General features: G+C 46.1%; 1 protein-coding gene across 1 annotated transcript; it reads right to left on the bottom strand.

The window, feature by feature from the left end:
• Positions 1-28,684: 28,684 nt before the first annotated feature.
• Positions 28,685-61,200, bottom strand: LOC115459075 (zinc finger protein 398-like; the record flags this gene model as incomplete). Its single annotated transcript, XM_030188938.1, has 7 exons — positions 61,188-61,200; positions 53,319-53,432; positions 53,067-53,180; positions 45,357-45,517; positions 35,401-35,527; positions 28,938-29,051; positions 28,685-28,798 (listed from the first exon to the last, which is right to left on the bottom strand). Coding segments are annotated over exons 3-7 (568 nt in total), but the record flags the coding sequence as incomplete, so codon positions are not given.
• Between the last annotated feature and the right edge of the window lie 10,889 nt (positions 61,201-72,089).

The raw sequence follows: 72,089 nt of genomic DNA, 5'->3' as shown, positions 1-72,089 counted from the left end.
GCATGCGCACATTTCTACAACAAGAAGGCATTCAGCATATCACAACAGTAGCTTATACACCAGAGCAAAATTCTGTTGCAGAGAGAAAATTTAGGTCACTTGTGGAAATGACCAGATGTATGCTGTCAGATAGCAATCTCCCTAAAAGACTATGGGGGGAAGCCATTCTCACAGCAGTGTACCTACAAAACAGAATGCCAACTAAAGGCGCTGAGCGCACACCACATGAGACATGGCATGGTAGGAAGCCAAACCTGTCACACATAAGAACATTTGGAAGTACAGCATATGCTCATGTACCAAAGCAAAGAAGGCATAAGCTGGATTCCACAACAGAAAGGGGCATTTTAGTTGGCTATGCTCCAGGACACAAAGGATATAGAATTTTGAATCTGAAAACTGGCATTGTTGGCATAAGACATGTTACATATTTTGATGAAAACAAAAGGGTTGATAAAGGCTGGATTATCCCAGATGAGCCTTATCATCCAGAATATGAAACTAGAACCATAATAGACATGCCAGTGTATATAAATGCCATACCAAGGCAGATGTCTGAAAGCAACTCATCTGTATCTAACGAGGAACAGGCAGAGGAAGCAGACACAGAAAGGATCATTGAAGAAGACAGTACAGTTGGAGAAGGGGAATCAATTGGAGAAGGACTCTCAGATTTAGAGGATGCAGAAAGGTCGGACCAACCTGTTGTCAGACGCTCATCCAGGGAAAACAAAGGTGTTCCACCCCCAAGACTGTCTTACCTAACAAAGTCAGCAGAAGCTCAAGAACCCTTAACATGGGATGAGATTGAGAAAATGCCAGCAGAAGAAGCTGCTGAATGGCGTAAAGCTGCACAAGAAGAAATTGATGCATTGCATAAAAATAAAACTTGGATTCTTACAAAATTACCTCCTGGCAAGAAAGCTATAGGATGCAAATGGGTATTCAAGTTAAAAAGGAATGCACAAGGAAAAGTGGAAAGGTATAAAGCCAGATTAGTCGCAAAGGGATATCTTCAAAAATATGGAGAAGATTTTGATGAAGTGTTTGCACCTGTAGTGAAACACACGACAATTAGAACACTTCTGAGCATTGCAGTCTCAAAAGGCATGCAAGTCAACCACATTGATGTGAAAAACAGCATTTCTTCATGGAGATATAACTGAAGACTTGTACATGGAACAGCCAACAGGTTTCATAAATATAAAACAAAGACAGCTAGTGTGTAAATTAAACAAAGGTCTTTATGGATTAAAGCAAAGTGCAAAATGTTGGAATGACAAATTGCATGAAATATTGACAAATTTAGGATTTAAGCAAGGTGAAGCAGATAAATGCTTGTACACTAGGTGCAGAAATGGACAATATGCATACATTTTAGCTTTTGTTGATGATCTGCTCATTGCAAGCGAAAGTGAGCAAGAGTACAAGGACATTGTAAAATATTTAAACCTGAATGTTGAGATAAAAGAACTTGGTAATGTGTCATACTATCTTGGTATAGAAATTGAGAAACAAAATGATGGTTCTTATCTTCTAAGCCAGAAGCAGAAAATAAATGAGCTTATTGAAAGTTTAGGTATGCAAGATGCCCAAGTTGTAAGCACTCCCATGATCACTGATTTTCTGAAGGATGAAACAGTAAGAGAACCTTTACCAGATAACATCCAATATAGATCAGCCATAGGTAAGCTTTTATATCTGACTACCACATACAGGGCTGATATAGCAAATGCAGTAGGAATTTTGAGCAGAAGGGTCAGCTCACCTACCAAATCAGATTGGACTGCAGTTAAAAGGATGGTAAGGTATTTAAAAGGTACCATTGATTGTAAATTAAAGATTTCAGCCAATAGTAATCCAAAACTAATATGTTACTGTGATTCAGATTGGGCAGGGGATCATTCTGATTATAAATCCACAAGTGGATATGTGTTTATGTATGGAAATGTACAAATTTCTTGGGCCAGTCATAAACAAAGTATTGTGAGTCTGTCTTCTACAGAAGCTGAATATGTGGCTGTATCAGAAGCATGCAGAGAACTGATGTGGATTGAAAAACTTTTGCTGGATTTTGGAATAGATGAACAGAGACCAATCCAGATAATGGAAGATAATCAGAGCTGCATCAGACTGTCACAGAATGACAAGGTTCAGTCACGCACCAAGCACATCGCAACGAAATATCACAACGTGCGAGAGCTGGCGAAAGAAGGGGTTATCAGTCTACACTATTGTCACACCAGTGAGATGACAGCTGACATCATGACCAAACCGTTACCCAGAGAACGTTTTGAGAATCTGCGAATAAAGCTTGGACTTTGTATGAATTAATAATTGCATGACAGTTATTCATGAGAAGGGGTTTGTTGGAATAATGTATTGTGTTTTACATGCATTGTCTGTCAGCAATGTTTTTTTTTTCTTTCTCTGTGATTACTCTGTGACCTCTGATGTGAATTGCCTAGAGAGGTCACACCCATGCAACTTCCTGTGGGGGTTAGGCATAGCACATGGAGCTCATGATCTCTCCTAACTGAGGATCTATGGTGTGAGCATCCATTACCATCTAAGCACATGGAAAGAGCTGATAATCCAAATGTATTGTATGATGTTATATAAGCCTGCCTGAATATCAATCTAACTAAAACTGTGAGTAAACAGATGTTTTGTTAATTCAACTTTAAAGTGACTCAGCAGTGAATTATTCTGGGGTGTATGTGAGAGAGATGAAGAAAAGAAATTAACATTTCTAAAGCTGAAGCTGTGTGTATAAAAATCTGCTAATTATTTACTACAAATAATCCAACAATTTTCAATGCTGTGCTGTGCCAAATTTTTTCTTTAAAGAGGCGCTGGATCCAATTAAAACATAGATAATGCACTGGTTCCTACGGTCCCGTTTCGAATATCTTCATCAGGGAACCTACTTGCACCTGGAACACTGCGCCGTAATCGCTAAATCAAAGCAAGACAAATTCAAATGATTATTTAAAATTGCATAATTAGTCTCTTCTAACTGTAAATAATATCGTCTGGGGCTCTTGTAAACTTGTGTTATAATAATCCCTCAAGAGCAAGTCATGTCATCTTGCCTTTATCAACAATCTGGATCTTCAGTCTTCTAAAGAAGATCGTATCTTCTGAAAAAATTATCGGCGTCCTCACCTGACTTCGATAAAGAATTAAAGAAAACTTTGCCCTATCACAAACTAGAACGTCACCTACCACACTGATGACTTGGTCCAATCACCGACTAATACGTAACCTGCCTAGCTGATAGCTTACAATGACAGCTAGACTGGATCGTTTAAAAGGCAGCCCGCTGTCCTATAAAACTTATGTTGAAAAATAGTTATAAATCTCTGCTATATATGTATTGAGATTATCTAGCACAGTAGCAGAGCATCTGTTGTTGAATTTGTATATTTGTCTCTATTTTGGTCAATTTATAGGAGATAACCAAATTCTACATTTTGGAACATTACAAGTTCACTATCAACTGGCAGCTAGGGATGTTATTCCTTTATCTTCAAGATAAACATTTCATTCAGGTAGAACAACTAATAGCAGGGGGTAGAGGCCTTAAGTCAGCTTTTGAAACTTTAGTGGGTGGACAAGTTGGTAGGGGTTATATATCGTTTGTTTATGGGCTCCTCAACACCTTAGATAAATGGAAGGCTACCTACAGGGGAGCATGGGAGAGGGATCGAGAGATTTTTCTATGAACAACTGGAAAGATATCTTCTTGCAATCTCATAAATTGTCACATGCACCTCACATTATTGAGAATGGTCTTAAGGTACTGGTGAGATGGCATTACTCCATCTAGAATGCAAGCCATTATGAGGAAAGGGGATGGTTTATGTTGGAGAGGGTGTAGCCGGAGGGGAATATATATTCACATCTGGTGGGAATGTCCTAGGGTCCAGAAATTATGGAAGGAGGTATCTGCATATGGGCAACAGTTACATGAGACTCATATACCGAGTACTATGGAAAATGCCCTACTAAGTGGGAGAGTGGAAGGGATAAAATGAAGATACATACCTGTAGCAGGTATTCTCCGAGGACAGCAGACTGAATATCATCACATATGGGTTGTCGTCAGTGATGGCCCCAGGAGACCTGAATTTTCCAGCAAAATCTTGAAGTTTGTAGAATGCTCCGTCGTGTGGGCTCGAGCGCACTGCGCATGCGCAAGCAGCTTCCTGCCGGCAATGTGAGCGTCACCCTTCCAGTTAAATAAACAGCAAAAAAAGAGAAAATCAACAACTCCAAAGGGGAGGAGGGAGGGTTGTGATGATATTCAGCCTGCTGTCCTCGGAGAATACCTGCTACAGGTATGTATCTTCATTTTCTCAGAGGACAAGCAGGCTGAAATATCATCACATATGGGGTATCCCTAGCCCCCAGGCTCACTCAAAACAATGAACACTGGTCAATTGGGCCTCGCAACGGTGAGGACATAACATAGATTAACCTAAAAAGTAATACAACTAAGTGAGAGTGCAGCCTGGAACAGAACAAAAATGGGTCTGGGGGGGTGGAATTGGATTCTAAACCCCGAACAGATTCTGCAGCACTGACTGCCCAAACCGACTGTCACGTTGGGTATCTTGCTGAAGGCAGTAGTGAGATGTGAATGTGTGGACTGATGACCACGTTGCAGCCATGCAAATCTCCTCAATGGAGGCTGACTAACCTGCTGATAATCGAAAGAGAAAAACGTCTATATTTTGACCCAAATCGGGAGATAGACGTCTTTCTCGCAAAAACGCCCAAATCGGTATAATCGAAAGCTGATTTTGTTCGTTTTTAACTGTACTCCGTCGCAGGAACGAATAAAGTTGATGGGGCGTGGTGAAGGCAGGACTGGGGCGTGGTTACCGGCCGAGCAGAGATGGGCGCGCTCGGCCGATAATCGAAAAAATAAAGGCGTTTTTAGTGAGAATTTAGGACACTTTTGCTGGACCTGTTTTTCTCACGAACAGGCTCCAAAAAAGTGCCCTAAATGACCAGATGACCACCGGAGGGGATCGGGGATGACCTCCCCTGACTCCCCCAGTGGTCACTAACCACCTCCCACCAAAAAAAAAACAACCTTTAAACACTTTTTTCCCAGCCTGTATACCAGCCTCCAATGTCATCCCCAGCTCCATCACAGCAGTATGCAGGTCCCTAGAGCAGTTTTTAGTGGGTGCAGTGCACTTCAGGCAGGTGGACCCAGGTCCATCCCCCCCTACCTGTTACACTTGTGCTGGTAAATGGGAGCCCTCTAAATCCCCACCCAAACCCACTGTACCCACATGTAGGTGCCCCCCTTCACCCCTTAGGGCTATGGTAATGATGCTGGGTTGTGGGTGGTGGGTTTGGGGGGAATTTGGGGGTCTCAGCACCCAAGGTAAGGGAGCTATGCACCTGGGAGGGAATTTAATGTTTATTTACATTTGTAACAAGTGCCCCCTAGGGTGCCCGGTTGGTGTCTTGCCATGTGAGGGGGACCAGTGCACTACGAATCCTGGCCCCTCCCACGACCCAAAGCCTTGGATTTGTTTGTTTTTGAGCTGGGCCGCTTCAGTTTCGATTATCGCTGAAAAATTAAAACGCTCAGCTCAAAAAACGACCAAATCCAAGGCTTTTGCCTGCCACAAACCGTATTTTTGAAAAAAAAAGATAGACGTCCATCTTTTTCGAAAATACGGTTCGGCCCGCCCCTTCACGAACCCGTTGTCGGAGATGGACGTTTTTACACATGGGCGTTCGCGTTCGATTATGCCCCTTCACGTTGTGATAAACCACAGTGTCTGCCCTTACTTGAGGAGGCCGCCAGAGGGCGCTCTTCCATGGAAACTGGGAGCTCCGGGATCTAGCTGAGTATTGGCATGTATGGGCCAGTAGGGGGAGCTCCAGAGAGATAGCTGGGGGAGTGAGACGAGACTTCTAGGCCAGATCTTTCTGGAACCAGAGGGGCGAGGTCTCAAGAGGTGGGGGAGGTTTATTGGACACCTCATAAATAGCTTCCTCTCAGCAGAGAGTTTTGTCCAAGGGAGAGAAAATGGGAGCCTGGAAGCTTGAAGCCTGGACTGTGTGATCCCGGTGCTATGGAGGAAGGACTGTGTGTCCAGAACTGTGTGTCCGAGAAGCTGGAGCAGGCTGAAAGTCCTGGAGTAAGGGAAAACCCCAAAGTATAGAGGTTGGAACTGGGAAAGGTTTAAAGTGACCAAACAGCCGTGGGGTGGAGGATAGGACCATAAGGTTAAGGTGAATAAAGTGTGTCCTATCCAGGGGAGGTGGCTGTTATACCCTGAAACCCAGATGTCCCCCAGTAAATGGTCTCAGGGGGTTGAATCGCAGTCAAAGAATAAGAGTTGGAAAGCCAGTTTCCCAAAAGACTGTAACCTAGCTCTAATAAACTGAATTTACATGCAACCAGCTAATTTGCATATTTTTGCAAGCAGAGGAAGCTGTGCTATCTTCCAGAGAAGGGTGACCAGGGGGCCCCACCAGAAGAACTGGTAAGGTGGGTCGGTTACCAGGAGATATAGCGGGGAGGCAGGGCCCGGACTGAAGGTTAATGAAGAAGTCACCCTGAGGGAAAGGGGAGGCCCAAACATAGGGGCCCGAGTCAAGGCAGTCACAGAGAAGTCTGGTTGCAAGGTGGTTCTCTGAGGCAAAGGGCTGGTGAGGCTGGGCAGGAGCCACTGCATACCAGAGAGCCCCCCCCCCCCCCCCCCCCCCCCGTGGGCTTACAATGTGAGCCACTGACATAGCCATGGCTCTAACATTATAAGCAGTGACATGACCTTCTGAAGACAGCCCAGATTGGGTATAAGTGAAGGACATGCAATCTGCTAGCTAATTAGAGATGGTGCGTTTTCTGATGGCCACTCCTCTGTTGGGATCAAAAGAATTAAACAATTGGGCGGACTGCCTAAAGGGCTTTCTCCACTCCATGTAAAAGGCCAATGCTCTCTTGCAATCCAAGGTGTGCAACTTGTCCTCACCGGGGCAGGTATGTGGACAGGGAAAAAATGTTGGCAAGACAATAGACTAGATCAGATGGAACTACAACACCACCTTTTGCAGAAACTTAGGGTGCATGCAGAGGAGATAAGGTGCATGGACTACTAAGGCCTGAAGCTCACTGACTCTACGAGCTGAAATAACAGCCACCAAGAAAATGACCCTTGTGAAGATAAAGCCTCTCCTTGTGCTCTTTTCCAGCCCTATGGCTCACAAGCAGAGCTTCAGGCCATCTCCACCCCTCCTGAACACGCACCAACCTCAGGATCCTGGGCCCCTTTCTCACTCAGGGTGAGCTGGATTTTAGTATGCAGATTAGATGCAAATTAGTGAGCTTCTCCTTCTCGCTCAGGGTGACCTAGTTTTCCCCCCAGGATTTTCAGCCTGCTTGTCTCCTTTTGGACACACAGTCCATCGCAAGTCCATCCGGTTAGCCAGTATCTTGCAGGGGGATCTCTCTTCTCCTGCTGCCAGCTCACTTCTTGCCCTTTCACCCCTCAGGTGGAGTATAAAGTGGATAATTAGTAGTGTTCAATGACACCATACAACAGGGACAGATGCCCAGACATCTCAATAGAGCACAAATTAGCGTATTGCCAAAACCAGGTAAGCCAGCTGATAAACCAGACTCGTATAGGCCGATCTCGTTGCTGAATACTGAACTAAAACTATTCGCAAAGATAATGGCAAATCGGCTAGCCAGATTTCTACCATCTTTAATTATAGATTCACAAGTGGGGTTTACGTGTGGGAGGGTAATAGCTAAGAATATGTGTAGAATTTGGGTTGCTCTGGAGAAAATAAGACACGATAGGAGCCCAGCTCTGCTTATTAGTTTCGATGCTGAAAAGGCATTCGACTGAGTAGATTGGAACTATTTGTTTGCAGTGTTGAAGGCTTATGGGATCACAGGATTATATGCGAGGGCAGTCAGAACTTTGTACACAGACCCGCAGGCTCAGATACTTGCCAATGGTTTATGGTCCACCTGGTTCCCGATAAAGAGAGGCACGAGACAGGGGTGTCCATTATCGCCACTACTTTTTATATTGGCGTTGGACCCCCTCCTCAGAGAAATCCAACACAATACAGATATTCAGGGAGTTACGATACGTGACCATAGCTTTAAAACAGCAGCTTTTGCAGATGATCTGCTGGTATTAATCACTGATCCAAAGCGATCTCTGCCACATCTTATGGAAAGTTTAGAGGAGTATGGGGACTTCTCAGGGTTCCAACTGAACCTCATACAATCTGAAGCTCTAGCTAGCACTGTAGAACTTGAGGGGGAGTGGGGGGATAGATTCCCTATAAGGTGGGCAAGGGGTTCCTTTAGGTATCTGGGAATACAGCTCCCTATGGATACCAGGCAAATATATCATCTGAATATCGCCAAATTGCTAAAGGATACTCAGGAACAATTATCTCATTGGTCAGGGCTACCTGTGTCACTTATGGGTCGGATACAGCTATTTCGAATGATAATATTCCCACGTTGGCTTTATGTACTGCAGGCGCTACCGTTACGCCTGGGAAGGATGGAGCTGGAGGCATTGCGAAGATTAGTAGTGAAGTATTGCTGGGCTGGTAGGATGAAGTGGCAATACCTTATTTGGAATCGGAGGCAGGGAGGGTTAGGCATCCCAGATATGAGGACATATAATCAGGCATGTCTCTTGAGGCACTTGAGGGAATGGGTCCTTGATACAAACACGTACACAGATGTAGGTCTAGAAAGGGCATACTTTTATCCTTGGCACCTGAATTATTTAATACATGTTAGGAGAAAAGGACAAATGCCTGAAAAAATTAGAGATAGCATGTTGCTGGGACCATTATGGCATACAAGGCGAGAATTGGCACAACGGTGGGATCAGGACCCAGCGGCTAGTCGACTCCTGCCTCTGGTCGGGAATAGGGATTTCACACCGGGAAGTGATAATGCAGTGTTTCGCAAGCTTCAAGGCCAAGGTGTGGAGCTATTGGGAATTTTTCTTAAGGACGATGACACTGTAATTTCCTTAATTGACTTTCAACGTAAATACTCAGGGGGGTCTTTGGGGATCCTGGCTTACCACCAGCTTTCTCATTACATACATAGTATCCCAAAGGAAGGGTTGACCCATAGATTTGAGATTAAATTGCGGGAGTTCTTGGAGGGAGATGCGTTGGGACAGGTTTCCGTATCTTGGTTTTTTAAAGAACTAGAGAAAGGGCAACCGGAGAAGCGGGTGACAGAGGTGGCGATGAAGTGGGAAACTGAAATTCATAGGCCTATCTCTGAACGCAATTTACAACACTCATTGAGGGGCATACAGAGGGTGGTATACAGTGCAGAGTTGCAAGAGTGCCAATACAGAATATTACATAGGGCTTACCTCTCTCCCAGAAGGGCATTTCATGCACGGGTGACAGGGACGGATGAGTGCCTAAAATGTGGGCAGGGCAATGCTAATCTAGCACACTGCATATGGCAGTGTAAGCCCATAAAGACATTCTGGTGGAGAATAGGTACACTCGCAAGGGAGGTCCTAGGCTCACAGGTTTTTATTACATTTGACAGAATGCTACTGAGTGTACCTGAACAATGGGGTGTAGGGACTCAGGGAGAAAGAATGTTCCTGAGCAAATCCTGTATAGTGGGGAAAAAATGTATTATGAATCATTGGATATTGGGCACACCCCCCTCTTACTGGTACTGCGGAATAAGATGCACCAATTGATGTTATGGGAGGCGAGAGGGGCGAGATTGACGCCAAAACGGCAAGCGAGGTTTTTGACTGTCTGGAGACAATATATAAACATGATTTCACCGAGAGCAAGAAGCCAAGTGCTCAATGGGTTGCCATGGGAAACGGGGAAGATAGATTGAGTTAAGGCTGAACCATGCTAACAGGGGGGAGGGGGAAGAGGAGAAAATGAAGCATAAGATCTGGTTAATAAGATTGAGGTTAAGGTATGGTAAGTGATGAATGGCTGTAATAAAACTGTTAAACTATTAGATACATATTAAAGGAGGTGGAAGGGGGGGAGGCGGGAGGGGAGAAAACAGATTAATAATAATTCATTCCATGTTATTATGGTGTTGACTATGTTACCATTGGAAGCTTGTGTATCTTGACTATGTATTGTATTATTTTTGGCGCATCATTAATAAAAATGACAAAAATTAAGAACACTGGGGAAGGGGGGGAGGGAGGGATTGAAAACTGTTAAAATGTTTGATGACGGATTTTATCCTCTAGTTCGATTGTGGATGTTGTGCTGCTGGCATTTCTGTTTCGGCCAGAATTTGAATGTTTTGTATTGTGTTTGTCATCAATAAAAATGCTGAAAACTAAAGTGGATAATTAGCCACCCAGGACCCAGCCCATACCTCCCACACCTGTGGACATCCCAGGGCTCTCCCCGGTCCTACCGACCTCCACCTATTTTACTAGCGCCCTCTAGTGGCCTACCTCAGCTAGAACAGCCTCATACTTATCACACCTTCCAGGTCAAGTACTTCAGATGGCAGGAATTCAGTGGCTCAATCAGCTGGGTGAGAACGACGTTGAGATCCCATGACACTGGTGGAGGTTTGACTAGGGGCTTTGACAAAAGCAAACCTCTCATAAAATGAACAACTAAAGGCTGTCCAGAGATAGGCTGACCTTCTACACGGTCATGATAAGCCCTAATTGCACTAAGGTGAACCCTTACAGAGTAGGTCTTGAGACCAGACTCTGACAAGTGTAGAAGGTATTCAAGCAGGGTCCGTGTAGGACAAGAAAAAGGATCTAGGGCCTTGCTGTCACACCAAATGGCAAACCTCCACCACTTAAAAGAATAACACTTTTTTGTGGAATCTTTCCTGGAAGCAAGCAAGACTCGGGAGACACCCTCTGAAAGGCCTGAAGAGGCAACTTCTAAGTTCTCAACATCCAGGCCGTGAGAGCCAGAGACTGGAGGTTGGGATGAAGAAGCGACCCCTCGTTCTGAGTGATGAGGGTCGGAAAACAGTCCAATCTCCACGGTTCTTTGGAGGACAACTCCAGGAGAGGGGGGAACCAGATCTGACGGGGCCAGAAGGGTGCAATCAGAATCATGGTTCCTTGGTCTCGCTTGAGTTTCAGCAAAGTCTTCCCTACTAGAGGTATGGGAGGATATGCATACAGAAGGCCTGTTCCCCAATGTAGGAGAAAAGCATCTGATGCTAGTCTGTCGTGGGCCTGAAGTCTGGAACAGAACTGAGGGACTTTGCGATTGGACTGAGTGGCAAAAAGATCCACCGAGGGGGTGCCCCACACTCGGAAGATCTTGCGGACAACATCCATGTTGAGGGACCACTCGTGAGGCTGCATGATCCTGCTCAACCTGTCGGCCAGACTGTTTACGCCTGCCAAGTATGTGGCTTGGAGAAACATACCGTGACAGTGGGCCCATAGCCACATCTTGACGGCTTCCTGACACAGAAGGCGTGATCACGTGTCCCCCTGCTTGTTGGTGTAATACATTGCAACCTGATTGTCTGTCTGAATTTGAATGATTTGTTTGGACAGCCTGAAAGCCTTTAGAGCGTTCTAGATCGCTCGCAATTCCAGGAGGTTGATCTGAAGACCCTTTTCCTGACAGGACCAAATTCCTTGAGTGTGGAGATCATCTACATGAGCTCTCCACCCCAGGAGGGATGCATCTGTCGTCAGCACTTTTTGTGGCTGAGGAATTTGGAACAGACGTCCCAAGGTCAAATTGGATCAAATGGTCCACCACTGAAGGGTATTGCAAAGGTCAGTGGAGAGATGGATGACATCCTCTAGATCCCCTGTGGCCTGGCACCACTGGGAAGCTAGAGTCCGCTGACCTGATCTCATATGGAGGCGTGCCATAGGAGTCACATGAACTGTGGAAGCCATCCTGCTTATAATCGAAAGTGAAAAACGCCCAAATTCCGACCTAAATCGGGATATGGATGTCTTTCTCTCGTGGGCGCTCTAATCGGTATAATCGAAAGCTGATTTTGGGCGTTTCCAACTGCACACCGTCGCAGGAACGACCATAGTTGACGGGGGCGTGTCGGAGGCGTGGTGAAGGCGGGACTGGGGCAAGGTTATCGGCCGAGGAGAGATGGGCGCGTTCGGCTGATAATCGAAAAAAGAAAGGCATTTTTAGCGTGAATGTGTCACTTTTTTTGGACCCTTTTTTGTCACGAACAAGTCCCAAAAAGGTGTCCTAACTGACCAGATGACCACCGGAGGGAATCGGGGCTCACCTCCCCTGACTCCCCCAGTGGTCACTAACTCCCTCTCACCAAAACAAACCCACTTTAAAAACTTTTTTTCCCCAGCCTCTATGCCAACCTCAAATGCCGTACCCGCCTTCATGACAGCAGAATGTGTTGTATCCTGTAACAGCCTTTCCCTGGTTCAGATGTGGCTCTCAGGTGAGTGTGACACCTTTTCTGTTCTGCGCACTGCAGAGTCACATCAGCAATACATTGTGGTGGGTGTAGGGTAGTGGGCTCCGTGATTCCACTAGCTTGAGTTCAATGCTCACGATGTTGGTAGTGGGTAGGCTCTACTCCCATGGTGCTTTTCCCCCTGCTTACTGGGTCAGAGTGTGCCCTGTTGTGTTTCCAGTAGTCCATGCGGTAGTGGCCATTATTGTAAGCCAGTTTTAGCTCGTTTTCATGTGTTACCCATGTTACTGAAATAGGGCATTGTACAGCATTCTGCCAGCTCTGAACTACTGCTAATCTCAGTACCAGGGAGACTCTTTGCCAGTGGGGCACAACCTCTGATCTGCAGTTAACTGTGAGTAAACGTGCTTATTAAAATAAAGGACTTTTTCAGACAGATTAGTCTTCAGGTGTGGACTGGTGTGCCATGGTTATACAGCAGCAACAAGTCCTGTCCCTGGAGCACTTTTAGTGGGTACTGCAGTGCACTTCAGGCAGGCAGGCAGGCAGACCCAGACCCATCCCCCCCTCCCTGTAACACTTGTGGTGGTAAATGGGAGGCCTGTAAAACCCACATGTAGTTGCCCCCTTCACCCCTAAGAGCTATGGTACTGTTGTACAGTTGTCCCTCCCACGACCAAATGGCTTGGATTAGGACGTTTCTGAGCTGGGCATTTTTAGTTTCCATTATCGCAAAAAAAAAAACAAAAAAACGCCCATCTCAGAAAGGACCAAATCCATGGCATTGGGTACATACATAACCCGTATTTTCGAAAAAAAAAGATAGACGTCCATCTTTTTCGAAAATACGGTTCGGCCTGCCCCTTCACGGACCCATTCTCGGAGATGGATGTTTTTACACATGGGCGTTCGCGTTCAATTATGCCCCTCCACGTGTCCTAAAAGTCTCAACATCTGCCGAGCTGTGATCTGTTGAGACGCTCGAGCTAAAGACACTAGGGTCATGAGAATGTTCGCCCTTGAGTGAGGGAGATAAGCTCGAGACGTCCGTGTGTCCAACACAGCTCCTATGAACTCCAATTTCTGCAGTGGAACAAGATGGGACTTTGGGTAATTTATTACAAACCCTAGGAGCTCCAGCAGTCGAATAGACATCTGCACGGACCATAGAGCCCCCCGCCTCTAAGGTGCTCTTGACCAGCCAATCGTCGAGATAAGGGAGCACATGCACTCCCAGTCTGCGTAGCGATGCTGAGACAACTGCCAGGCACTTTGTGAAAACCTTGGGCCTAGACGCGAAGCCAAAAGGCAGAATAAAGTACTGAAAATGCCGAGCTCCCAGTTGAAATCGTAGATACTTCCTGTGAGCTGGAAGTATCGAGATGCGAGTATAGGCGTCCTTCAAGTCCAGAGAGCATAGCCAATCGTTTTCCTGAATCATGGGAAGAAGGGTGCCCAGGGAAACCATCCTGAACTTTTGAGGGACTAGGAATTTGTTCAGGGCCCTTAGGTCTAGGATGGGACGCATCCCCTGTTTTCTTTTGCACAAGGAAGTACCTGGAATAGAATCTCAGCCCTTCTTCCCGTGGTGGAACGGGCTCGACCGCATTGGCCTTGAGAAGGGCGGAGAGTTCCTCTGCAAGTACCTGCTTGTGCTGAGAGCTGAAGGATTGAGCTCCCATTGGACAATTTGGAGGTTTTGAGTCCAGATTGCGTGTGTATCCTAACCGGACTATTTGAAGAACACACCTGTCGGAGGTTATAAGAGGCCACCTTTGGTGAAAAAATATCAACCTCCCACCAACAGGCAAGTCACCCGGCATAGATACTATTACTGCGGCTATGCCGCACTGGAGCCAGTCAAAGGTTTGGGAGGTTTGCCAGGTGCCCTTGGCCTTGGTTGGCCGCTGTCGTGGATGGGATGCTGGGCTCGATGGACCCTTGGTCTTTTCCCAGTGTGGCATTACTTATGTACTTATGTAAAAGCCCGTCCCTTGCTTTTGCTAGGGAGCCCTAGGGGCCTTGGGCGCATGGCGTTGACGGGAACGCACATGCTGGGGCTGAGCCTGGACCGGCTGCCTTTTTTTAGTTCTTATTCATAAAGATACAGACTATGATACAGGTATGTGTCCTTCCTTTTTTCAAGATCTCACCACATAATACTTTGAAAAGATATCTGATAATCATTTTTATATGTTTGCATCTGTGCCCTTTCTTTGCTGGTAATACATCTATATAAATAATTCTCAGCTCACTCTGTGGCAGGGAAACACTGAAGCCCTGCACAGTTGGTAGGCTAGGCTGTCAGCACCACTCACTGTCACTCATGCACCACTCACTCTCACTCAGACCCGCCCTCAGCCACGCCCCTTCCGCACATAATTCGCAACTCCAACGTTCTAAATGAAGCTGCAACTTCCGTTTTGAGGTGGCAGAGATCGGAATTTTCCCCATGACTGTCTGCCCCACCCTCGCGTCAAATGTGATGATGTCGAGGCTGGTGCACTGACACTCAACGAATCAAGGAAGGCCATTGGTTAATCTCTGTTTCCACTCCACAACGCAGCCGTCATTCCCATACACTCAAACCAAACAAAATCGCCGCTGCACTCCGTCCCCCCCGCCCACCCTCCCACAGCCGCTCGCTCACCGTTCCGCCGCACCCCTCTCTCCTCTCCGACTCTGGCCATGCAGCACGACGATTAGTACACAAACCAATCAAGGAAGCCCATTGGTTAATCTCTGTTTCCACTCCCCAACATAGCCATCATTCCCATACACTCAAAACCAAGCACACCTAGGAGCTGCTGATCCACATTGTCAGGGTTTTTTTTCCCTTCTTCCATCTGAAACACGTCTAAAGCTGTTTCTACTGGATAACAGGTAAAAGACAAAAGAGTTTGTTTTTTTCTTACTGCACACCTTTTTAATTTATTTCAAACCTAACAAGCAGGGAGGGGACAGGACCGTGCAACTGGGAGGGAGGAGGAGGGGGAGGGACCCTGGAACTGGAAGGGGGACTATGGAATTGGGAGGGAGGGAGGGAGGGAGGGAAGGTGACCCTGGAACTGGGAGGGTGGGGACCCTGAAACTCTGAGGGAGGGTGGGGGGGGGGGGGACCCTGAAACTGGAAGGGACCCTGGAACTCGGAGCCAGGGGGGACTGAATCTGGAACTCGGAGGGAGGGAGGGAGGGGGGTTAACCCTGGAACACAGAGGGATGGAGGGAGAGATGGAGGGGGGACCCTGGAACTGGGAGGGAGGAGGGAGGGGCCCCTAGCACACACTCTGATTCTCACACACACACTCTCTCTCACGGCCACACTCGTACCCTGTCTCACTCTCGCTCACACACACACACTCGTACATTGACTCTCTCTCACATACTCAATCTCACAAACACTCTCTCAAACATACACACTCTGAGGAAAACCTTGCTAGCGCCCTTTTCATTTCTGTCAGAAACAGGCCTTTTTCACTAGTTTTATATATATTATATATTTTATATACAGTGGGGGAAATAAGTATTTGATCCCTTGCTGATTTTGTAAGTTTGCCCACTGACAAAGACATGAGCAGCCCATAATTGAAGGGTAGGTTATTGGTAACAGTGAGAGATAGCACATCACAAATTAAATCCGGAAAATCACATTGTGGAAAGTATATGAATTTATTTGCATTCTGCAGAGGGAAATAAGTATTTAATCCCTCTGGCAAACAAGACCTAATACTTGGTGGCAAAACCCTTGTTGGCAAGCACAGCGGTCAGACGTCTTCTGTAGTTGATGATGAGGTTTGCACACATGTCAGGAGGAATTTTGGTCCACTCCTCTTTGCAGATCATCTCTAAATCATTAAGAGTTCTGGGCTGTCGCTTGGCAACTCGCAGCTTCAGCTCCCTCCATAAGTTTTCAATGGGATTAAGGTCTGGTGACTGGCTAGGCCACTCCATGACTCTAATGTGCTTCTTCCTGAGCCACTCCTTTGTTGCCTTGGCTGTATGTTTTGGGTCATTGTCGTGCTGGAAGACCCAGCCACGACCCATTTTTAAGGCCCTGGCGGAGGGAAGGAGGTTGTCACTCAGAATTGTACGGTACATGGCCCCATCCATTCTCCCATTGATGCGGTGAAGTAGTCCTGTGCCCTTAGCAGAGAAACACCCCCAAAACATAACATTTCCACCTCCATGCTTGACAGTGGGGACGGTGTTCTTTGGGTCATAGGCAGCATTTCTCTTCCTCCAAACACGGCGAGTTGAGTTCATGCCAAAGAGCTCAATTTTTGTCTCATCTGACCACAGCACCTTCTCCCAATCACTCTCGGCATCATCCAGGTGTTCACTGGCAAACTTCAGACGGGCCGTCACATGTGCCTTCCGGAGCAGGGGGACCTTGCGGGCACTGCAGGATTGCAATCCGTTATGTCGTAATGTGTTACCAATGGTTTTCGTGGTGACAGTGGTCCCAGCTGCCTTGAGATCATTGACAAGTTCCCCCCTTGTAGTTGTAGGCTGATTTCTAACCTTCCTCATGATCAAGGATACCCCACGAGGTGAGATTTTGCGTGGAGCCCCAGATCTTTGTCGATTGACAGTCATTTTGTACTTCTTCCATTTTCTTACTATGGCACCAACAGTTGTCTCCTTCTCGCCCAGCGTCTTACTGATGGTTTTGTAGCCCATTCCAGCCTTGTGCAGGCGTATGATCTTGTCCCTGACATCCTTAGACAGCTCCTTGCTCTTGGCCATTTTGTAGAGGTTAGAGTCTGACTGATTCACTGAGTCTGTGGACAGGTGTCTTTCATACAGGTGACCATTGCCGACAGCTGTCTGTCATGCAGGTAACGAGTTGATTTGGAGCATCTACCTGGTCTGTAGGGGCCAGATATCTTACTGGTTGGTGGGGGATCAAATACTTATTTCCCTCTGCAGAATGCAAATAAATTCATATACTTTCCACAATGTGATTTTCCGGATTTAATTTGTGATGTGCTATCTCTCACTGTTACCAATAACCTACCCTTCAATTATGGGCTGCTCATGTCTTTGTCAGTGGGCAAACTTACAAAATCAGCAAGGGATCAAATACTTATTTCCCCCACTGTATATACAGTGGTGGAAATAAGTATTTGATCCCTTGCTGATTTTGTAAGTTTGCCCACTGACAAAGACATGAGCAGCCCATAATTGAAGGGTAGGTTATTGGTAACAGTGAGAGATAGCACATCACAAATTAAATCCGGAAAATCACATTGTGGAAAGTATATGAATTTATTTGCATTCTGCAGAGGGAAATAAGTATTTGATCCCCCACCAACCAGTAAGAGATCTGGCCCCTACAGACCAGGTAGATGCTCCAAATCAACTCGTTACCTGCATGACAGACAGCTGTCGGCAATGGTCACCTGTATGAAAGACACCTGTCCACAGACTCAGTGAATCAGTCAGACTCTAACCTCTACAAAATGGCCAAGAGCAAGGAGCTGTCTAAGGATGTCAGGGACAAGATCATACGCCTGCACAAGGCTGGAATGGGCTACAAAACCATCAGTAAGACGCTGGGCGAGAAGGAGACAACTGTTGGTGCCATAGTAAGAAAATGGAAGAAGTACAAAATGACTGTCAATCGACAAAGATCTGGGGCTCCACGCAAAATCTCACCTCGTGGGGTATCCTTGATCATGAGGAAGGTTAGAAATCAGCCTACAACTACAAGGGGGGAACTTGTCAATGATCTCAAGGCAGCTGGGACCACTGTCACCACGAAAACCATTGGTAACACATTACGACATAACGGATTGCAATCCTGCAGTGCCCGCAAGGTCCCCCTGCTCCGGAAGGCACATGTGACGGCCCGTCTGAAGTTTGCCAGTGAACACCTGGATGATGCCGAGAGTGATTGGGAGAAGGTGCTGTGGTCAGATGAGACAAAAATTGAGCTCTTTGGCATGAACTCAACTCGCCGTGTTTGGAGGAAGAGAAATGCTGCCTATGACCCAAAGAACACCGTCCCCACTGTCAAGCATGGAGGTGGAAATGTTATGTTTTGGGGTGTTTCTCTGCTAAGGGCACAGGACTACTTCACCGCATCAATGGGAGAATGGATGGGGCCATGTACCGTACAATTCTGAGTGACAACCTCCTTCCCTCCGCCAGGGCCTTAAAAATGGGTCGTGGCTGGGTCTTCCAGCACGACAATGACCCAAAACATACAGCCAAGGCAACAAAGGAGTGGCTCAGGAAGAAGCACATTAGGGTCATGGAGTGGCCTAGCCAGTCACCAGACCTTAATCCCATTGAAAACTTATGGAGGGAGCTGAAGCTGCGAGTTGCCAAGCGACAGCCCAGAACTCTTAATGATTTAGAGATGATCTGCAAAGAGGAGTGGACCAAAATTCCTCCTGACATGTGTGCAAACCTCATCATCAACTACAGAAGACGTCTGACCGCTGTGCTTGCCAACAAGGGTTTTGCCACCAAGTATTAGGTCTTGTTTGCCAGAGGGATTAAATACTTATTTCCCTCTGCAGAATGCAAATAAATTCATATACTTTCCACAATGTGATTTTCCGGATTTAATTTGTGATGTGCTATCTCTCACTGTTACCAATAACCTACCCTTCAATTATGGGCTGCTCATGTCTTTGTCAGTGGGCAAACTTACAAAATCAGCAAGGGATCAAATACTTATTTCCACCACTGTATATACATTTTTATGTTACATTTTCATATGTCAGCTATTGTTTAACTTAATTTATTTGATATATTATTTATATATCTATAGATATATTTTATCTGTTTCAAACGTTGTTCTTATTAACTTTTAAATTGGAAAAGACTCTCATAAGTACATAAGTAATGCCACACTGGGAAAAGACCAAGGGTCCATTGAGCCCAGCATCCTGTCCACGACAGCGGCCAATCCAAGCCAAGGGCCCTGGCGAACTTCCCAAACGTACAAACATTCTATTCATGTTATTCCTGGAATTGTGGATTTTTCCCAAGTCCATTTAGTAGCGGTTTATGGACTTATCCTTTAGGAAACCATCTAACCCCTTTTTAAACTCTGCCAAGCTAACCGCCTTCACCACGTTCACTGGCAACGAATTCCACAGTTTAATTATGCGTTGGGTGAAGAAATATTTTCTTCGATTTGTTTTACATTTACTACACTGTAGTTTCATTGCATGCCCCCTAGTCCTAGTATTTTTGGATAGCGTGAACAGACGCTTCACATCCACCTGTTCCACTCCACTCATTATTTTATATACCTCTATCATGTCTCCCCTCCGCCGTTTCTTCTCCAAACTGAAAAGCCCTAGCTTCCTTAGTATTTCTTCATAGGGAATCGTCCCATCCCCGCTATCATTTTAGTAGCCCTTCGCTGCACTTTTTCCAATTCTACTATATCTTTCTTGAGATGCGGCGACCAGAATTGAACACAATACTCATTTTTGTCGCCCTTCTCTGCACCTTCTCCAATTCCTTTATATCTTTTTTGAGGTGAGGCGACCAGAACTGAACACAATACTCCAGGTGCGGTCGCACCATGGAGCGATACAATGGCATTATAACATCCTCACACCTGTTTTCCATACCTTTCCTAATAATACCCAACATTCTATTCGCTTTCCTAGCCACAGCAGCACACTGAGCAGAAGGTTTCAGTGTATTATCGATGACGACACCCAGATCCCTTTCTTGGTCCGTAACTCCTAACGTGGAACCTTGCATGACGTACCTATAATTCGGGTTCTTTTTTCCAACATGCATCACCTTGCACTTGCTCACATTAAATGTCATCTGCAATTTAGCCGCCCAGTCTCGTAAGGTCCTTCTGTAATTTTTCACAATCCTGTCACGAGTTAATGACTTTGAATAACTTTGTGTCATCAGCAAATTTAATTACCTCGCTAGTTACTCCCATCTCCAGATCATTTATAAATATATTAAAAAGCAGCGGTCCTAGCACAGACCCCTGAGGAACCCCACTAGCTACCCTTCTCCATTGTGAATACTACCCATTTAACCCCACTCTCTGCTTCCTATCCTTCAATGTTAATAATTCATGTCTATGTTTTACATGTACATTTTACATTTCATATTTATGTTTTATATGTATATTTTATATATTTTTTAATTTTGATTTTTAACATTACATATAGTGGTTAGGGTGCTGGACTCTGGTCCTGGGGAACTGAGGAACTGAGTTAAATTCCCACTTCAGGCACAGGCAGCTCCTTGTGACTCTGGGCAAGTCACTTAACCCTCCATTGCCCCAGGTACAAATAAGTACCAGCATATAATATGTAAGCCGCATTCAGCCTGACATAAGTGGGAAAGCGCGGGGTACAAATGTAACAAAAATAAATAAATAAATAAAAATTATTTGTTTTTACAATGTTTAGATTTTATAATTTGATATGTTTGTTTATTATAGCCCCTGACACAGCCCTTCTTTGGGCGAAACACGGCCTGTGTCAGGCAACTATCTAACACACGGTATCTTTAATAAAATATTTTGGATATTATACTGATCTGCTGGCTCATTTTCCACATTGCATTTTGCAGATCGTTTGCCTTGCTGTTTTCTGGGACCCTGTCTTTCACCAAACTGGACAGTTGCCTCACTGAGTTCCGTAAGTAGATGCTCGTGTAGAGCTGGTAATTTGGATTTTGGCGGCGAGCATTCCAGCCTGATACATACGCCTCCCAAAAGACTCTCTGCCTGGGGGTGCCGAGGCATAGTCTCTAGTAGGCTCTTCTGAGAGCACAGTCCACCACCATGGAATTGTGAGGAAGTTGGGCCTTCACCATTCCAGGCTCTCCATGGACTCTGTACTGGGTCTCGGACTTTTTGGAGACTGGATTAGAGAGAGGGCAAGCCCAGTTCCACAACATTACTTCCCTGAGTGTATTGTGGAGGGGGGCCGTTGCAACCTACATGAACCTTATTCTACCATAATATCACCTTGTATTTGTTCATACCGGAATTGGCGAACGCCGATACGGTACCATGTAAGCCACATTGAGCCTGCAAATAGGTGGGAAAATGTGGGATACAAATGTAATAAATAAATAAATAAACCTCTGCAGGTGGAGAAGGATAATCCAGGACCTCGAGCATCTGAGCCCTGGGCTCATCCACAACCTCCATAGGGAATGGATTGTCCTTAGACATTTCCCGTACAAAAGAGGAGAAAGTAAGGCTCTCAGGTGGAGACATCCTGACTTCAACTGGTGGAGTAGGATCAGAGGGAAGCCTACAGAACTCTTCCTCCGAAAAATACCTGGGGTCTTCCTCCTCACCCCATGAACGCACCTCATCGGTGTCAGACAAAAGCTCTCTAAGAGCAGCCCGAACCCGAGCCTGCCTCAACTTCGAGGATCAAGGACCTCGTGGGGGATGCCGAAAAGTGGACTCCTGCCTGGACTCCGGTGAAGCTTCCTCTGCTGAGGGGGAGTCAACCTGGGTGGCAACCGGCTCCGGTACCGCAAGCGACACCAATGGCGGTGACCTCCACACAAGCGATGGCCCAGATGCCTCTTCTACAGTCGGTACGGGATGCGCAAGCACCCCAGACACCGAGGCAGATTGACGAAGCAACCCTTCCAGGAGCTCTGGAAGAAGGGCCCGGAGACGCTCATCAAGAGCTTCCATCGGAAAAGGCTGTGGGGCCAGTGCAGGTGTCGGTGCCAGAATCCACTGGGGTTCGAGAGCCGGTACCAGGCTGCCAGACGACCGATGCATCAGCACTTCCTGAAGGGAGGGTGAGCGGTCCTCCCGGCGCCGAGAAGCTCCCCGGAGCTCTCGGTACCGTGTCTGGAAGGAGATCGATGACAGTGCTTCTTAGCCTTTGCTCGACGCCCATCATCGAGACTCCTCGGTACCGATGAAAAGGATGTGGAACCCTCACGCCTCCTCGGTGCCGGGTCAGACAAAGGTTGGTCCCGGGGGGTCTGCATAGCAGGAAGCCTCGAGATGGGTGGAGGCCCACTCGATGCCTCACTGCTCCCAGCTCGATGCAGTCTGACGGCAGCCATTACCTGGTCTCTCAGCATTGCTGCTTCCCTCGACATCGACGCCCTCAGTACCGAGGTCAAAGGACCGGACTGCTCAGGAAAATGTTTTTCACGCTGAGCTTCCTGAGCCACTTGGGTCCGCTTCTTCATCAACTTACACAACTTACAACAAGAAGCAGGAAGGTGGTCGGGCCTAAGACACTGAAGACATCACGTGTGAGGGTCAGTGTTCGCGATGGTCCGGTTGCAACGAGTACAACGCTTGAAGCCGCTGGGAGTCTTTGATGACATGGGTGGAAAAATAGCGTTAGCGAAATCAAATGGCTCGATGGTGCCTATTAAACGGGCACAAAAAGAAGGGAAAAAACCTGACCGAGCAGCCTAAGGACGGCCACAAAGAAAAAGAAAGGAAACTTAAAACAGGGAAAAAGAAACTACAAAAAATAAGAGGAAAATTTTTTTTTTTTTTTTTAAATATTAGAGGTAAAACAAATAAGTAAAGAAAAACGAAGGGAAAAATAAGCGTAAACGCTTGTACACTGTCTCCTGAAATGAAAAAACTGGTGGTGAGGAAACCCGACCTACCAGTACCGCGGAAAAAAAAGAGACTGGAAGGGTCATGCTCGTGTCGCCGGCGGGAAGTTGCTCGCGCATGCGCGGTGAACTCGAGCCTGCGCAAGGGAGCATTCTATAAACTTCAAGATTTTGCTGGAAAATTCCGGTCTCCTGGGGCTGTCGCGGACAACAACCCATATGTGATAATATTTCAGCCTGCTTGTCCTCGGAGAACTGGAGCTACGGATACATTAATGCTACTGGTTTTTACAGCAGTTCGACTGCTGATTGCCTCACATTGGCATACACGGGCCATGCCAAAACAGGCAGTATATTATATGCAAACTCACCTGCCTGCCTCATAGCTTGTCAGCCATTGACTTACCTGCTCGCCAGTCCATCATTTCCAAGCCTCCAACCTAACTGAAACCAGCTTACCAGCTCTATCTATCTGCTTAACACCCCAGTCACCTATTACACCTCAATCACCACTTATGGCCCCTGTCCACATTCTCTTCCTTGCCCTGTCCCTTCCTGGTCTTTTCCCCCCACCTCCACTGCCTACCACTGGAACTCGCTGCCCTCCCGTCCTGCTCGCCACGGCAATACCCTCTTCACCCCCATCTATCACTACCTCCCCATCCCTCTTGTCTCCCTCCTCCTTCCTAGCTCTCAACCTTCAACACTTCCTTCCTGCCATTAACCCTTCCCCATTCCTCCTAAGTGCATCCCATCTTCGTCGCCTTCGTCGCCCGACCTCCCCCACTCTCCTCCGCATTCTCTAGCTTCTCCTCCTGCTGTCTGTGGGAGACATTAATCCTAATCCAGGTCCCCCTCACCTGTCCCCATCCTATCCATGCAAACGATTCCGGGATGCCTCCAATCTTATCTCTATTCCCCTCCTCCCCCCTCTTCCCTCCCCTTCTCATGCGCCTTGTGGAATGCCCACTCTGTCTGCAACAAACTGCCCTTCACCCACGATCTCTTCATCTCTCGTTCACTTCAACTGCTCGCCCTAACTGAAACCTGGATCTCCCCAAACGACTCTGCTTCAGTCGCGGCCCTTTGCCATGGAGGCTATCTCTTCTCCCACACTCCCCGCCCAGTTGGTCACGGTGGTGGCGCTGGGTTACTACTCTCGCTCTCCTGTAGTTTCCAACCCCTCCTCCTGCCACAGTCTCACTGCTTCTCATCCTTTGAATCCCACTCCATCTGGCTATTCTACCCGTTGCCACTCAGAGTAGCAGTCATTTACCGCCCCCCCTGATAAATCCCTCTCTTCCTTCCTCACCAACTTCGATGCGTGGCTCTCCGTTTTTCTTGATCCCTCATCTCCGTCCCTCATTCTTGGTGACTTTAACATACACGCTGATGACCCATCCGACTCTCACGCTTCTCAGTTCCTCACTCTAACATCTTCCTTCAACCTCCAGCTGTGCTCCACCACCCCCACTCACCGTGATGGCCATTGTCTTGACCTCGTCCTCTCCTCCTCCGGCTCACCCTCCAATTTCCATGCTTCGCCTCTTCCTCCCTCCGATCATCACCTGATCACCTTCACACTTCTGCACCCCCCCCCCCTCAGCCCCGTCCTACTTTAACCACTACCTCCAGGAATCTCCAGGCTATTGACCCCCCCCCCCCACCTTATCCTCTTGTATCTCTAATCTCCTCCCTTCCATCATGTCCTCTGAGACTGTCGACAAGGCTGTCTCCGCTTATAATGCCACTCTCTCCTCTGCTCTGGACACCCTCGCAAAATCCACCTCCCACCCTACAAGGCGTACTAATCCCCAGCCTTGGCTGACCCCTTGCATCCGTTACCTTTGCTCCTGCACCCGATCTGCTGAACGCCTCTGGAGGAAATCTCGCACCCATTCTGACTTCCTTCACTACAAATTCATGCTATCCTCCTTCCACTCCTCCCTTTTCCTTGCAAAACAGGACTATTACACCCATTTGACCAATTCTCTCAGCTCCAACCCTCGTCGTCTCTTCGCCACCCTTAACTCCCTCCTGAGAGTGCTCCCTGCTCCCACTCCCCCCTGACTCTCTCCTCAATCACTGGCTGACTACTTCCGCGACAAGGTGCAAAAAATCAACCTTGAATTCACTACCAAGCCACCTCCGCCTCCTCACCCTTTAACCCTCAACCAACGAACCCAGGCCTCTTTCTCCTCCTTTCCTGACATCACCGAGGAGGAAACCGCCCACCTTCTTTCCTCCTCGAAATGTACCACCTGTTCCTCTGATCCCATCCCCACCAACTTACTCAACACCATCTCTCATACTGCCACCCCCTCCATCTGTCACATCCTTAACCTCTCTCTCTCCACTGGAACCGTCCCTGACATGTTCAAGCACGCCGTAGTCACACCTCTCCTCAAAAAACCATCACTTGACCCTACCTGTCCCTCCAACTACCGCCCCATCTCCCTCCTACCTTTCCTCTCCAAAATACTTGAGCGTGCCGTTCACAGCCGCTGCCTTGATTTTCTCTCCTCTCATGACATCCTCAATCCACTTCAATCCGGCTTTCGCCCTCTACACTCGACTGAAACAGCACTCTCTAGAGTCTGTAATGACCTGCTCCTGGCCAAATCCAGAGGCCACTACTCCATCCTCATCCTCTTCGATCTATCCGCCGCTTTTGACACTGTCAATCATGATTTACTTCTTGCCACACTGTCCTCGTTTGGGTTCCAAGGCTCTGTCCTCTCCTGGTTCTCCTCCTATCTCTCCCACCGCACCTTCAGAGTGTACTCCCATGGATCCTCCTCCACCCTCATCCCGCTATCTGTTGGAGTTCCCCAGGGTTCTGTCCTTGGACCCCTTCTCTTTTCTATCTACACCTCTTCCCTAGGCTCACTGATCTCATCTCATGGCATTCAGTATCATCTTTATGCTGATGACACCCAGCTTTATCTCTCCACACCTGACATCACCGCGGAGACCCAGGCCAAGATATCGGCCTGCTTATCCGACATTGCTACCTGGATGTCCAACCGCCACCTGAAACTGAACATGTCCAAGACCGAGCTCATTGTCTTTCCACCAAAACCCACCTCTCCTCTTCCCCCACTCTCTATCTCATCCTCCCCATCTCATCTGCCCGCAACCTCGGGGTCATCTTCGACTCCTCCCTCTCCTTCTCTGCGCACATCCAGCAGACTGCCAAGACCTGTCACTTCTTCCTCTTTAACATCAGCAAAATTCGCCCTTTCCTCTCTGAGCACACCACCCGAACTCTCATCCACGCTCTCATCACCTCTCGCCTTGACTACTGCAACCTACTCCTCACTGGCCTCCCACTTAGTCATCTATCCCCCTTCAATCAGTTCAGAACTCTGTCGCACGTCTTATATTCCGCCACAACCGATATACTCATATCACCCCTCTCCTCAGGTGACTTCACTGGCTTCCGATCAGATACCGCATACAGTTCAAGCTTCTCCTCCATACCTACAAATGCATTCATTCTGCTGCTCCTCACTACCTCTCCACCCTCATCTCCCCCTACATTCCTGCCCGTAACCTCCGCTCGCAGGACTAATCCCTCCTCTCAGCACCCTTCTCCACCACCGCCAACTCCAGGCTCCGCTCATTCTGCCTCGCCTCACCCTATGCCTGAAACAAACTTCCTGAACCCCTACGCCAAGCCCCCTCCCTACTCATCTTCAAATCTTTGCTCAAAGCTCACCTCTTCAATACTGCCTTCGGCACCAAACCTTTCGGCAAATCTATACTGCCCCAATTTGTCTGCCCCTATCGGATTGACTGTACACTTGTCTTTTAGATTGTAAGCTCATTGAGCAGGGACTATTCTTCTATGTTAAATTGTACAGCGCTGCGTAACCCTAGTAGCGCTTTAGAAATGTTAAGTAGTAGTAGTAGTAGTATTGCAAACGATATAGATTGACTACCTTAAAATCTAATAAATGCAAATATCAAGAAATGTGGGGCGATTCCTCCAGTTGGAAGGACAATCTGAGTTTTGGGGAAGGGGAGAGATAAGGGATGGGGAGGGTCTACTTTTAGTTTTTCATTATTAGAGGTAGCAGTTTGTTGTGTAACAAAATGTACACTTGTTCTTAATTTTTTCTATTAAGAGATGCTGTCAGTTATTTTACTAAAAAATTAATAAGCATGAAGTTAGAAATGGCAGTCACAACTTCCCGTGGCAGCCTGCATGAAGTTGTAGCCACCATTTGGAATTGGGAATGGCATCATTACGATAAACTGCATTATATACTGTGATTTGCATTAACCTATCAGCAAGACAAAATGTCCATGACTAAGTCAAACTGAACCATGTTCATCAGTCATGTCCCTCCACAACAGTGCTGAAGCCTCTCCACCTCCAGCAGCCTGTCAGGTTCAAAACACGTAGGCACGGACTCTGGAGCAATCATGAGCCCTTGGACCCCTGCCGAGGAGCAGCAGTGGCAGGCAAAACCCCGCAACCAGCACTGGGCTAGCACACCAGCAAGGCAGGGACTGCAGATGCAGATAAGCAAGTCGGAACACACGGACTGGAACACACTGGACTGGAACTAGGCTTCACCTACACTTGACTGCCGTTCCCCAGGGGTTCAGCCACTGGGTGCAGGCAGCCGACAGGAAAACTGGTACTGGAGCAAGCAGGCGGGAACACCAAGAAACTCACACTAGAAGGGATTCAACAAGCTTGGCCAAAACAGGGTTCAGGATAGGGATCAGTATTCAGGATTTCCAAACAGGCTCGACTGGAAGGAAACTGAAAGCAAGCAGGGCAGACACAAGCAGGAGGGGAACTGAAGCTGAAGACAACCAGCCACAAACAGAGGAAGAACAGATACTATACAGGGAAAGGACTTTAAGACAAGCTTGACTAACCAGGGTAGGGCAGAAGCCCAAGGTGAACAGGGAACCAAAAGCAGACAGGATACAGAAGTGCCCAAAGGCACCCAGACAAGAGCACGGCTGAAGTGCACACTGCACCAGGGATTCAGGGTTCTCAGACAGGAGGAAAAGGGAGCCAAAAGCAGACAGGATTCAGAAGGATACAGGAGACTAAACAAGCAAGGAATAAAGACTAGGAACATAAACTAAGAAGCAAGGCAAAACAAGGCAGAAGTGCTAACTGCACCAACACTAACCTGGACCTTTGGCGTTTGCAAAGGCCCTGAATGGAAGACCACCACTTCCTTATCAAGGCCCAGATTGATGATGTCACAACTACTGGACACAGGCAGAAAGCATACTGAAGCACAGAGAGGCTTTACACACACAGGTGCAGTGTAGTGGAGTAATTAGAGCCACACTGGAAGCAGCCAGCACACAGAGACATAGCTAACTCAGGAAGAACAGACAGAAGCCAGCTCAGAAGCTGACCACCGGAAGTAAGGCGAGTCTGAGAGGGGTCACGACCACAATCGTGACACAGCCCTTTCAACAGTACAGATTTCACAACCCCAAGATACTCTAGGATGAAGGCTTTTGCAGACCAGATCCAACCGCTGGGATACCCACCTCTACCCGTGCCTCCTCCATCTCTACGGACAGTTTAATCTGTCCAAAGTAGAGAAACAGACAGAGGGAGGAGAAGAGAAGAGAAGATGACAACCTTTTATCTCACCAACGCTGAATTCCTGAATGATTCCAGCTGACTTTAGTAAAGATGTGCAGGAGGAATTCTATACTTACCTGTTATAGAAGGCAGGGTCTGTTTAGACATCTCTGATTCAAGATTTTCCATCAAGGGGAGATCTTCCTCTTGTTTAATACTCAGTGACAACACAGATGTTACAATTGGAAGGTCTGTGATGAGAAAACAAATTCACAAGGATTCACCAGGTATCTGAGAATACTAAATTAGGAAACTGATCTTAAGTGTCCAAATGTTTGATGTTAATGATCTAAAAATGCAAAGCCTGTTAAATCCAAAACATTTACTTACCATTGGTGGAGTCATTTGGATTTTCATTTCCCTCCCTTTCAAATTGTTGAATAAAATATTTCTCATCTTCCTTTTTAATCTTGAATATAACATCAGGATTAACAATTGAATAACCTGTTAATAAGAAGTAGGAAAATTACATTTAAATTGTATTAGTAGAATCCCTTGGGAGGTTCCCTGCTTCATGTTTTGAAGGAGCAGTGCGTGATTTGTGCATGGAGGTCTGTGTATAGGTATTTTGGGACATGTGTATTTGACTGACAAAGCTTGGAGAGAAGAGGCAGCAGTGGCCCGACACTTGATTAAGATTATATCATAGAGGTTTTCTGGTATAGAGATTTCTCTTTGTTTCCCTCCTAGGTGGAGGCATTGCAGCTGCCAATCTTCTGGTTATCATTTGGAGAGGTTATACGTTGTACAGTATAGTTGACTTGTGTGCAGCTGATATGTCATGACCTTATGCAGAAGCAGTGGCGTACCTAGAATACTTGACACCTGGGGCTGACCTTTTTTTAACACCCCCCCCCCCCATGAAAAAATTATTTTTAGCAATAATCATGAAATGAGATATATGGTCAGAAAAGAAACAGACAGTGAACATGAACATTTTCTTTTACTGAAACTTGAAGACGTAATCATCATGCCAGTAAAAACAAACATAAAATAAATATTACAATACAAAAAAGGGAAAATGTAAAGGATTAATACTTTTTAATTACATTAATGTATTTTTTGAAAAAAAGATGTGAAAAACCTACATATTGGTCTGTTGCAGTAACAAAGAACAACCTTATAGTTTCTGTTTTCGAGCCTTAACTTCTGCAAATTTGTCAATGACTTCATCAAAATTGATCTCCTTTGCATATTCATGTTCAATGGACAGTATAGCCAGATTTGTCAATCTATCTTCACTCATAGTTGATCAAAGAACACTTTTTATTAATTTTAATTTTGAAAAGTTTCTTTCACATGAAGCAACAGATAAACATATAGTTAGGAAAAATCTTAAACATAAGGATAAGTTTGGCAGAGATTCATAAAAATCCCATTTCACAATAAATTCTAAAAATTGCAATACCGTCCATGTCTTCGTTTCTTCAAGATTGATTCCAGCAGCTTTTAAATGTCTCCGCAGTCGAAAAATTTCCACTAAAGTTTCTTCACCAGAAAAATCATCATAAATTTCAACTATATTTGGTAAAAACTTCTGAAGTTTTTCTTCTTCTTCAAAAATCAGAGAGAATGGCTGAATGATAGCAAACACTGACATTATTTGATCCATTGCTTTAGAACGAGTCTCCAATTCTTGGTGAAAACGATCAAGGCATTCAAACATAGCCCTTTTGATTTCTTCTGGCAATGTAAGACCAGCATCTCTTGCTGTTTCTCCAGGCATTCTTCTTCAAAATTTGACTCTTTTTTCAATGGCAATGTCCATTTCCTTACATTTTGTTGTTGCATAGTTAATGGCCTTCTCCACAATTTCTGTGCGCTGATCTTCAAGGAACAATTTTAAAGCTTGCATTTTCGCTGTACATTGCCCAAGGCTGATTCCGGCTGTTTGCAAATATTTTTGTGTCTAATTAACCTCACCTAAAACTTCACACCATAGAAAAAGATAACTCAGAAAAGAAAAATCGCACACAGCAGGGAGCAAAATCTCAGCTGATACTCTTGTATCCACATTTTCTTTTGGATCACACAGTACTTCAAAGGTAGAGATTAACTTGTCAAAATGTATCTTTACAGCACGCACAGCTTCATAATGAGCACTCCATCTTGTCTGGGAAATTCTTTTTACTGTTACATCTACATTCTGCAGCACTTCCCATCGATGAGTTGAGACTGAAAAGAATGAGTAAATTTTTTCCAATGTTCCAAAAAATGTCACACATGAAGAAACACTTCCAAAAGAGTGAACTCCGCAAAAGTTCAGAGAATGATTTGAACAAGGCACAAATAAAGACTTGGGATTAATTTCTTTGATTCTTGCCTGAACACCACCATGAATACCAGCCATAGTTGCAGCGTTGTCATATCCTTGACCACGACAGAGGTTTATGTCCAGTCCATCACTATCCAGTTGTTTCAAGATCTGTTCTGTCAGTTCAGCAGCAGTCTTCCCGGAAATAGGAAAGAAGCCCAAGAACGATTCCTTTATTTCAACTTTACCATCTTCAATATGGACATAGCTGATCACACATTTGATCAGTGTGTGAAACATCAGGAGTGCTATCAAAAAGAATTCCAAAGTATTTTGCTTTTTTAATATCTGCCACTATTTTTTCTTTGACATACTTTCCCAGAAGATGAATGAATTCATGTTGAATTTTGGGAGATAAGTATGAAGTCACTCTCCTTTCAGAAGAAACAGTATGATTGAGTTTTACAGAATGTTCCTTTAAAATTAGGTCATAATTTGAGAGTAATTCTATCAACTCCAAAAAATTTCCTTTCTTTGCTGATGACCTATCCTCTCTGTGTCCTCAGAAAGGAAGGTTTTGTTTTGCCAAAAACATGATTACATCCAAAAGACGATATAAAATGTCTGGCCGGTGTTTTCTCTCTTTATCCATTTCCACTTGATGGATTTTATCAATAGTTTTTTGGAGTTGCAGTCCCATTGCCAAAGTCTTCCATTTTTCTAAGCAGGAGAGATGTTGTTCAGATAGCTCATATTCAAGAACTTTAGGATTTAACTTCCACCAGTTTTTAAAGCCAGTTATAAAAACTGATGTTCCAGCTTTTGTCTCATTATCTGCAAACAGTCTGCAGCAAAAACAAAACAAGCAATTTTTTGATTTTGAATAAGCCATCCAAATTCTCAATACTTTTTCACCCTTTGGTAAAGATTTATAAAACCATGAAGTTGTTAAGTGTCGACTGCCTCCTTTGCTCTTTTTCCCTTCTCGTTGAACTGCAGAGAAAGGTCCATCTTTATTCTGAAGAGGTTCACTTCCCCTTTTAACCAGATTAACTCTCAAGTCATCTGGAACCGGTATTGGCCAAGAAGCAATATCAGAATAAAGTAAAATATCATTTGTTGCCATTTCTTCAAACTCTTGTTGGTCTTTACTACTAGTGTCTCTTTCTTCTACTACTACCTTTCTCTTCCTCATTATCATGATGATGATGATTCATTGTCATCTGAATCATGGTGCTTTAGATGCGCCACCTTCTTCCAAATTTTCATGACCTATATGCGATGTTGAAGGCATTACATATTTCAATATAGATCCAGACATTGCTTCAATCGCCTCCTCTTTTGATTTTTTAATTTTTCTTTGTTGTGCTCCACTGACTCGATGTCTTTTCATGTTGGTATCCCACCTCGAATTTCTTAAAAAAATTCAGAATAAATATGAACCAGTTGGTGGAATGGAGATTTCTAATCATCTGTTGCTTTCTTATAATTACAAAGATTTTAGAAATTCTTTATAAAAACTTATAAGCAGGAAAATACATACTGTAGCAGAATCCAAATCCAAAATGTAAAATCCAATACTAGGCCTACTGTCAATTAATACAAAATCTGAAAAAACTAACAAATACCAACAATCACCACTTTACATCCAGTGTCTTCCCTGTCCCTTTTCATCCATTGGCTGCCCCTTTCCATCTAGAGTCTGCCCCCTCTCTCTGCCACTTTCCACTATCCATTACAGGACTGCAGAGAACACTGCAATGGTGGGGCGGAAAAGGAACCATTTTACCAACTGGCATATTGCTGAGCAAACAGGACTTTTAATTGCACAAATGAGTGTGTACGCTGGTTGCAAAGAGCAAATAATCAAGAAACTTCAGACTGCTCAGAACACAGCAGCTACACTCATATTCGGTAAAACAAAATATGAAAGTGTGAAACCCCTACGAGAAAAACTACACTGCCTCCCACTCAAAGAACACATCACGTTCAAAATATGTACCCTAGTTCACAAAATCATTCACGGAGATGCCCCAGCCTACATGTCAGACCTGATAGACTTACCACCCAGGAATAATGCATGCGTCAACCTTTTCCTACTTGAGCACACAATTCTGGAACGAGCTGCCACGCAGCTTGAAAACGATCTACGAATTAACTAACTTCCACAAACTATAGAAGACTCATCTCTTTAACAAGGCATACCACAAAGATCAACAAATGTGAATCCCTACACATATATCCAGAATCGTCTTACAACACATTTGCTTGTTACTGTACTATCATGTTTCATCACTATCAAAGTACCCAAGATCCTTATGTTATACTAAATGTATATTCTCCTATACATGTCCATCATTCATGATGTATTGTAAGCCACATTGAGCTTGCAAAGAGGTGGGAAAATGTGGGATACAAATGCTAGAAATAATAAAATAAATAAATAAATAAATTCCTTCCAATGTTTTACTCTTTTCCATTGTAATATTCCTTAATGATACTATGATTTGTCTCGCATAACTCCTCACAATGTAATCCATAACCAAGCTGTAACAAATTGTATTTCCATCATTCAAAATGTATTGTAAGCAGGGGTGTGCTGGTAAATTTTTAACAACAGGCTCTTTCTCCGGACTTAGCCAGCTCTGCAGTTGGAAGGGCCAAGGGTGGCCGGTGAGGGGGGGGGGGGGGAGCAACACTTGCCTCTCTCTCCTCCCTCCCTTCGTGCGGCACACTAGGCATACCTTTGCTGGCAGCCAATAAATGGACTGCCACCACTCCCAACGTCTTACTCTGAGCAGCTTGCTGAAACTTCTCACACATGCTGGAGAAGTCCCAGCCTGCTGCTCAGAGCTGGAAACAAGAAGCGGGGAACAGCAGCAGTCTATTTACTTGGCTGGCAGGGCTCAGCATCCTCACCAGCAAAGTAAAAGAGAATTCAGCAGGGGGCCCAAGCCCACATTTTGGGAGCCATTTGTTAAAGTAGCCATGGAGGGCCCTACTTTAACAACCGGTTCCCAAAATTCTTAAAAACTTAACAACCGGCTCTTGCAAGCCTGCTCCAGCACACCACTGATTGTAAGCCACACTGAGCCCGCAAAAAGGTGGGAAAATGTGGGATACAAATGCAATAAAATAAAATAAATAAATAAGTCTGTACCATTTGTTTCTTTAAAATATGTCAGTCAGTACATGGAGTACAACTTTAATAACCTAAGATTTCAACAATAATTGTTAATTAGTGGTGATCTGACAGTAGTAAAAAGGATTGGACCACCACGGCACCACCCCCTCTACACTACTACTTATCATTTCTATAGCGCTAGACATACACAGTGTGTACACTTGAACATGAAGAGACAGTCCCTGCTCGACAGAGCTTACAATCTAAACTGGACAAATAAGGGATAAGCTGTGGTAATACATTAGAAATCTCACATGAAGTCTAGCTCATTTGCATCTCGTTTTCATGAATTACATGAGAGAATGAACTACTGCTGCTTATCTCTTAAGTCATTCTAATGGTTCTAAAGGGAAGGCATAGAAGTAGGAAAGGCAGCAAGAGGAAAGGTAGTTTATCCTTCTTCAAAGAGACCTATGGCTAGTAGCAGCACCACCACCAAAAAAAAAAAAAAAAGATAGATTTAAAATGAGAATAATAGCCAAAATAAGAGAAAAATGGATGCATGCCTGGGTGGTAAAACGAAAATAAAACGCAGTGCAGCTGTGCAACTTGCGATGGACTCGGAGAAGTCAGGAGTCAGCATCGCAACCCTTTGGAAAACTAGACTAAAATCTACAAGGGGTAGTAGGAATTTCTCTTAAAAAGAAACAACCTCACAATGTCTTCCTAAAGATAACATAACTTAACAACCATAAATCATCATTAAAAGATCTGTTTTTGTTAATTTGTTTAACAGGACAGGAGAAAATTGATCATACCAAATTACCAATACCTTCTAGCTGGAGCTGATACATCAATTTCAATAAAAAACCACTACCTGCTTGGATTTGAATAATTATTTCAGGTTTCAACTGTCCTTTAGTCTCAAAATTGAGTCATCAACAACAAGTATCTGGACTGCAACTCACACTGTATGCAGGTCAGGAGCCAGGCCAGCCAAACAAGAGAGACCGTACTGCAGCGGCAGGAAGGCGGAAGGCAAAGGCGCACTGGCACGCAGGGTGCCACAGGGGGAGGAACACGAACGAGGAAGGCGTCTGGCGACTCTGGCGTCATGACGTCACGTCAGATGGGCAGGACTCGTGTCGAACTTGGTCTCGGACGAAACTGAGAGGGAGGGAGAGAGACTCCTGCTGGTGCTGTGTGAAGCCTCTAGTTTATCTTACAACAGAGAGCAGCATCTTTTGCAGATCCTGTAGCAGTGGTGTCATCTTTCACAGGCTCCTATTGCATATGGGATGGTATCAGAAGCCAGGATCTAAATTTCAGGTGCCCATGGTATCTAGTTCCTGTGATTTTTACATTACTGATTCCATCATGTGCTTGTGTGGTAGATGATAGAGAAACATATTTACCTCGTGACGTAAGGATGTCATGAATCTCCTTGATGACCTTCTTGTATAGCTCCTTCTGCCTTTCTCCCAGAAGGTCCCAGTCCACTTCCAAGAAATAAGCAGCAACATCCTTGAAAGTGACCAATGCCTAGAACCGCAAACAGGACACCCTATGTCAGAGTTTCATTATTTTTTCATTTAATTTTATTTCTTTAATCATACACCTATCAACATAATTTTAGATGGTTTACAACAAACATAAGTAATAGTTCACATAAAAAGAAACAATAACAGAAAATCATTCAAAATAAAATGGGAAAGTAGAAGAAAGCAGTCAAGCCTTTATCTTTTTTCAAAACATCAAATAATGATACACACACCACAACTTCAAGGGTAAATTGTTCCAGTTGTATACATCATACTGAAAACACACACTGTCTCATACAAGTTTTATACCACAGCACTGCTAAGAAGAACGAAGGTTTCTAGAAGGAAGACGTTTAAGTAGTGTGCGATATTTTACAGGTGTCCAATGCAACTCCCTCAGAATGTAAGAACTAGGCATTCAATGGGCTATTCTAAATCCAGGGAGGCGAGAGGATGTCACAATCGTAAAAGCAGTTCTTTGAAGCTCTGGGACCCTTATCTGTCCTCTCTGTCCCCTAGGGGAAGATGTTTAGTGCTTAATGTGTTGTGATTGCATTATCTCTTTGATCTGCCCTCTTATTGAATAATGACTCCAAATTATTACCTAATCTGTGTTGGGAGGGTACCTGGGTGGGTAGAGGGTAGGGTAATACAACCCCATAGCCAAAGCGCCCGCCACGCCACAACTACGAGGGACATATTCTTTGCTGATGCACGTAGCAAATCATAAAGGCCATCAGTCAGGAAAGAAGAGCCTATCTCCAACTTGACCAACTGCTGCACTAAACCAGCCCTGTCCAAGAAGGAATCTGCCCAGCGAAAGCAAGCGCGGGCCAATAGCCACGCACAAATGGACGCTTGCAGCACTAGAGCCGATAAATCAAAACTACACTTAAAGAAAGACTCTAAGAATCCAGGGAATCCTCTGAGCCTGGGAGGGAAACAGCATCCAGATCCTCAACCCAATCCAGGCGAGGTCTTTTGGCCACCACCGGGAGCATCAGCCCTGGCTGGACCTGTCTTCCAGGCCTGATGTAAGCCTCATCCCTCCTGAGTATCCACCGGCCAAAAGAGGCCCAGACCGAATATCTTCCTGCAACAACTGAGGCGGCCCTGCAGCGCAGGAACCGCCGAAAACGGAGCCACTGCTGGTGAACCCACTGGCAGGGCAGCCTCTCTTCCAGCCGTTCTTGCTGCGCTGTGCTCCACAGTCAAATTGGCTGGAGTCACTGACGACGACTTTGGCTCATCATCAGAAAGCCGGCACCTCAAAACCTGGTGCGCACTCGAGCAGCAGCAGAGGAGCTTGGCTGCACACATCACCGCGGTAAAAACAGGAGGGAGGAAAGATGCGACCCGCCCTACATACCAAGCAAAAACAACTTCCCCTCCAGCACAGAATCAACACTCTGCTCTCCCGGACAGCCAAAACGTACCGGCACTGAGTCTGGTGCTGTTTACGCTCTCTCTTTTTTTTTTAAACTTGAGCCCCGCTGCTGAAGGCTGAGCAAGGCACTCAAGGCTCCCGCCCAGACACGGCAACAGAGGCACAAAGCTGTCCACTCCAGAGAGCAGAGAACGGGGAGGAACCTGGCCACCTGGGTTTAACACCCCAAGGGTAAACAGGTCCCCACCGGACCCACACTCCAGAACCCCAGAAGCACTACAAGGGACCAGGCACAGGCTTTATTTTTCCAGGCTAAAAACTCAAGAAGAAAAGCCCCCAAAGAAAAAACAACCACAGAGCACCAAAGCACTCCCTAGAGCCTAACAGACCACCACGTCAATGGGTGGCGTTAAGGGCTCAGGCCGGTTTTATTTTTACTGCCGGCCCTTTTCCCGTCCTAGTAAATAAAAGCCCTTTTTTGTAGACACAGTAAAAACTGGCCCAGCACGTGCACAAAACACGCACCTACACTACCACAGGCCACATTTTACTGCGGCTTAGTATAAGGGTCCCACAGCATTCAAAGTCAGGTGTTCTCTGTCTCCCTCTGCTGGTAGGAGTATATAACACAAGCGTCTTGACCGGTCTGGAGGGTTGTTGAGGAAATATAAAATATTAAGGTAATCAAATGAAGATAAAATCAACAATTCTGTCAGCATACTAAAACCATCTGACATGTGAAGATGAAGCAGCAAATAAAGATACAAAAACCAAAAACACATTACAAAAACCTGTGGGTGAAATATCAGCAGAGTCAAGTACTACACCTAGATAACAGATTTGATGCTGAATTGGAATAGGTTCAAGAAAGGAGGGTAAAGACAAAAATGCAGCTGATCAGTAGGTACCACCATCATCTCAGTCTTTTAGGCCATTCTGACCACACTGTGCTGAGATCTCACTAAAATGCTCAACTATCTGTGACTGATAGAGAACCAGAAAACTTGGAGAAAAAGTGCAATTGATAATTAAAAAACCTGACAAACAATACTCTGTCACAAAAGATCACATAAAGAGGACAAATAGATGTCAAATAATAGACAGAACCCCAAGAGACCACCCCCCCATACTAAACCACTGCAACTCTCCCTGGGGAAAAAAGAAAAACATACTTGATGGAGACAACCTTCCAACAATAAGGAAAACCATAGTAAAACTGTTCCCCCATAGGCAGATGCCTTCAAAGGGAAGAGCAGATGGAGAGTGAAGACTGCTAAGGATCCCTGACAACTACTAAGAAAGTTGTAAATACAGAGAAAAAACACACTTTGAAATGTCTGTATACAAATCCTAGAAGCCTGAAAAATTAAGATGGGAGAGTTAGAGTTTGTTGCACTAAATTAAAAGACCTCATATAATAGGCATATAAGGGTAGAAATTACATCATCATGACAGAGTGGATTAAACTGGAGGGTGTTAGTGCTATGTTAATGAGGAAATTGAGTGAAACAGAGCAAAAATTCAGCAGGAAACAGACTGCAGAGTGGATATAGAGAGGTCAGAAAGAGAGAGAGATATAGGGAAGATTATAAAAATTAACAAAGAATGAGAGACAATAGATACAAAGATGAAGAGATGAGACAGAGCGACATGGGATAAGGGTGAGGGAGAATAAGAGAAAGAAGAAATGAAAAACAAAACAAAAGAACACAAATGAAAGAAGTAAAAATATGAAAAACAGAACAAACACATTATCTACACAACAAGAGTTAGAAGTCAGAGGCTGTACATCCATAAGTACATAAGTAATGCCACACTGGGAAAAGACCAAGGGTCCATCAAGCCCAGCATCCTGTCCACGACAGCGGCCAATCCAGGCCAAGGGCACATGGCAAACTTCCCAAACATACAAACATTCTATACATGTTAATCCTGGAATTGTGGATTGTTCCCAAGTCCATTTAGTAGTGGTTTATGGACTTGTCCTTTAGGAAACCATCTAACCCCTTTTTAAACTCTGCTAAGCTAACCGCCTTCACCATGTTCTCCGGCAACGAATTCCAGAGTTTAATTACGCGTTGGGTGAAGAAAACGTTTCTCCGGTTTGTTTTAAATTTACTACACTCGCATGCCCCCTAGTCCTAGTATTCTTGGAAAGCGTGAACAGACGCTTTACATCCACCTGTTCCACTCCACTCATTATTTTATATACCTCTATAATGTCTCCCCTCAGCCGTCTCTTCTCCAAACTGAAAAGCCCTAGCCTCCTTAGTCTTTCTTCATAGGGAAGTCGTCTCATCCCCGCTATCATTTTCGTCGCCCTTTGCTACACCTTTTCTAATTCCACTATATCTTTCTTGAGATGCGGCGACCAGAATTGGACACAATACGCAAGGTGCGGTCGCACCATGGAGCGATACAATGGCAATTTAAAATCCTCACACCTGTTTTCCATACCTTTCCTAATAATACCCAACATTCTATTCACTTTCCTAGACGCAGCAGCACACTGAGCAGAAGGTTTCAGCATATTATCGATGACACCCAGATCCCTTTCTTGGTCCGTAACTCCTAACGCGGAACCTTGCACGACGTAGCTATAATTCGGGTTCTTTTTTCCCACATGCATCACCTTGCACTTGCTCACATTAAACGTCATCTGCCATTTAGCCGCGCAGTCTCCCAGTCTCGTAAGGTCATTCTGTAATTTTTCACAATCCTGTCGCGAGTTAACGACTTTGAATAACTTTGTGTCATCAGCAAATTTAATTACCTCGCTTGTTACTCCCATCTCTAAATCATTTATAAATATATTAAAGAGCAGCAGTCCTAGCACTGACCCCTGAGGAACCCCACTAGCTACCCTTCTCCATTGTGAATACTGCCCATTTCACCCCACTCTCTGTTTCCTATCCTTCAACCAGTTTTTAATCCACAATAGGACATTACCTCTTATCCCATGACCCTCCAATTTCCTCTGTAGCCTCATGATACCTTGTCAAACACCTTTTCAAAATCCAGATATACAATATCAACCAGCTCCCCTTTGTCCACATGTTTGTTTACTCCTTCAAAGAATTGAAGTAAATTGGTCAGGCAAGATTTCCCCACACAAAAGCCGTGCTGACTTGGTCTCAGTAATCCATGTCCTTGGATGTGCTCTGTAATTTTGTTTTTAATAATAGCCTCTACCATTTTCCCCGGCACTGACGTCAGACTCACCGGTCTATAATTTCCTGGGTCTCCCCTGGAACCTTTTTTAAAAATGGGCATTACATTGGCCACCCTCCAATCTTCCGGTACCACGCTCGATTTTAAGAATAAATTGCATATCACTAACAGTAGTTCTATCAGTACTCTAGGATGAATACCATCTGATCCAGGAGATTTGCTACTCTTCAGTTTGCCGAACTGCCCCATTACGTCCTCCAGGTTTACCATGAATTCAGTAAGTTTCTCCGACTCATCCGCTTGAAATATCATTTCCGACACCGGTATCCCACCCAAATCTTCCTCGATGAAGACCGAAGCAAAGAATTCATTCAATCTCTCCGCTACGTCTTTGTCTTGATTGCCCCTTTTACCCCTCGGTCATCCAGCGGCCCAACCGATTCTTTTGACAGCTTCCTGCTTTTAATATACCAAAATTTTTTTTTACTATTTTTATTTTTGTTACATTTGTACCCCGCGCTTTCCCACTCATGGCAGGCTCAATGCGGCTTATGTTTTTTTGCCTCTAATGCTATCTTTTTTTTTTCGTAATCCCTCTTGGCCTTCTTCCTCTGCGCCTTGCATTTGCTTTGACACTCCTTATGCTGCTGCTTGTTATTTTCAGACGGTTCCTTCTTCCATTTTCTGAAGGCGTTTCTTTTAGCCCTAATAACTTCCCTCACCTCACTTTTCAACCACGCCGGCTGTCTTTTGGACTTCCGTCTTTCTTTTCTAATTCGCGGAATATGTTTGGCTTGGGACTCCAGGATGGTATTTTTGAACAGCGTCCACGCCTGTTGTACAGTTTTTACCCTCTCAGTTGCCCCTCTAAGTTTTTTTTAACCGTTCTTCTCATTTTATCATAGTCTCCTTTTTTAAAGTTAAACGCTAACGTATTTGACTTCCTGTGTATAGTTACTTCAAGGTTGATATCAAAACTGATCATATTATGATCACTGTTATCAAGCGGCCCCAGTACCATAACGTCCTTCACCAGATCATGCGCTCCACTAAGGATCAAGTCTAGAATTTTTCCCTCTCTCGTCGGCTCCTGCACCAACTGCTCCATAAAGCTGTCCTTGATTTCATCCACGAATTGTACCTCTTTAGCATGTCCCGATGTTACATTTACCCAGTCTATATTTGGATAATTGAAGTCGCCCATTATTATCACATTGCCCATTTTGTTTGCATCTCTGATTTCTTTTATCATTTCTGCATCTACCTGCTCATCCTGGCGAGGCGGACAGTAGTACACTCCTATCACCGTCCTTTTATTTATTTATGGGTTGCTTATATCCCACATTTTCCCACTCATGCAGGCGCAATGTGGCTTACAGCAAGTTAAGTAAAAATTACAAAGTTAAAAGCGTAGAAAAGTATACAAGAAGCAAAAAGGGGGAGGGTAAGGGACAAGGGGGTGCATCAATCAGCAGCGGAAATTAGGGAGTAAGTCTTGGCAAAGAACTAGGTCTTTAACAGCTTCTTGAAGAGGGTATGGTCCGCTTGAGTTTTAAGGTGGCGAGGTAGAGCGTTTCAGTGTTTGGGACTCCAGTAGCGGAAGGACGAGGCGAAGATCTTCTTGTACTTGACACCCTTACAGCTCGGGAAGTGGAGGTGGACATAGGACCGAGCAGCAGGGTTGGCATTTCTAGGCGGAAGGTCGATCAGGAGAGCATGTAATCCAGGGCAGCCCCATAAACGATTTTGTGTGTCAGGGAGCAAAGTTTAAAGGCAATGCGCTCCTGTACAGGCAGCCAATGGAGTTTAAAGCGCAAGGGTTCGGCGTGAGCAAAGCGTCTTTCTCTAAGGATGAGTCTCGCCGCAGTATTCCGAGCTGTTTGGAACTTTTTCAACAAAGAGGCCTGGCAGCCCACATAAATTCCACTACAATAATCCAGATGGGAGAGGATGAGCCAGTGAACAAGGGTACGGAACAAGTCTCTGGCAAGGAGGTGTCTTATGCGCTGAAGCCTCCACATTGCCTGAAACATTTTTTTGGAGACCAAGTGCACGTGATCAGCCATCTGAAGATGTGAGTCCAGGTGCACTCCTAGAAGTCGCAGGCTGTTAGCAATCGGAAGGGCAGAGCCCAATACTGGAAGCATTGTGTCAGATATATGGGCGTGAGTGGACGAGAGGATGAGACACTGGGTTTTTTCCCTGTTTAGTTTGAAGCGGAACACCCGGGCCCCAATGCTCTAAGGCAGAGAAACAGGCATCAATGAGGTTGACAACTTCTGATACGGTGGAGTGAAATGGGATGTAGACTGTAATATTATCCGCGTAGATGAAAGGGTTGAGGTCCAGCTTTGCGAGTGCTGAGGCTAAAGGCATCATCATAATATTAAATAAGGTAGGTGATAGGGGAGATGACCTGTGTTAATATGTGTCCCAGCGTGAGACCCATCCACTGGAATAGTGGTAGGCCAAGTTACATATCTTAAACAGCTGAAAAGCACTGAATAGGCCTGAGAATCAGCTGATGACCTTATAGCAGAGAGCCTGCAAGAGCAGGACTGCTTGGTGAGTCTTGTTGAAACCTGGTACAACTTTCAGATTGCGAGTAACACTTAAGATGTAGAAAATAATGACAAAAATGGTAAAAAGTTTGGTTCCTAAGATGGAGTTTGTCTTTATAAAATGGCTCCCAGAGTCACAAGATACAAAGACACAGATCTCTCTCAATATTAGGAAAGAGGTTTCACAAGTGTTAAAATTGGCATTATGAAGAAATCTTAGAAAGGAGGGGCAGGTGGGCACCTGACCTGTGGTTAAGTATGATTCAGAGATGAAGAAAGAATAGAAAAAAAAAGTCCCTCTCCAATTGAGTTGTATGTACTGAAAATGCTATATAAGAAGTGGGCATCAGAGCTATCGTCGGAGTCCCTCCCCAGCTTGACCCGGACAACGGCGAAGCTCTGGCCGGTTGAACCCAGAATCTGACTGATGTATGTACCAACGTGAAGTCCTGATTGGGTGAGAATAAAAGACTATTTCTTTTACTAAACTTTTCCAGTCTCAGTTTCAATCTCTTCTTTCTCTTTAAACTGTTTCACAGACACACAAGTAAAATTCTCTCTCACTATTCTCTAGTCTCTGTGTTAATTTCTCTGTTTCATTTCACACCTTATATCACCTAAATAGACTATCTTTTAAACTCTAGTACATCATGTGGGAGAATAGATGCCCTAGGATGTCCTTGGAAATTAGGAGCCAGAAAACAGAAGTCATATTTAAGAGACTTATTATGAGCCTTCTGAAACCCTCTCTCCACCTCCGTGGGCAAGGGTCCTGCGGGGGTCTAGAGAGGGGTAATTAAAAACACCTGGTAGGACCTGGATGTCAAAACCCCCCTGAACCAATGCAAGACAGGCCCTCCTATACCGAAAGAGTCCAGAAGATGAAGCAGGAGATCATGGTCCACCATGTCGAAAGCGCTGGACATGTCAAATTGCAGCAGAAGAACCTTCCGTCCGACAGATAACTCTCGCCTAAAGTTAGATAAGAGGGTGACCAGGACAGTCTCAGTGCTATATTGAACTCAGAAACCTGACTGCGAATGGTGGAGGATATCAAAATCAGACAGGAATTCGTGAAGCTAAACATTGACCAAACTCTCCATCAACTTAATAACTAGTGGAATCGAAGCCACTGGGCGGTAGTTAGAGATGACATCTGGCTTGATCTTTATATTCTTTGGAATGGGAGTGAGGAGGATGTTGCCATGACCTGGCGGGAAAGATCCGGTGTTTAACAAAGTTGAGGTAGCAAGTCAGTTCTTCAACGTAACATTCTGGTGAGACTTTTAGGAGATGGATCGGGCAAACGTCCAATCTACAGAATTTGCTGGAGAATTTACGTAAAGCAGCAGCAACAACGTCTTGTGACAGGCGGTTGAATTTTATCCAAATGCGATCGGCAGGGAAAGCACCCAAAGGCATGGCCAAAGAAACCAGGAAGTCGTCTACATCAGAGAGACAGCTTACGGTTGAAGACCGCAGGGTTAGGACTTTCTCCTTGAAGTAAGATCCAAGCTGGGTAGCTGAAGGAGGATCCCTTTTATACATGGAATTTCAACCCACAATGATTCAAAGGTGTGATTTGTGTCGTGCTGAATTTGTAATCTGAATCAAGGCTCTCGTTAATATACAATGCTACCCCTCCACCAGTCCAGTCCACCCTATCACTACGATATACTTTGTACCCCGGTATGACAGTGTCCTACTGGTTATCCTCCTTCCACCAGGTCTCAGTAATGCCTATTATATCCAATTTTTCATTAACTGCAATATATTCCAACTCTCCAATCGTATTTCTTAGACTCCTAGCATTTGCATATAGACATTTCAGAGTATATTTGTTGTTCCTATTTGCATGATGCTTAGTACTTGACACTATTGATTTGCCATCTTTTGTCTGATCTTTAGTTGTATTTAAGGGCACCTGGCCTACCACGGTCTGTTGTGCAACCTCACTATCCAGACACCCTATCTTCCCTGTTTGTGAGGTATCCTTGCAAGATACCTTATCCCGAACCATGCGCTGTTGTGCGACTGTCGGCCTTTCCCCCATATCTAGTTATCTAGTTTAAAAGCTGCTCTATCTGTTTTTTGAATGCCGACGCCAGCAGCCTGGTTCCACAGTGGTTAAGATGGAGCCCATCGTTTTGGAATAGGCTCCCCCTTCCCCAGAATGTTTCCCAGTTCCTAACAAATCTAAAACCCTCCTCCCTGCACCATCATCTCACCCACACATTGAGACTCCAGAGCTCTGCCTGCCTCTTGGGGCCTGCAAGTGGAACGGGTAGTATTTCAGAAAATGCCACCCTAGAGGATCTGGATTTGAGCTTTCTTCCTAAAAGCCTAAATTTGGCTTCCAGAACCTCTCCTCCACATTTTCCTATGTCATTGGTACCCACATGTACCAAGACAGCCGGCTCCTCCCCAGCACTATCTAAAATCCTATATAGGTGCCGCGTGAGGTCCGCCACCTTCGCACCAGGCAGGCAAGTCACCAGGCGATCCTCCCATCCACCAACCACCCAGCTATCTACATTCCTAATGATTGAATTGCCAAGTATGACAGCTGTTCTAACCTTTTCCTCTCGGTCAGCCATTGGAGATTTATCCTCGGTGCGAGAGGATAGTACATCTTCTGGTGGGTAGGTCCTCATTCTCACTATCCCTGGTCCACAGGAGGGAATCTTTCTTATAGGAAAAGTTTGTATCACCTCATTACTAGCTTTAATGATAGCTTCATCACATGCTTCAGGCAGTTCCTCACATCTGCCTGTTGTGGTCAGATTTCCTGTTTCCTCAGATCCCCGAGGCTCAGTTCTGAATCCTTTTTGCTCAAATTGGATTAAAATGTCAGGCCTGACATTGTAGAAACCTATTATAAGAAAAAGACAGCAAAATATGTTTGTATTTTTTTTTTTAAGTTACCACAGAATTATTCACAGGCACCTCCACTGGTACAGAATTATAAAAAAAAGAGGGGTACTGCTGTACTGATCATCATCAAACATGTATTCTAGAAATCCCCAATATTTTCATACTGTGGTGAGCAACTCCTTTCTCAACAGCTACAAACAGATGTGTTATACACGCTAATACTGCATAAATATATTGGAAATGTCTGTCATCACAAGTTTTGTTGGTGATTCGCTTATTAGGCATGTAGATAGTTTGGTGGCTGGTGGATGTGAGGATCGCCTGGTCACTTGCCTGTCTGGTGCGAAGGTGGTGGACCTCATGCGTCACCTAGATAGGATTTTAGATAGTGCTGGGGAGGAGTCGGCTGTCTTGGTACATGTGGGTACCAATGACGTAGGAAAATGTGGGAGAGAGGTTCTGGAAGCCAAATTTAGGCTCTTAGGTACAAAGCTCAAATCCAGAATCTCTAGGGTAGCATTTTCTGAAGTGCTACCTGTTCCACGCGCAGGGCCCAAGAGACAGGCTGAGCTCCAGAGTCTCAATGCGTGGATGAGATGATGGTGCAGGGAGGAGGGTTTCAGATTTCTTAGGAACTGGGCAACATTCTGGGGAAGGGGGAGCATATTCCGAAAGGATGGGCTCCACCTTAACCAGGGTGGGACCAGGCTGCTGGCATTGGCATTTAAAAAGGAGATAGAGCAGCTTTTAACTAGAAGCTGGGGGAAGGCCAACAGTCGCTCAAAAGCGCATGGTTCGGGATAACGTATTTTTCAAAGATATCACCAAAACAGGGAAGATAGGGTATCCCGATAGTGAGGTTGCAAAAAAGACCATAGTAGATCAGGTGTCCTTAAATAAAAATAAAAAGACAAAAGATTGCAAATGAATACTGTCAAGTACTAAGCATGATGTAAATAGGAACAACAAACACAGTTTGAAATGTCTATATGCGAATGCCAGGAGCATGCTAGGGAGGTAAAATTCCTTGACGAAATCAAGGACTGCTTTACGGAGCAGCTGGTACAGGAGCCGACAAGAGTAGGAAAAATTCTAGACCTAGTCCTTAGTGGAGCGCATGATCTGGTGTGGGAGGTAATGGTACTGGGGCCACTTGATAACAGTGATCATATTATGATCAGGCATGATATTAACTTTGGAGTAAATATAAACAGGAAATCCAAAACGTTAGCGTTTAACTTTCAAAAAGGAGACTATGATAAAATGAGAAGAGTGAGAAGACCCCCCACAAAACTTAGAGGAGTGGCTGTGAGGGTAAAAAATTTACATCAGACATGGATACTATGAAAAAATAAATACCATCCTGGAAGTCCAGGTCAAATATATCCCACGTTTTAAAAATGGAGGACGGAAGACCAAACAACAGCTAGCATGGTTAAAAAGTGAGGTATAGGAAGCTATTAGAGCTAAAAGAAAATCCTTCAGAAAATGGAAGAAGGAACCGACTGAAAATAATAAGAAACAGCATAAGGAATGTCAAGTCAAATGCAAAGCGCTGATAAGGAAGGCATAAAGGGACTTTGAAAAAAAGATGGCGTTGGAGGCAAAAACACATACTAAATTTTTTTTTTAGGTATATTAAAAGCAAGAAGCTGGCAAAAGAATCAGTTGGACCTCTAAATGACCGAGGGGTAAAGGGGCGATCAGGGAAGAGAAAGCCATAGTGGAGAGATTAAATGAATTCTTTGCTTCGGTCTACACCGAGGAAGATTTGGGAGAGTTACCCGTGCCAGAAATGGTAGTCAGCTTTGGTATTAAAAGCTGATGAGTCAGAGAAACTGAATGAAATCTCTATAAACCTGGAGGATGTAATGGGGCAATTTGACAAACTGAAGAGTAGCAAATCTCCTGGACCGAATGGTCCAGGCTTCGTTCCTTTTCCCTCACGGCACCTTATGCCTAGAATAGACTTCCAGAGCCCGTACGTCTGACTCCATCTCTACCTGTTTTCAAATCTATGTGACCCTCAGGGGGAGGAATGCTGGCTTCGGCCTAACCCCTAGTAAGCCTTTCCTTAGCTGAGAGGTACCCAGCTCTGCCACCGGCTGCCTTTCAGGTGCTGTGGAGGACTTGCAGCTCATCTGCATATCCTTACAGCCTTCTCCGGGGTGACACCCAGGTCCACTCCGATCCACTCAGGGCCTCCGCTCTAGGTGCCCAGCGCTCCCACCAGGTGCTGTGGAGGACTTGCAGCCCTTCTGCATTTCCTCACAGCTGTATCCGGGGTGACTCCAGGTCCACCCCGATCTTCCCAGGGCCCTCACTCCAAGTGCACAGAGTTTCCAGGTGCTTTTTGGCTAGGATCAGGCGACCCTCAGGGGGAGGAATGCTGGCTTCGGCCTAACCCCTGGTAAGCCTTTCCTCAGCTGAGAGGTGCCCAGCTCTGCCACCGGCTGCCTTTCAGGTGCTGTGGAGGACTTGCAGCTCATCTGCATATCCTTACAGCCTTCTCCGGGGTGACTCCCAGGTCCACTCCGATACACTCAGGGCCTCCGCTCTAGGTGCCCAACGCCTAATGGCGTGCGGGGCATTTTTCTCTTTACATCTAATCTTCTTCACAGTTGCTAAAGTACCTCAGTCGTTTATGGCCCCTATTCACATTCTCTTCCTAGCCCTGTCCCTTCCTAATCTTCTCCCTCTCCCCCTACCTCTCTCCGCTACAGGAACTCACTGCCCATCCATCGACTTCATCACCTCACCTTCTCTCCTACCCTCTTCCTCCCTCTTGGCTTTTAATCTCCATCTCTTTCTTCCCTTCATTTTGCCTTCCCCATTCCACCTAAATACCTCTCGCCTTCGACGCCTTCATGGCCACACCTCTCCTACTCTCCTCCGCTCTCTTTTATTCCTTTTCTTACTCTCAGCCGGTGACATCAATCCCAATCCTGGCCCGTCTCACCAACTATTATCCCAACTCTACAGATCTCACCATGACCTCTCTAACCTCATCTCTATTCCTCTACTCCCCTCCTCTTCTCTGCCCTTCTCTTGCGCCCTATGGAATGCCCACTCTATCTGTAACAAACTCCCCTATATCCAGGACCTCTTTATCTCGCGTCACCTCCATCTGCTCGCCATAACAGAAACATGGCTCTGCCCTGATGACTCTGCTTCAGTTGCAGCCCTCTGCCATGGCGGTTATCTTTTTCACATACTCCTCGCCCTGCTGGTCGCGGGGGCGGTGTTGGACTACTTCTCTCTCCCTCCTCCAGATTTCAACCCCTTCTTGCACCTCAATCTCACTGTTTTTCCTCCTTTGAAGTCCACTCTATCCGCCTTTTCTCTCCTCTGCCTCTTCGAATAGCGGTCATTTATCGTCCCCCTGATAAGTCCCTTTCATCCTTTCTCAGTGACTTTGATGCCTGGCTTGCCTTCTTCCATGATCCTTCCTCCCCCTCTCTCATCCTTGGTGACTTTAATAATCCTGCTAATGATCCTTCCAACTCTTATATTTCCAAGTTACTTACTTTAACATCCTCCTTTAATCTCCAACTATGCTCCACCTCCCCCACTCATCAAAATGGTCACTGTCTTGATCTCATCTTCTCATCCAACTGTTCACCCTCTAGTTTCCTTGCCTCTGATCTTCCCCCCTCTGATCACCATCTTATAACTTTCACACTTAAATCTCCTCCCTCCCAGTCCCGTCTTATCTTATCTATCTAGAAATCTTCATGATATTGACCCTTCATCTCTATCCTCCCATGTTTCAAACCTCCTCTCTACCGTGGCACCATCCACGTCTGTCAACGAGGCTGTTTCTTCTTACAACAATACTCTATCCTCTGCCTTAGACACTCTTGCACCTTTGATGACCTGCCCTACAAGGCGTACAAAACCCCAACCTTGCCTGACTTCTAATATGCGCTACCTACGTTCCTGTACCCGCTTCGCCGAACGCCTCTGGCGGAAATCTCGGGCCCTTGCTGATTTCTTACACTTTAAGTTCATGCTGACCTCCTTCCAATCTGCTCTTTTACGTGCCAAACAGGATTATTATATCCAACTGACCAACTCTCTTGGCTCTAACCTTCGACTTCTCTTCACCACATTGAACTCTCTCCTCAAGGTTTCCCCTCCCCCAACTCCCCCTTCATTATCTCCTCAGACCCTTGCTGAATTCTTTCACAACAAGGTTCAAAAGATAAACCTTGAATTCTCTACCTCACCACCTCTCCCTTCACTAGTCCGTTCCCCTCTCTCTCCTTCCCCTCATTCCTTTTCCTCCTTTCCTGAAGTTACTATAGAGGAAACTACACTTCTCCTTTCTTCCTCAAAATGTACCACCTGTTCCTCTGATCCCATTCCCACCCACCTTCTTAATGCCATCTCACCTGCTCTTATTCCTTTTATCTGTCACATTCTCAACCTCTCACTTTCCACTGCAACTGTCCCTACTGCCTTTAAACATGCTGTCGTCACACCTCTCCTTAAGAAGCCTTCACTCGACCCTACTTGTCCCTCTAATTACCGACCCATCTCCCTCCTCCCTTTTCTCTCCAAATTACTTGAGCATGCTGTTCACCACCGCTGCCTTGATTTTCTCTCCTCACATGCTATTCTTGACCCACTACAATCTGGTTTTCGCCCTCTCCACTCAACTGAAACTGCGCTTACTAAAGTCTCCAATGACCTATTACTGGCTAAATCCGGAGGTCTCTATTCCATCCTCATTCTTCTTGATCTTTCCGCTGCTTTTGACACTGTCGATCACAGCATACTCCTCGATACCCTGTCCTCACTTGGATTCCAGGGCTCTGTCCTTTCCTGGTTCTCTTCCTACCTCTCCCTCCGCACCTTCAGTGTTCACTATGGTGGACCCTCCTCTACTTCTATCCCTCTGCCTGTCGGCGTACCTCAGGGTTCTGTTCTTGGTCCCCTCCTCTTTTCTATCTACACTTCTTCCCTTGGTTCATTAATCTCATCCCATGGCTTTTTCTACCATTTCTATGTTGACGACTCCCAAATCTACCTTTCTACCCCTGATATCTCACCTTGCATCCAAACCAAAGTTTCAGCGTGCTTGTCTGACATTGCTGTCTGGATGTCTCAACGCCACCTGAAATTAAACATGACCAAAACCAAGCTTCTCATTTTTTCCCCCAAACCCACCTCCCCGCTCCCCCCGTTTTCTATTTCTGTTAATGGCTCTCTCATTCTCTCTGTCTCTTCAGCTCAAAACCTTGGGGTCATCTTTGACTCCTCTCTCTCCTTCTCTACTCATATCCAGCAGATTGCCAAGACCTGTCGTTTCTTTCTTTATAACATCCGTAAAATCCGCCCCTTTCTTTCGGAGCACTCTACCAGAACCCTCATCCACACCCTTGTCACCTCTCGTAACCTCTCGTAAAACTACTGCAATCTGCTTCTTGCTGGCCTCCCACTTAGTCACCTCTCCCCTCTCCAATCGGTTCAAAACTCTGCTGCCCATCTCGTCTTCTGCGAGGGTCGCTTTACTCATACTACCCCTCTCCTCAAGTTGCTTCACTGGCTCCCTATCCGTTTTCGCATCCTGTTCAAACTTCTTCTACTAACCTATAAATGTACTCACTCTGCTGCTCCCCAGTATCTCTCCACACTCGTCCTTCCCTACACCCCTTCCCGTGCACTCCGCTCCATGGATAAATCCTTCTTATCTGTTCCCTCCTCCACTACTGCCAACTCCAGACTTCGCTCCTTCTGTCTCGCTGCACCCTATGCCTGGAACAAACTTCCTGAGCCCCTACGTCTTGCCCCATCCTTGGCCACCTTTAAATCTAGACTGAAAGCCCACCTCTTTAATATTGCTTTTGACTCGTAACCACTTGTAACCACTCGCCTCCACCTACCCTCCTCTCCTCCTTCCTGTACACATTAATTGATTTGATTTGCTTACTTTATTTTTTTGTCTATTAGATTGTAAGCTCTTTGAGCAGGGACTGTCTTTCTTCTATGTTTGTGCAGCGCTGCGTACGCCTTGTAGCGCTATAGAAATGCTAAATAGTAGTAGTAGTAGTACTTTTCTCCACTGCTTTTGGCTCCTAGCTACTACTCAATTGCCTCCCCTTATTCCTTCTCACCCAGTACTTCCCTCGCCCTTAACTGTCTTGTCTGTCTGTATTTTTAGATTGTAAGCTCTATTGAGCAGGGACTGTCTCTCTATGTCAGGTGTTCAGCGCTGCATGCGTCTGGTAGCGCTATACAAATGTTAATAATAATATTCATCCCAGAGTACTGACAGAATTGAAAAATGAACTGACAGAACTATTGTTAATAATATGTAATTTATCTTTAAAATTGAGTGTGGTACCAGAAGATTGGAGGGTATCCCATGTAACACCGATATTTAAAAAAGGTTCCAGAGGAGATCTGGCCTAACGTCGGTGCCAGGAAAAATGGTAGAGACTATTATAAAGGACAAAATTACAGATCATATTCAAAAGCATGGATTAATAAGACAAAACCAACATGGATTTAGTGAAGGGAAATCTTGCCTCACCAATCTATTACATTTCTTTGAAGGGGTGAACAAACATGTGGATAAAGGCGAGCTGGTTGATATTGTGTATCTGGATTTTGAAAAGGCGTTTGACAAAGTACCTCATGAAAGACTCCAGAGGAAAATGGAGAGTCATGGGATAGGAGGAATTGTCCTACTGTGGATTAAAAGCTGGTTAAAGGATAGAAAACAGAGTGGGGTTAAATGGTCAGTATTCTCAATGGAGAAGGGTAGATAGTGGGGTTCCCCAGGGGTCTGTGCTGGGACCGCTGCTTTTTAACATATTCATAAATGATCTAGAGATGGGAGTAACTAGTGAGGTAATTAAATTTGCTGATGACACAAAGTTATTCAAAGTCGTTAAATCGCAGGAGGATTGTGAAAAATTACAAGAGGACCTTACAAAACTGGGAAACTGGGCGTCTAAATGGCAGATGACGTTTAATGTGAACAAGTGCAAAGTGATGCTTGTGGGAAAGAGGAACCCGAATTATAGCTACGTCATGCAAGGTTCCACGTTAGGAGTCACAAACCAAGACAGGGATCTAGATGTCGTCGTTGATGATACGTTGAAACCTTCTGCTCAGTGTGCTGCTGCGGCTAAGAAAGCAAATAGAATGTTAGGTGTTATTAGGAAAGGAATGGAAAACAAAAATGAGGACGTTATAACGCCTTTGTATCGCTCCATGGTGCGACTCCATTCTCTTCTGTTCGACAATTAACCCTTTCGACAATAAATGTTAACTCCCTAATCTCTAATTGTTCTGTCTTGAATAGACTGTAAGCTCTGATGAGCATGGACTGTCTCTTCATGTTCAAGTGTACAGTGCTGTGTATATCTAATAACCCTACATAAATGATACGTAGTAGTAATAGCAATACTGCTCAATCACACACCCCGGAAGTATCTGCTTTAGAGAGGATAATGGCTTCTTATCCCACCAGCTCTGAATTCCTAAATAATCCCGGCTGATTTTATTAAGATGTGAAGGAGGAATTTTATACTTACTTGTTACAGGAGGCTGAGCCTGTTCAGACGTCTCTGATTTAGGAGGATCCATCAAGGGGAGATCTTCCTCTTGTTTAACACCGAGTGAGATCACAGAAGCTATAACTGGAAGGTCTGTTAAGAGAAAATACATTAGAAGGAGTCATCAAAGATACAATAACACTAAATCAGGAAATGGACTTTAAGTCTCCAAATGCCTGGAGACTTTGATCTGAAAATTCAGAGCCCTTCAAACCCAAAACATTTACTTACTCTTAATGAGATCATCTGGGCTTTCTTTTTCGTCCCACTCAAAATGTTGAGCGAAATATTTCTCATCTTCGTTCTTAATCTTGAATATGACATCAGGATTAACAATTGAATAACCTGTAAGTAAGCAGGAAAATAGCATTTAAATTTGTATGTATTTATTTATTTGTTACATTTGTATCCCACATTTTCCCACCTATTTGCAGGCTCAATGTGGCTTACATGGTACTATATCAGCGTTCGCCAATTCATATATGAACAAATACAAGGTGATATTATGGTAGAATAAGGTTCATGTATGATATACACATTGGGGATCATTAGAGAGGAAGAGTTAAGTATGTCCGTTACGTGCTTTGGTTTTGTTGTGTTGCAGGTATTCGGTCTTTATGTTGGGTCGGTGGGGTATGCCTTTTAGAACAGGTTTGTTTTTAGTGATTTCCGGAATTTTAGGTGGTCATACATTGTTTTTACGACTTTTGCCAGTGCGTTCCATAGTTGTGCGCTTAAATAGGAAAAGCTGGATGCATACATTGATTTGTATTTCACTCCTTTGCAGCTTGGGTAGTGTAGATTTAGGTATGTTCGTGCTGATCCTGTTGCCTGGTTGGTGGGTCTATGAGGTCTGTCATGTATCCCGGGGCTTCACCGTGAATAATTTTATGAACCATGGTGCATATTTTGAACGCAATACGTTCTTTGATTTGGAGCCAGTGCAATTTTTCTCGGAGGGGTTTGGCACTGTCAAAACACTTTTTCCCAAATATGAGTCTGGCTGCTTTGTTTTGAGCGGTCTGAAGTTTCTTTACGATTTGTTCTTTGCATCCCGCATAAATTCCATTGCAGTAGTCTGCCTGTCTTAATACCATTGATTGTATCAGGTTGCGGAATGTTTCCCTTGGGAAAGTGAATGATACATACCTGTAGCAGGTGTTCTCCGAGGACAGCAGGCTGATTGTTCTCACGACTGGGTGACGTCCGCGGCAGCCCCCACCAACCGGAAAAAGCTTCGCGGGACGGTCGGCACGCAGGGCACGCCCACCGCGCATGCGCGGCCGTCTTCCCGCCCGTGCGCGACCGCTCCCGCCAGTTGAATGACTAGCAAAAAGATGAAACACACAACTCCAAAGCGGAGGAGGGAGGGTAGGTGAGAACAATCAGCCTGCTGTCCTCGGAGAACACCTGCTACAGGTATGTATCATTCACTTTCTCCGAGGACAAGCAGGCTGCTTGTTCTCACGACTGGGGTATCCCTAGCTCTCAGGCTCACTCAAAACAAGAACCCAGGTCAATTGAACCTCGCAACGGCGAGGGTATAACAGAAATTGACCTACGAAGAACAACTAACTGAGAGTGCAGCCTGACCAGAATAAATTCGGGTCCTGGAGGGTGGAGTTGGATTTACACCCCAAACAGATTCTGCAGCACCGACTGCCCGAACCGACTGTCGCGTCGGGTATCCTGCTGGAGGCAGTAATGTAATGTGAATGTGTGGACAGATGACCACGTCGCAGCCTTGCAAATCTCTTCAATAGTGGCTGACTTCAAGTGGGCCACTGACGCTGCCATGGCTCGAACACTATGAGCCGTGACATGACCCTCAAGAGCCAGCCCAGCCTGGGCGTAAGTGAAGGAAATGCAATCTGCTAGCCAATTGGAGATGGTGCGTTTCCCGACAGCAACCCCTAGCCTGTTAGGGTCGAAAGAAATAAACAATTGGGCGGACTGTCTGTGGGGCTGTGTCCGCTCCAAGTAGAAGGCCAATGGTCTCTTGCAGTCCAATGTGTGCAACTGACGTTCAGCAGGGCGGGTATGCGGCCTGGGGAAGAATGTTGGCAAGACAATTGACTGGTTAAGATGGAACTCCGACACCACCTTCGGCAGGAACTTTGGGTGGGTGCGGAGCACTACTCTGTTGTGATGAAATTTGGTATATGGGGCATGAGCTACTAGGGCTTGAAGCTCACTGACCCTACGAGCTGAAGTAACTGCCACCAAGAAAATGACCTTCCAGGTCAAGTACTTCAGATGGCAGGTATTCAGTGGCTCAAAAGGAGGTTTCATCAGCTGGGTGAGGACGACGTTGAGATCCCATGACACTGTAGGAGGCTTGATAGGGGGCTTTGACAAGAGCAAGCCTCTCATGAATCGAACTACTAAGGGCTCTCCAGAGATGGCTTTACCTTCCACACGATAATGGTAAGCACTAATCGCACTAAGGTGATTCCTTACTGAGTTGGTCTTGAGGCCAGACTCTGATAAGTGCAGAAGGTATTCAAGCAGGTTCTGTGCAGGACAAGAACGAGGTTCTAGGGCCTTGCTCTCACACCAAACGACAAACCTCCTCCACTTGAAAAAGTAACTCTTTTTAGTGGAATCCTTCCTAGAGGCAAGCAAGACACGGGAGACACCCTCAGACAGACCCAACGCAGCGAAGTCTACGCCCTCAACATCCAGGCCGTGAGAGCCAGGGATTGAAGGTTGGGGTGCAGCAACGCTCCGTCGTTCTGTGAGATGAGAGTCGGAAAACACTCCAATCTCCACGGTTCTTCGGAGGACAACTCCAGAAGAAGAGGGAACCAGATCTGACGAGGCCAAAAGGGCGCGATCAGAATCATGGTGCCGCAGTCTTGCTTGAGCTTCAGTAAGGTCTTCCCCACCAAAGGTATGGGAGGATAAGCATACAGGAGGCCGGTTCCCCAATGAAGGAGAAAGGCATCCGACGCTAGCCTGCCGTGTGTCTGAAGTCTGGAACAGAACAGAGGCAGCTTGTGGTTGGTCCGAGAGGCGAAAAGGTCCACCGAGGGGGTGCCCCACTCTCGGAAGATCTTGCGTACCACTCTGGAATGGAGCGACCACTCGTGCGGTTGCATGACTCTGCTCAGTCTGTCGGCCAGACTGTTGTTTACGCCTGCCAGGTACGTGGCTTGGAGAAGCATGCCGAACCGGCACGCCCAACGCCACATCCCGACGGCTTCTTGTTGACGTAATACATTGCAACCTGATTGTCTGTCCGAATTTGGATAATTTGGTAGGACAGCCGATCTCTGAAAGCCTTCAGTGCATTCCAGATCGCTCGGAGCTCCAGGAGGTTGATCTGCAGATCCTTTTCCTGAAGGGACCACAGACCCTGGGTGTGAAGCCCATCGACATGAGCTCCCCACCCCAGGCGAGATGCATCCGTCGTCAGCACTTTCGTGGGCTGCGGAATTTGGAATGGACGTCCCAGGGTCAAATTGCCGCAGTGAAGTGCGGCAACTGGTGGAGAGGCGGATGACATCTTCTAGATTCCCGGTGGCTTGGAACCACTGGGAAGCTAGGGTCCATTGAGCAGATCTCATGTGAAGACGAGCCATGGGAGTCACATGAACTGTGGAGGCCATATGACCCAGAAGTCTCAACATCTGCCGAGCTGTGACCTGCTGAGACGCTCTGGCCTGCGAAGCCAGGGCCAGGAGATTGGTGGCCCTTGCTTCGGGAAGGTAGGCCTGAGCCGTCTGGGCATTCAGCAGAGCTCCTATGAATTCCAGAGACTGTGTTGGCTGGAGATGGGACTTTGGGTAATTTATCTCAAACCCCAGCAGCTCCAGAAGTCGAGTAGTGCACTGCATAGACCGGAGGGCTCCCGCCTCCGAGGTGTTCTTGACCAGCCAATCGTCGAGATATGGGAACACGTGCACTCCCAGCTTGCGTAGGTAGGCCGCTACCACCACGAGGCACTTTGTAAACACTCGTGGGGCAGAGGCGAGCCCAAAGGGCAGCACACAATACTGAAAGTGCCGTGCGCCCAGGCGGAATCTGAGATACTGTCTGTGAGCTGGCAGTATCGGGATGTGAGTGTATGCGTCCTTTAAATCCAGGGAACATAGCCAATCGTTTTTCTGAATCATTGGCAGAAGGGTGCCCAAGGAAAGCATCCTGAACTTTTCTTTGACCAGGAATTTGTTCAGGCCTCTCAGGTCTAGGATGGGACGCATCCCCCCTGTTTTCTTTTCCACAAGGAAGTACCTGGAATAGAATCCCTGCCCTTCCTGCCCGGGTGGTACGGGCTCGACCGCATTGGCGCTGAGAAGGGCGGAGAGTTCCTCTGCAAGTACCTGCTTGTGATGGGAGCTGAAAGATTGAGCTCCCGGAGGACAATTTGGTGGCAGGGAGGCCAAATTCAGGGCGTATCCGCACCGCACTATTTGGAGAACCCACTGGTCGGAGGTTATGAGAGGCCACCTTTGGTGAAAAAATCTTAACCTCCCCCCGACCGGTAGATCGTCCGGTACGGACACTTTGAGGGCGGCTATGTTCCCGTGGATCCAGTCAAAAGCCCGTCCCCGGCTTTTGCTGTGGAGGCGCAGGGGGCTGCTTAGGCGCACGCTGTTGACGAGAACGAGCGCGCTGGGGCTGTCCCTGTGCCTGACGAGGCCTTCGGGCCGGCTGGTTGTACCTACGCTTTGCAAAAGAATAGGGTGCAGCCTGCCGGGCCCGGGAAAAACGTCCACCTGCTGAGGTGGATGCTGAAGGCGCCCGGTGGGAGAGCTTGTCGAGGGCGGTTTCCCGCTGATGCAGTTGGTCCACCAGCTGCTCGACCTTCTCACCAAAAATGTTATCCCCCCGGCAAGGGACGTCGGCCAGTCTCTGCTGGGTGTGGTTGTCCAGGTCAGAGGCACGCAGCCATGAGAGCCTGCGCATCACTGTACCTTGGGCCGCAGCCCGAGATGCCACGTCACAGGTGTCATAGATACCCCTGGACAGGAACTTTCTGCACGCCTTCAGCTGCCTGACCACCTCCTGATAAGGCCTGCACTGCTCCGGCGGGAGCTTATCGACCAGGTCCGCAAGTTGCTGCACATTGGTCCGCATGTGGATGCTCATATAGAGCAGGTATGCCTGGATGCGGGTCACGAGCATGGAGGATTGGTAGGCCTTCCTCCCAAACGAGTCCAGAGTGCGAGACTCCCGCCCCGGGGGCGCCGAGGCGGTATACCTCGAACTCCGTGCCCTCTTGAGAGCAGAATCCACGACCGCCGAGTCATGGGGCAGTTGGGGCCGCATTAACTCTGGGTCAGAGTGGATCCTGTACTGGGACTCTGCTTTCTTGGGAATGGTGGGGTTAGTTAACGGTCGCACCCAGTTCCGAAGCAGTGTCTCCTTGAGGACATTGTGCAGCGGTACCGTGGAGGACTCTCTAGGTGGTGATGGATAGTCGAGGACCTCGAGCATCTCGGCCCTCGGCTCTTCCACAGAGACCACGGGGAAGGGAATGCTGATAGACATATCCCGCACAAAGGAGGCAAAGGAGAGACTCTCAGGAGGTGAGAGCTTCCTCTCCGGTGAAGGCGTGGGGTCCGAGGGAAGGCCCGTAGACTCCTCTGAGGAGAAATATCTAGGGTCCTCCTCTTCCCCCCACGAGGCCTCATCCTCGGTATCGGACATAAGCTCATGTAGCTGAGTCCTGAACCGGGCCCGGCTCGACGTCGAGGCACCGAGGTCTCGGTGTCGTCGAGCAGTGGACTCCCGCGCCGGCGGGGACGGAGCTCCCTCCATCGACGGGGACTCCATCTGCGTAGCGGTCGAGACCGGCGCCGCAAGCGGCGGCGGTGTCGACGGCCCCGGCGCCGGGCTAGAGCTCGCCGGCGCCACAGACATCGGCGCCGAGGGCGCAAGCACCCCCGGCGCCGGCACAGCCTGGCGCATCAGCCCTTCCAGGATCCCCGGAAGGATGGCTCTGAGGCACTCGTCCAGGCCCGCTGCCGGGAAAGGCGGTGGGGCCGGCAACGCGGCGTCCCCGCTAGAAACGAGGGAAAAAAGGGGAGCGCGTGCTCCACACGCTCAGGTTTTTTTTTTTTTTTTCAAAAAAGAAAACCGGGCGGTGTACAAAAACTAAATAGAAAAAAGAAACGATTCGCGTAAACGCGATCGACTTTCCGGCGGCTGAGAATAGAGAGAGCGGCAAAGCACGACTCTCTCCAGACGCGGAAAAAAAGGAACTGGCGGGAGCGGTCGCGCACGGGCGGGAAGACGGCCGCGCATGCGCGGTGGGCGTGCCCTGCGTGCCGACCGTCCCGCGAAGCTTTTTCCGGTTGGTGGGGGCTGCCGCGGACGTCACCCAGTCGTGAGAACAAGCAGCCTGCTTGTCCTCGGAGAAGAATGGTTTCACGCGTTTGAGTTTCCACACTGAGTGAAACATTTTCTTTATTGTAGATTTCGCTTGGTTCTCTAGTGATAGGTTCCGGTCGATTGTAACACAGAGAATTTTCAGGTTGTCTGAGATAGGAAGGGTGTAACCTGGGGTGTTTATGTGTGTGGGTTTATATGTATTGCATTGGGATGAGATGATAAGACAGTGTGTTTTTTCTGTGTTGAGTTTTAATTGGAATGCATTTGCCCATGAGTCCATGATGTTCAAGCTGAGTTTGATTTTGTTGGTAATTTCTGCCAGATCATGTTTGTAAGGGATGTATATTGTGACGTCGTCCGCATAGATGAAAGGGTTAAGGTCTTGGTTGGATAAGGACTTGGCTAGTGGGATCATCATAAGGTTGAAAAATCAGTGATAATGGTGATCCTTGAGGTACTCCGCAGTCTGCTTTCCACGGTGATGATATGTTCGAGCCTGATTTCACTTGATATGTTCTAGTGGTTAGGAAGCCCTTGATCCATTCAAGTGTGTTTCCACCAATCCCGAATTAATCTAGAAGTCTTAGTAGTATTTTATGGTTGACCATGTCAAACGCACTAGGCATGTTGAACTGGAGGAGGAGTACGCTTTTACCTTGCTATTTCCTGCTTGAATTTAGTTAGGAGAGTAAGTAGTATTATTTCGCTGCTGTGTAGGGGGCAAAATCCTGATTGTGATTCATGTAGTATTGTGAATTTGTTTATAAAATCATTAAGTTGTTTGGTTACCATGCTTTCCATTAGTTTGACTATCAGTGGGATAGATGCTACCGGTGATGTCATTCGTTGTTTTCTTGGTATCTTTTGGTATTGGGGTGAGTAGGATGTTGCCGTTTTCCTTAGGGAAGAGACCTTGTTGAAGCATGTGGTTTAAGTGGGATGTAAGGTCTACTATGAAGCGGTGGGGGGGAGGGGATTTTATTAGGTAGCTGGGGCAGGTATCCAGTTGACAGTGGGTGTTGAAGAACCTATTAATTGCCTGGATTACTGTATCGGTGGTGAGGAGAGCGAAGTTTGACCAGATTCGTTCCACTGGGTATTCACCAGGGGTATGGGTCCAAGCCATTGATGAAGTTTTCCATATCTGTGTTGTCCTGAGGCAGAGTTTTGCGTAGGTTTGAGATTTTTTCAATGAAGTAGTTGGCAAGATGGGATGTCAGTATTGGATGTGGTGACCGGAGTTATGTCTAGCAGTTTGTAGAAGCCCTGGGGAGGTTCCATCTGTTTCCTGTAGTGAACAAGTAGTGCATGAAAGTGTGTGTGTGTACATACAGGACTAAGTTCTGTATATGGAGTCAAAAAAAATGACTCTGATAACAATTGGAGTTAAACGATATTCTATAAACAGTTCTCAGAGTTAGGCGCTGTTGATAGAAGAGTGTTTTACGCTGGGATCTTCGACCAATTTTGGGTGCAAGGATTTACACCCACTGAAACCTGGTTTATATTCTTACACAGAAGTTGTAGTTCTCAGCAAGAAGGGTCAAAATATTGTTGTACAGAAAAGGGAGACAGACTGCAGCTGGTCTTGTATGAAGCCTCCAGTTTAAGGAAAGCATTTTATCTTTTGCAGCAGAAGCCAGGTCTCAATTTCAGGAGCCCACGGGACCTGGTACCTGGGATTTTAACAGCTCTGATAAAATAACAGCAACCATTCCATTAAAGTGCCTGTGTGGTAGATGATAAAAAAGACATATTTACCTCGTGAGATAAGGATGTCATGAATCTCCTTGATGACCTTCTTGTACAGCTCCTTCTGCCATTCTCTCAGAATGTCCCAGTCCACTTCCAAGAAATAAGCAGCAACATCCTTGAACAAGGCCTGGAACAACAGTCAAGACACCGTCAGTCACAGTTTCATTATCATGTTTACCTTGTTGGGTAGACTGGATGGACCATGCAGGTCTTTGTCTGCCATCATCTACTATGTTAGTATGTTTCTGTAACAGACTTTTTTATATGACCTCGGTAAGATCAGAGCTCCAGTACATTATAGAATGAAGTATATTGTACGAGTTCTGTCCACTTAAATCTCCAATATTTTGAACAGACTTCCTGGTCCTTACACTGGAAATCTCTCATGTTGACTGATGTAGTAGTTGGAAGGAGGAGGCAGCAACAACTGAAGAGGTGGGAGATAAAGAGGCTGGTGGATTAGTGTAGCCAAGTTTGGAGAAAGAAAAGGAGACGGCATGATATCACAAAACTGAAGCCGGTTTCCCCCCATAGCCACCATATTGGTACACCCAAAACAAAGTAAACAAACTATCAGCTGCTGTATCCACGTTGTCATTGTAAATTGTTATTTTATCACAGTTATATTTAGAAACATGACGGTGTATGCAGCATATGTACACAAAGGAACTGTCACAACGGAATAAGCTTTCATCAGTTAGAGTAGTAATTTGTCCTAAATCACTATCACTGTGTCATTTTGACACTGTCGATCACAGCATACTCCTCGATACCCTGTCCTCACTTGGATTCCAGGGCTCTGTCCTTTCCTGGTTCTCTTCCTACCTCTCCCTCCGCACCTTCAGTGTTCACTATGGTGGATCCTCCTCTACTTCTATCCCTCTGCCTGTCGGCGTACCTCAGGGTTCTGTTCTTGGTCCCCACCTCTTTTCTATCTACACTTCTTCCCTTGGTCCATTAATCTCATCCCATGGATTTTCCTACCATCTCTATGGTGACGACTCCCAAATCTACCTTTCTACCCCTGATATCTCACCTTGCATCCAAACCAAAGTTTCAGCGTGCTTGTCTGACATTGCTGTCTGGATGTCTCAATGCCACCTGAAATTAAACATGACCAAAACCGAGCTTCTCATTTTTTCCCCCAAACCCACCTCCCCGCTCCCCCCATTTTCTATTTCTGTTAATGGCTCTCTCATTCTCCCTGTCTCTTCAGCTCGAAACCTTGGGGGTCATCTTTGACTCCTCTCTCTCCTTCTCTACTCATATCCAGCAGATCGCCAAGACCTGTCGTTTCTTTCTTTACAACATCCGTAAAATCCGCCCCTTTCTTTCCGAGCACTCTACCAGAACCCTCATCCACACCCTTGTCACCTCTCGTTTAGACTACTGCAATCTGCTTCTTGCTGGCCTCCCACTTAGTCACCTCTCCCCTCTCCAATCGGTTCAAAACTCTGCTGCCCGTCTCGTCTTCCGCCAGGGTCGCTTTACTCATACTACCCCTCTCCTCAGGTCGCTTCACTGGCTCCCTATCCGTTTTCGCATCCTGTTCAAACTTCTTCTACTAACCTATAAATGTACTCACTCTGCTGCTCCCCGGTATCTCTCCACACTCGTCCTTCCCTACACCCCTTCCCGTGCACTCCGTTCCATGGATAAATCCTTCTTACTTTGCTCCTTCTGTCTCACTGCACCCTACGCCTGGAATAGACTTCCTGAGCCCCTACGTCTTGCCCCATCTTTGACCATCTTTAAATCTAGATTGAAAGCCCACCTCTTTAACATTGCTTTTGACTTGTAACCACTTGCCTCCACCTACCCTCCTCTCCTCTTTCCTCTACACATTAATTGATTTGCTTGCTTTATTTTTTGTCTATTAGATTGTAAGCTCTTTGAGCAGGGACTGTCTTTCTTCTATGTTTGTGCAGCGCTGCGTACGCTTTGTAGCGCTATAAAATGCTAAATAGTAGTAGTAGTAATTTTGAGGGTTTGTATTGGTGCTGAGCAGGGGCGTAGCCACGGGTGGGCCCAGGCCCAGCCACTTTCTCTCCAGGCCCGCTCACCCAACATCCCCTCGCCCGGGGTTTAAATCTTTTTTTACCTCCGTCGAAGCAGCCGTCTCATTGAAAGCCCTGCCCGTCGAGCCTTCCCTTTGTGAGTTCATTCCCTCAGAGTATCACCTTCTGACGTCATTTCCTCTTTCCACGAGGGCAGGACTCTGAGGGAACAAACTCGAAGGGAAAGCTAGAGACGGGCAGGGCTTTCAATAACGCGGCCGCTTCGACGGAGGTAATCAGGGGAGAGAAGAGAATAGCTGGGTATGGGTGGCTGGAGGGGGGCAGGGGAGAGAAGAGAATGGCTGGGTATGGGTGGCTAGAGGGGGGGCAGGGGAGAGAAGAGAATGGCTGGGTATATGGGTGGCTAGAGGGGGGCAGGGGAGAGAAGAGAATGGCTGGGTATAGGTGGCTAGAGGGGGGGCAGGGGAGAGAAGAGAATGGCTGGGTATGGGTGGCTAGAGAGGGGGCAGGGAAGAGAAGAGAATGGCTGGGTATAGGTGGCTGGAGGGGAGGCAGGGGAGAGAAGAGAATGGCTAGGTATGGGTGGCTGGAGGGGGGCAGGGAAGAGAATGGCTGGGTATGGGTGGCTAGAGTGGGGGCAGGGGAGAGAAGAGAATGGCTGGGTATGGTTGTCTAGAGGGGGGCAGGGGAGAGAAGAGAATGGCTGGGTTTTGGTGGATAGAGGGGGGCAGGGGAGAGTAGAGAATAGCTGGGTATGGGTGGATAGAGGGGGGCAGGAGAGAGAAGAGAATGGCTGGGTATGGGTGACTGGAGGGGGAGCAAGGGAGAGAGGAGCATCGCTGGGTATGGGTGGCTGGAGGGGGGGGCAGGGGAAGGAGGAGAATCGCTGGGTATGACTGTTATATGACCTCAGTCAGTAAGAACAGAGCTCTAGTACATTATAGTATGAAGTATATAGTACGAGTTCTGTCCCCTTAAATCTCCAATATTTTGAACAGACTTCCTGGTCCTTACACTGGAAATCTCTCATGTTGACTGATGTAGCAGCTGGAAGGAGGAGGCAGCAACAACTAAAGAGGTGGGAGATAAAGAGCAAGGTTGCCAGCTGGGAAAAATTTTCCCAGCCCAAACCAGCTGTAAACCCGCCCAAAAACCGCCCGCAGCCAACCCCCGTCTCCCGTGTCACCGAACCCTGCCCTCTGCGTTACCTAACCCCACCTCCCGCGTCACTAACCCCGCCTCCCGCGTCACTAACCCCGCTTCCCGCATCATTAGCTCCGCCCCTGACATCACCCCTGACGTCAACCCCGCCCCGAAAGGCTTCTATTGGACCAAATTGAACCAATAGAAGCCCCAGAAAAGCTTCTATTGGACCAAAATGGACCAATAGAAGCCCCGGCAGCGGGAAAACTGGCCAATCGTGGCCGCGAAAACCCACCCAATCCCGCACCGCAGCCGCTTGAAAACCCGCCCAAATCCCCGCAATCCACGCGATTAGAAAATTCCCCGCAGCCGTTTCCGAAAAGCCGCCCAATTGGGCGGCTTAACCGCAACCCTGACTCCAATGATAAAGAGGCTGGTGGGTTAGTGTAGCTAAGGTTGGAGAAAGAACAGGAGATGGCATGACATCACAAAGCTGAAGCTGGTTTCCCCCAGTAGCTGCCATATTGGTACACCCAAAACAAAGTAAACAAACTATCAGCTGCTATATCCACATTGTTATTGTAAATTGTTATTTTATCTCAGTTATATTTAGAAACATGACAGTGTGTGCAGCATATGTACACAGAGGAACTGTCACAACGGATTAAGCTTTCATCAATTAGAGTACTAATATGTCCTAAATCACTATCACTATGTCATTTTGAGGGTTTGTATTGGTGCTGAGATTTTTTTCACCTAGTAAAGAGCCACCAAAATAGACATCATGTTATGAGAATCAGGTGATCAACATTCAGAAGGTTTTTTTTTATTTCTAAGTGCAAAGGGTTTTTCAAACTTTAATTAGGGGGTGGTGGCTTGCCTGAGGCAATAGTGTGAGGTGGAGATGCCCTCTGCCGTTGTCAACTTGCAGAAGGGGAGGAGCCCTCCTGTGAGGGAGAGTAGGTGACGATTCCAACAAGCACCCTATTGGACAACCGCAGATATCGAGGGTCCTGTTGCCTTGAAAAGAGTTGCGCCCCACATGTGAGGCCGCAGGGCATGGCAAAAGGGGCACATCCTGCCCCTCGGGAGTTTTGACTCTATACTATAATTCTCAAAGGGGAAGCACAAAGTGAAGCCGAAGACAGCGACTCCAAGTGTCCTCGGTCCTATGGACAAACATCTGATTTCTTCTGGACCATCAGTTATTCTCTCCCCTTGGAGCTTCTTTGAGCTCACTGGAGCATACCCTACCTCTCCCTCCCTTTTCCTGTCAGGTAAGGGCTTCCCAGTGGTGCCTCTTCCTCAGGCTGGAGGTTCAGTTGGAAGAAGCAGATTCATCATTAACTTTTGTCAAGTTGCCAACAGCAATTCAGGCACCTACAACCCCAATTCAGCAGCCTTCAGCTATTCAGGACCAGCAGAAAATGACGTTAAGAGATTTGTGGGATTCAATTCAGCCTATGGAGAGTATGTTCAAGTCCATTGTTTCTCAGACTGTAGTTTTTCTCAAGTAGCAGTATATAAATTGGAGAATGTAGATTCTAATATGCAATGTTTTGATAAGAGCATATCTAATGTTGAGAAGCAAATAGAATGTTAGGCAATTCTGGTCACCGCACCTCAAAAAAGATACAGCGGAATAGAGTCACGTGACGCTATGCAGAGGAGCGGATGCTAACTGCTTCGCTCCTGCTCCCTCATAGCCGAATCAGCATAGAATATCCTGAAAAAGTGACTGCAGTTACCCAGAAAATCGGCGAACCACCATAGGAGGCAAAGCCCCAACTTTAAACACCATACTTCTCCACGATGGCGGCTAAAAATCTGCGCAAAGATAAAGAGAAAAGCAGATTGGCGGACGACAAGATGGCGGCCCCGGCGAGCCCAGCGGCCTCTCAGGTGGGATCCGCATGGGCCACAGAAATCGTAGAAGAGGTTACCACTGCCATGGAAACGATACTGGAGAAAAAATTGGGCTCATTAACAGCAAAGCTGGAAGCTCTCAATAATAACGTTACACAGATTGGAGAAGATATGGCGAACTTTCAGCGCCGGACTGGCGAACTAGAAGACCGCATGGAGAAAGTCGAAGAGGCTCAAACAAAATTACAAAAACTGGTGGACTCTTACGCTGATAAAATCGAGGATCTGGAGAACAGATCCAGAAGAAATAACTTAAGGCTGGTAGGCATACCAGAAAATCAAGGAGATCATGATTTGAAAAGATACCTGGAAGCATGGCTGAACAAGGAGCTGGAGCTGCCGTCGGAGCTGGGCCCCTTGAGAATCGAACGGGCCCATCAGTTGGGCATAAAACAGGCGAACTCAACAAGGCCCAGAGTGGTCATCTGCAAAATCCTTAATTTCGCGCATAAAACGGCGATATTACAAGCCCTGCGCTCTGGGAAAGAGTTGATTTGTGGAACTCAAAAAATTCTATGTTTCCAAGATTATTCGGCGGGGGTGTCGGCGCAAAGGAAATTATTTTTGCCGATTTGTGCTGAGTTTGTGAAAAGAAAAATTACGTTTGCATTGATATACCCGGCAAAACTGCGGATCACTTATCAATCATCAACGAACACCTACTCATCCGTTGAAGACGCGCAGCAATTTGTGCGGCAATTGGATCCTAATCGCTGATTTGAAGCATGTAATAAGGAGGCACAGGCTACTTGATATATGCGATAAGAGCGAGGAAGAAGGTTTGATTTTGTATATATTTTCTTCCTTTATTGTGTGCATTTGAACTGTGGAGACTTACATCCAGAAGGAATAAAGAAATATGGTTGAAACTTGGACCTACTTGTTGACATGAGGGGACTGGTGATAAGAAGAATTATTCCTCTCCTTATATAGACTATATATTTGAGTGAAAGAATTCATGCTTGTTTGATATGGTTATTATTATATGTTATTTTAAATGGGGGTTTAGTAGGAAAACAGAAGTTGAATGTTAAGTTGGGAGGGTATTGGAGAAATGGAAAGTGGTAGGGTTAAATAATTAAGATATCATAAGGGATATCACACAAAAAAAAACTTTTAAAACATTTATGTTAATAGGCTTGATTTGGGATTGAGGGGGCAGCGTATAAGTGACTCGATCCTAGGGAGGGATCTCGGGGGTAAGAAGGGGCTGGGGAAGATGGGATTGGGTGGGTTAGAGGGGGAAGGGATAGGGAAGGGAGGGCCTCAGGGAAGGGAAGTAAGTGGATGGGCATTAACATTAAGGATGAGGGCTAAATTACTTTGGATAATTACTCAATATGATGTGTGGGCTTGGATGAGAACAACTGGATTACACAAGGGGGGTCAGAGGCTGGGCTGGCTCCTCTCAGACAACAAGGTAACTATCTGGTGGACAATATACAATAAATGCAAAGAAAAATGACTAAGATAATCACATGGAATGTGGGGGGTATTCACTCCCCCATAAAAAGATCAAAAATACTGCATTACCTACAACGAATCAGAGCTGATATGGAGGGGCATAATCGACCAGAAACGCCTATCTCCATGGGCGTTAATCTCCGAGAACGGGTCCGTGAAGGGGCGGAGTGAACCGTATTTTTTAAAAAAAATAGACGCCCATGCTTTATTCGCCAAGGTGTGAGCTGGGTGTTTTTGCTTTTCACCGATAATGGAAAATGAAATCGCCCAGCTCAAAAACGAATAAATGCAAGGCATTTGTTCGTGGGAGGGGCCAGGATTCATAGTGCACTGGTCCCCCTCACATGCCAGGACACCAACCGGGCACCCTAGGGGGCACTTTTACAAAAACAAAAAAAAAGGTAAAAGAGCTCCCAGGTGCATAGCACCCTTCCCTTGGGTGTTGAGCCCCCCAAATCCCCCTCAAAACCCACTGCCCACAAATCTACACCATTACTATAGCCCTAAGAGGTGAAGGGGGGCACCTACATGTGGGTACAGTGGGTTTGGGGGGGTTGGACGACTAGTAGCATTAAGCAGCACAATTGTAACAGGTAGGGGGGGGATGGGCCTGGGTCCACCTGCCTGACGTCCACTGCACCCCCTAACAACTGCTCCAGGGACCTGCATACTGCTGCTTGGGAGGAGGGTATGACATTTGAGGGTGAAAGTAAAAAGTTGTGAAACATCATTTTTTTGTGGTGGGAGGGGGTTAGTGACCACTGGGGGAGTCAGGGGAGGTCATCCCCGACTCCCTCTGGGGGTCATCTGGTCATTTAGGGCACTTTTTGGGGCCTTATTCGTGAAAAAACAGGGTCCAGGAAAAGTGCCCTAAATTCTAGCTACAAACGCATCCATTATCGGCGAAGGGCGCCCATCTCTGTTCGCCCGATAACCACGCCCCAGTTCCGCCTTCACCACGCCTCCGACACTCCCCCGTCAACTTTGTCCGCATCCGCGACGGAGTGCAGTTGAAAGCGTCCAAAGGTCGGCTTTCGATTATGCCGCTTTATTTGTTTTTGTGAGAAGAACGCCCATCTCCCGATTTAGGTCGGAACTTGGGCGTTATTCTCGTTCGATTATAAGCTGGATAGTATTCTTACAAGAAACACATTTGTCAGAGAGTGAACATGCCAAGTTGGCAAAATGGTGGGTAGGGGAATGTACATCTTCGGCGGCAGTGGGACGTAAAGGAGGAGTGGCAATTCTCATCCGAAAGGGGGTGGCAATGCAACTCACGAACATTATAAAAGACCCAGACGGTCGTTTTATTTTCTGTAAGGCGGTAATAGCCAGACAGTCGGTGAATCTGGGAAGTATATATGCCCCTAACCAACTTGACCTTAAATTTTATAAGAAACTAATATCAATACTAACCCAGGTAGACCCTGTCCCGTTGGTGCTAGGGGGTGATTTTAATATGACGTGGGATATGCAATTGGATAGGTCTAATCCTGTGCAGGGCCGAGGGACACAAACATCGAGGGGATTGCCAGACCTCTGTTCTATACTCAACCTTATAGACGTTTGGCGAGTACTACATCCTTTAGAAAAGGAATATAATCAGTCCAGGGCTCATGGCACTCATTCCAGGATCGATTATCTGTTAATCTCGAGAGAGCTCTTCTCAGACGTAGGAGAAGCTGAAATTGGCCCTTGTATAATCTCGGACCATGCGATGGTCTGGATGACCTGGAACTTGGGGAGTCAGGAGGGGGTGCAAAAAAACTGGTCTTTCCTTAGCTACCTATATAATGTTGGGAAATTCAAGGAGTTCTTAGCGAGTAAGTGGGGAGAATAGTCATACTTCAATAAAGGGGCAAAAGACAATTCAGTACTATTTTGGGAGGCTGGGAAAGCAGTACTGCGAGGAGACATTATAAGTTATGTAAGTCATCATAAGAAAGTCAGGGATAGAGAAATCTTATGCTTGGAGAAAAAACTACTGAGCTTACAAAAACAATTTGGGAAAAAGCCAACCCCCAGAATTAGACAAGATATTATAACAGTCCAGACAACTCTGAACGCCTTACTCCATGATCGGGCAGTAAAATCACAAATGTATTATAAATTTCAACTTTATAAACAAGGGAACAAAGGTGGTAAGATGCTGGCAAGGTTAATAGCATCTAAACGTACTTCTAGACACATTTTAACTATTAGGAATGAGGGGGGGAAACTACTCCACACAGATAAAGAGATAAGAGAAGTTTTTCAAAAATTTTTTCAATCACTATATGGCTCGGGGGAAGAGAGAGATCTAAGCGAAGAGCTTTACCTGGATAATGTCTCAACCCCTAAAATTCAACCGACAGAGCGAAAAATTCTGAACGCTCCTATTAGTTGTGATGAAGTAAGTTGGGCAATAGGGTGTAGTAAATTGGGTAAATCACCAGGCCCGGATGGGTTTAAAGCAGAATTTTACAAACTGCTGGGAGACTCGATAGTACCGTCTTTAACGCAAGCATTTAATGCCTGGGTAGACCAAGATCACTTGCCGGGACACCTTAACTTGGCCCAGATAATAGTTTTGCCTAAACCTAAAAGGGATCACACCTTAGTAACTTCGTACAGACCTATTTCGCTTCTCAACCAAGAAGTAAAATTATTTGCTAAGATATTGGCGAATAGGCTACGACGTGTCCTCCCAGGCATAATTCACGAAGCTCAAGTGGGGTTTGTTCAGGGAAGATCAGTGGCACGAAATCTTAGGTGTATTCTAGCATCTCTGGAATGCCTGGAAGTTGGGGGTGAATCATCTAATATGATTAGCTTCGATGCCGAAAAGGCATTCGATCGGGTGGAGTGGCCTTTTCTGTTTTCTATCTTGGACAAATATGGTGTCCAAGGCTGGTTTGTGAGGGCGATAGCAGCATTGTACGAATCACCAAAAGCTAAGATGTGGGTGAATGGAATGTTTTCTGAGGAATTTGAAATTAAGAGACGGACTCGGCAGGGATGTCCGCTGTCGCCCTTACTCTTCGCATTATATATGGACCCATTAATCCGAGATATAAATCAATGTTCCACAATTAGGGGAGTGCGGCTCGGAGAACAGGAATTTAAGGTAGCAGCTTTCGCTGATGACTTGTTGGTATTGTTAACAAACCCACAGGAGTCATTAGATGATCTTTTGGAAGTTTTTTCAGAATTTGGGGCATACTCTGGGTTCAAACTGAACTACGACAAGTCGGAAGTGATGGCCATAACAGCAGATACTCGTAGAACATGGAGGGGACAGTTTCCACTGAAATGGGTGGAGAATTCATTTCGCTATCTGGGCATTTATTTAACACCAACGACAAAGGTACTTTATAGAACAAATGTGCAGTGGCTGTTAGACAAAACAAAACAACAATTGGAAGCCTGGAAAGGACTGACATTGTCATTATCAGGGCGCATATGTCTAATTCGCATGGTAATTCTCCCCAGGTGGTTATATGTAATGCAAACTCTGCCTTTGCAGTTGTTACAAAAAGATATAAGGATGTTTTACCATATAGTGACGAAGTTCTGTTGGGCATACAAGAAGGCAAAGGTGCGAATGTCATTATTACTGGGGGGATGGAATCAGGGAGGAATTGGCTTGTCCAACATTAAATATTATAACCTTGCATGCAACTTGAGACATGTGCGTGATTGGATCTATAACTCGGATTATCACACACCTCTGGAAATAGAAAAAGAGCTATTTAAACCATATCAGTTGGTGTCATTACTGCAAGGGGATAACATGTCTTTGCCTCAGATAATGAGAAAATCAGTATTGCTGAGCCCTGTACGGGAAGCGTGGAGATTCCTGGGTAAACAATTGGGAGGTGACCCGAGGGTATCAGAACTTCTAACGATAAGGGGGAACCCAATGTTCAGACCTGGACAAGAGAATTTGGTGTTCAGACGGTGGGAGGCTCAAGATCTCCATAACTTGGGAACGGTGGTAGATCAGACAGGGGTGCCTAGAGCTCTAGACACGTTGATTCCGCGGGAAACAATTCGCTGGGGTGACAATTTTGCCTACTGTCAGTTGAAGCACTATGTTCACTCTCTTGACAAAGAAGCACTTAAGTTTAAATTGGGAGAGAAAATACAGAATTTATTAACGGAAATTTCAGAGGAAGCGCCAGCCATATCCAAGCTTCAGAAGAAAATCTGGACTTTGGCACCTGGGAAGGAGCTGACCCAGCTTAGGAGAAGATGGGAGTTGGATGTGGGATGTGATCTTGCTTTCTGGGATATTGCAGCTCATCTTAAGGGTATTCCCCAATTAATTAGCAGGGCAGGATACCGAGAATGTGCATATAGAATTGTTCACAGAGCC

The sequence above is a fragment of the Microcaecilia unicolor genome, unplaced genomic scaffold, assembly GCF_901765095.1.
Source record: "Microcaecilia unicolor unplaced genomic scaffold, aMicUni1.1, whole genome shotgun sequence".
Lineage (NCBI taxonomy): Eukaryota > Metazoa > Chordata > Amphibia > Gymnophiona > Siphonopidae > Microcaecilia > Microcaecilia unicolor.
This window is presented reverse-complemented; position numbering and strand designations above follow the sequence as displayed.